Source organism: Lepisma saccharinum, chromosome 18, assembly GCF_977018435.1.
Source record: "Lepisma saccharinum chromosome 18, izLepSacc3.1, whole genome shotgun sequence".
Classification (NCBI taxonomy): Eukaryota; Metazoa; Arthropoda; class Insecta; order Zygentoma; family Lepismatidae; genus Lepisma; species Lepisma saccharinum.
This window is the reverse complement of record NC_139246.1, coordinates 5,189,792-5,261,880: the sequence shown is the minus strand read 5'-3', so window position 1 is coordinate 5,261,880 and position 72,089 is coordinate 5,189,792. Positions and strand designations below refer to the sequence as shown.

Sequence of the window (72,089 nt, the reverse complement as noted above, 5' to 3'; positions counted from 1 at the left end):
CCCGAGACGGATGACAACATAGATGGCAGTGCGATCAGCAGAGCTGCTAATTTTCTTATGAGAGTAATGCGGCTTAGTTAGTTCTTGAAATATATTGTGTAAATTTGTTTGTTTTGAAAGGTAGGTGAATTGATGGAAACAGTTATATTTGTGGAGCGATTTTCAGTCAGGAAATGGCATTAATTTGGAAAGAAAAGTAAAATAAAATTAATAAATAAATAGCATGCGTAACACAAGAAGAAACATCGCAATGTGATTCCGGACGTCAGGTGTTGGATTGTGTACTACAGTTTATTTTTCTATGTTGTTAAAATATAAATAGTATCCTGAGAGATATGACATACGGAGGCGACAAACCACACGTGTCGCTTGGAAGCCAGCCGTTGGTAATCAGTGCAGCCTTTCGAACAGTAGGGACACACCGTTTCCTCAATAAGATTTTAGATCAAAGCGACACGCGACAAACGATACGGGGATTTCACACCAAAGCGACACGGGTCCTTTTGTCCAAGGCAAGTTTCATACCGAAGCGACACGCGACACATGTCACTTGGAAACGAGCCAATCAAGAGCAACATTTCACATCGTAGCGGCATGACGGGCAGCACAGGCTAGCGTTCGGTTGATGAAATCCTCAAGCGATAAGTGTCGCGTGCCGCTTTGGTGCGCAACCTCCATAAAGCAAGACACTCATTGCATTGCGCATGCGCGAACAACAAACCACGGCAACACGTTGCAAGCTATTGATGAAAAGGGCCCAGCATGAGCGACACGTGTGGCTCATTGTGTCGTCTAGATCTGTTGTTGTAACATAAGGTTTATCGTGTTGCCTAGATCTGCTGTTCACATAATTAGCAGCAAACGCTTGCTAATAGACTGAAGGCACGAACCATGTCGCTTGTCCCTTAGTTGGGAACTCTACCTGTGGCTCGTCGCGTCGGTCTGAGCACCCTTCCTTTAAGGAGCTTTCAGACCGAAGTAACAAGTAGCACGCGAATACGAACGTGTCGTTTGCTGTTTGGACCCTCATGTGCAGTGAATGCTTTTTAAAGTCTGGAAGTGTGTGTGTAACTAGTGTGACAGTGTGAGCATCCCGTGTAGCTTGTCCCATTGGTCTGAAAGTTTCCTTACACTCATGTCGATGCCACTAAGGAAGTTTTGTGAGTTTCCCCTTGTCGTTTTTTGCAATCATCATTATCATCATCGCCGCGATTAGTTCAAAGCGGAAGAAAAGGGACCAAAAATACAAATGCTTCAGTATCTATATCTTTAAAACAAATAATGATGACGATAATAATAATGAACCTAATTCATAGACAAAAATTCATACACAAGAGCATTCAACGCGTATTTTTTCTCCCGTATTATTAATGAAAGTATAACGATAACAGGACGTGGTCGACTGTCTCTAATGTTCGTTAATATCTTCTCGACCACTGTACCAAATATCATAGCAATTATCATATTCATAGAAATGCTTCATGTAAAAGAACCTGACGTTGCAGCCAAAACTCCATTTACTTCCATTATAAGCAGACGAATACCATGCAGCTGTGCCGACACCAGCGCCTCTAGCGGTATCATATTCGAGTGGAACCAGCCAGAGAGCCGAGAACAGTGACATTTTCCACACTACGTTATTCAAGGCGCTGTAGTTTAAAGTGTAATCTAAACCATTATGTGCCTCCACTCGGTTTAGAACCGGGACTCTTTCATTGTAAGGTAACAGCGACAGCGCATCCTCATGGAGGCTCGTGTAAGATTGTAATCGTAGCTTTATCTCTCTTATTGTGGGATGAGAAATTGTAAATTCCCATCAATTACGTTCATTCAGCTTGAGGTAACAACGGCTTAACTGTAACAATGTATTGCTTTTACCTATCAGCTGTGACCACCCTGGCAACAGCACTTTTGATTGCAATTAGCTGGAAAGCTTTACACACCCTCTCTACAATCCCGACTTGGTTTCATAATTAGTTTGGAAAAATTAGAGAGCATTGGTGATTGGCTAGATTATCAGTCCATTTCAGTTATCATTTTCAATTCACATTGCGAAATTGATTTTATATATATTTTTATAGAAAGGAGTAAAGATGCACGTGCCAACACCGAACACTGCAATGTCCAACAGTGGAAACTGCGGTCTGTCACTGCGAGTGAGGGCACGTTGTTTATTTATAGAATTTCAAAGAGAGCGATCGTTTGCAGAATTCGAACAAAAAACACGACAATCAAAAATATAAGGCATACTCTAAAAATAAAATTGGTTAGCATAGATTCACCCAGAATTGAATAAGCTAAATTTTGATATAACTCGTTTTTATGTAGGTCTACTGGCGTCCAACTCGAGTATGTTAATCGGACAGTTGTAAATGTATAATGTTCAATTAACATTTCATGCTAACGTACACTTCTCTTTTCAGCATTCCAGTTCCGCAGGAAATGACGGCGGAGAAGGCAAAAGTGACTCTGGTGGCGGTAAGTAACAATAATCACGTAATTATTATGTGATAGGTTTCAAAATAATGTTTTGGAGATGTGAAATTGCACTTTATGGAGATGTACAGTCTAACTACTATGGACACTGTCTCACAGCGTAATGAATTTAATACTTTCTCTCTCGCACCCCTCAAACCATAAGTGGACCCTTCTCCACACCTTTCAGTTGGGGTGTTGGCTACACTCTGTCAAGGTCACGAGGTCTTGTCTTTGTTTGTTTCAACATTTTGATTTTTTTTTGGCGAGCAGTTTGTCAGACGTACCTTAGTTGTTACGTTGTTTCAAAGGGCTCATAACTCATTTTCAATTTCAGCAAATGATTACATATTTCTTTGAACTCCTGCTCTTCTAACAACATAAAAATGTGGAATTACAGAACAATGAAGAAGCCATTGTTGCAATATTCAACTAATTGTTTTCCTCATTGCATAAATTACGTTACGTTTCCTTAAAAAAATAACGAAAATTGCAAAGTTCTTCACAATATTTTTCTATAACCATGTCATGTCCATGAAACTGGTCAGAAATTGAAAATAGCAAATGAACTACTTCACAGTTCAGAATCACAGTAGCGGTCTGACAGACCCTTCCATAGTAGTTGAGTGATTGTCAACGTTCATAGTAGTTTTTAGGGTTAAAATGTAATATGAATCACCATGTGCCTCCACCTGGTTTTGAACCCGGTACTACTTGATGACAAAGCAACATCGTGGAGGCCCTTGTAAGGTTGTAGCTTTTTCCCTCCATTATTGTGAACAGAAAAAAGTTAGTTCCTAACAAATACGTTCATTCAGTATGACGTAACATTTGCGTTTACTATAACAAGCATCCAGTGACCATCCTAACAAATGATTGCGTGTAGCTGGACAGCTTTACATGCCTTGCTAAACACGTACAACCACAGTAACAACCTAATAATATATCAGCAGCGAATACACTGCCATGTTCATAGTTTCCAACCTTGACATGTGTATGCGGGGACTAAACACAGGAATGTTATAGTCGTTGGAGAGCTTGCTTTGCTACTTCTTATATCCTTGCATTTTCAACCATTTATGTTCCTTGCCGCACGTGTTACTTACCTTTGGAATTTGGAGTTTTCATTTTTTATTTTGTCAAAAGTTCCGTGTGTCAAAGACAACAAGTAGTAGAATTCAGTAGGTGTTTTAAGTCCAATTTGTGCACAATAAGGCTAATTGGGACTGGACCTACAGTTTAAAGAGGGATCCGATCTACAATGTGCCTCCATTGGGTATCGAACCCGGTATCCCTTTAATTACAAGCCGACAACACCATCGGGGAGGCTCAACCAGTAGCAGAAGGACAAGTGTATATATCAATCTTCCAATCAGATTTGCAACTATTTAACATGTAGAGTAAGAGATAAAATCCGATATTACTGCTTGCTTTTGAATACGTTGTTTTTCTACCATTTTTCGTATTGTTGGTTCATTTCTTGTTGGGTCTACTGGATGTGCTCCTCGCTTTGTTATAATTTGCACAAAATTTGTGTGTTCCTTGCAATACTGCATACTGCCGTGCGGTGTATCACGGCAGGAAATGACGTTACAGATGCGATGTTCGGTTGCAAGCATACAGGCGGCAAACGGACTTCTTTGAACGACTGGAGCGCCGAAACGACCCACCAACGGTAAAAATGTTACTGAGAAAAGTAGTTTTCTTTTATGTCCTCTATACCATTCTGTGCTCCGCGGGCTCCATTAGAATCACACCTTTATACGACGCTATGTGGGCGCCGGAGACGCTTGAACAGGTGAAAAAATTCCCAGTGCTCTCCCGCCGGGGATCCAACCCGGGTCTCTCGCATGGTAGTCAGACGCCCTAACGACTGAGCTAAAGCGGCTGTGTATTGCTCGCTAAATGGACCACGACTATTTTCATTAATTTTTCTCTTACATCCTTTGTGATTTTAAGAGTTGGATTTTTATGTATGCTGGTGCAGAAGTTGTCAAAAACTTGTTTAGAGTTTTCTTTTAATTCTTGAAGCTCTTATAGGGTCAAATAAAGTTCACGAACATAGTGATGGACAATTTGCACAGAAATACACATCTATCTCACTGTACCGGATATCTAAAGTAAGAATCACGAACCTTCCGACCTTCTGTAAACAACCGTCTCACTTCGAGTAACGTATCACTCACGTGGTCATCATATGCTGCTCACTCGTAACCTTTAATTTTACGTAACATGGAAAAACTTATTCTTATTTTAACTGATAATCTACACATTGAAGTATAATAAATTTTCTACAAGTGATTAAATACGTGTTCTTGTTCAAGAATGAACATATTTTTCTACGCCAAAAGTCCCATTTATCTGACACTGGGTTAACAGATCCCCCTCCTCTCTCAGTATGACAGCGCCAAAATTATACGTACAAGAGAGTGAGACATTCGTTTCAGTAAATTCAAGCCTTTTGGTTTTATTGCTTCCTCTTCCACCAAATTATTGCCCAACATTCTTGACATATAGAGTATTGTTTTCTCCTTTGTGCAACAAATATACCGCCAGTTTTAGCAGAAGCTAAACAAAGATAAGCCGGGAATAAAAAGAGATTGTTTATCTTTCTCTCGGTTTCTTGTGCACTAGAAAACAAGAAGACGATAATAAGCACATTATTTACGCACGTCTCATGCAAGTAATGTATTTTCTTGGCTTGATTTAGCAGTTCCTTTTTGAATAGGGTGACCAGACATACTCTTTTTAAGAGTATTATACTCTTTTAGAGTTTCATATACTCTATACTTTTTTCAATTTGCAAAAATCCCCAAATATACTCTTTTCCTTGCTATTTAATTTCATTCATTATTTTCGCGTAAAAATGACTTAAAATCCACAGAACGGAAAACGTCAAAATGTCAACAAACTGAAGTATTTACTCCTTGACTCAAGAATTTCCTATGAACAATTTCAAGTCATTTTCATTTTCCATCAAGAAGCAAAACATATTTCAAATTCATTGGAATTTAATGATAATGATTAGGGCTGAGCCGATACCACTTTGAACCTATACCGATACCGATTCCGATACTCTTACCGATTCCCACCGATATCGATACTTGAAAATTGCAATAATTAAAATTTGTTCAAAATATTGATCAATGTTGGTGTGTAAATATTCTCCTACAATTATATGCATCATCATACCAAGAAATTTGCTTTAGAATATTCAAGAATTGCATCAGAATACTAAAATAGATATTATGTAGTCACAAAATATAGTTTTTCGTGCAAAATTAGTGTAAAATAAAAATGAAGTTTTAATTTTGCATAATTTCCAGGATAATTAGAAGTCGCGCGGGATTTTTGCGGACCCCGTGAAAGACCAAAATGCCGGAAAGTATCGGGTGGTATCGGTAGCTGAATTCCAACCGATACTTTCCGATACCGATACCACTGGTATCGGCCGATACCAATACATCGGCATCGGCTCAGCCCTAATAATGATATTTTTGAAACTTACTGTGCAATTTCAAAAGCAGTTGAAAAACATCTTGAAGATTGGGGAGAAAGAAAAGAATCAATGATGGGTTAGTGGAGGTGGAGGTCAGTGTGCAAAGATTTAGAACAGGCTGGGTCAAATTTAAAAGTGATTGTGCCTCTTATAACATTCTTGTTTACTCTGCCTGGTACAAATGTTGGTTGTGAAAGACTCTTCAGTGTTATTAAAACTTATTGGCGAGAGGAAAAACACTCCTGGTGTCAACACTCGAACAAGTAATGAAAGTGAAATTCAATGTGGACATGACCTGTGAAGAGTTTCGACTGGCAAGAAAGTACCATTTAAAAATACTCAAGAAAGCAAAATCATCCCAGAAGTATGAATCATGGTGCCCATTGGTGAGGAAGTATTTGTAATTAGCTAATTACATTAGACCCATAAGTAATTTGAATCTGTAGAGTGTAAGCCTATTTTATACGGACTATAATAGAAGCAATAACAATAGCCACCCCTATTTTCGTTTTATTTTTATATTTTGTGCATGCACGCCTTCAACCTATAGACTATACTCTTTTTGGTCAACAAATATCTGGTCACCCTATTTTTGAACTTGAGGCATTTTCGGCGCTAGACATCATCCTGTCACAGTACGGTCTGTCAAATTTGCTTCCCAAATAGGAACTCAACGTGACACAAGAGGCGATTTAACGCCGACTGCTAAAATTGGGGAGATCGTCATCAATCATCACTATCAACATCTTCCCCACAGTGGACAGGACGGCTCTTTGATTGAAAGAATACGAAAGCACCTCGCGTTGTATTGCGCTTCTCAAAATCGGTGTACTTGTTTATACGAGCAACAACGTGTTTTTTTTCGCGGGACTCACAACTTGAACGGTCGTTTTCATTTCTTTCACCAGACCGAAAACACAAAGACGCAGACACACAATTACACTTGGACATCAACTTCACTGCTTGCTCTGGATAGCACCGACACAACGTCACATAAACGTTAAGAACAACTTGCTTCTTGCCACTTTTCAAACGGCTGTATTTCCGAAAGACTACTCTGAAAACACGGGAGACCTTCCTGCACGCATGGAAGTCGCCATGTTCGAAACTGGCGCTATTTTCTTACTGCTCACGTGATCGATTGTAATTTATACAATAACCACGTATTATTATTATAGACAGAAACCTTTAATGAAAATATATTTTAAAATGTATAATGCAATGTAATTTACACATTCTTCTTCCATTAGCTTACTTTCTTAGAACGGACTACATGATGCGGAAGAAATCCGTTATTAGGCTGTTGCCAACCTCAATACTTCTCACTAAGTCAAGTACAGAAACGGAAGTGGTATGTCGAATGTCGGCATATGATTGTGTGATTTCACATTGTCAGTGACGATCCTCCGGGGATGGGGGAGGGGGTGGGACACAGGAGTCGATCTATAATCCAGAGGTGTTTACCATCCGCATGGTGACATCCTCACACTCCGGAATACTTTTGCGGGTGAAGGAGGGCAGACCGTAGGGTGAAGGAGGTTGATTTAAAATGAACACCTCTCAACAAGAGAGAAGAAAAATGTGACAATATTTAAAAATTCACCCGCAAATATGCATTTTATATTATATGTAGCGTACAATAAAATGTGACTGCCTCAAAATATTTTTGTATTCTATAGTCTTCTTTCCCCACCTTTATGTTTCTCTAAGTTGCCGTTTTAGTTTCCCTTGGTGTCTTTGCTGCATAATCCAGCATTTTTGAACGGGATGATAAGGACATACGAGTGTGTTTTTGGATGAAGTAACTTTAGAGATGTTGAAGTACGCTCTGGAAGATACTGGAATGTGTGAGATTGAGGTGTAGATCGACACGCACATTTGTCATTAGTTACGAGACTATGAGGGATAGGTGATATTTGAATTCCAAATTAGTTAGCCGCCCTCGTGACGGAGTGGTTAGCACATCGCGCTACGACGCCAGGGGTCCCGGGTTCGAATCGTGGCCTGGGCATGGATGTTTGTGAATGTCCATTTATCGATTTTATCATATCATCATCATTCATCCCCATCGCAAATTAGGCATAAGTGGCAAAAGAGGGGAAGTAAAATAAAGCAAATCAATCAAAACAAATGAGTTATTTCCATTATTATTATCTAATTAATAATTATTAATTTAGTCAATCAAATCATATGCATTAGCTTACTTTCATTATCTATAATAATAAATCATTACACTTTCAAACATGAAATAAATTTAATGAAGAAACCCCGGTTTCAAAACGTAATTTATCTCATGTGTCACATTTTTCTAGCAAGGTTTTTTTTTAGTAAAATATGAGAGAAAATTAATCCTTTGGTACGGAACCGTCTTACTCCTAGCGGATAAGATGTAAATTTTGTATTTGATTTTTTTAATTTAGCGTTGCTTTTCTTCCACTTTTGGCTAATCCCGACGATGAGAATGAGTGATCGTCAGATGAAATTGATGAACGGACACTCACAAATAACACCCTAGCCGGAACTTTGGTGATGAGTCTGAAAGTCGGTCACCAGGCAAGATGTACATTTTTAACTTTTTTTCACATACATTCAATAACTTTCAACAGCTCATCAGTGATAGACTGCTTATTCCGCTTCTGTTGACAAATGGAATGTTTTTACACCTTGTAGGCTATGTGGATTATTTTTTTTCATAAGTTTGCAACACTGTTAGGGTACACGTGCTTTTGTTTACAAAAGGTCTAAAGTTCTATGATTCTCACTTTACGTGGTTTCATGCTTAGAGTAATCGAAACATCTTCGTCTTTTCCAGATGAAGGAAATAAGTGAACAGAAGTCAGTGGGGAGAAATGACCGGCTAAATGCTTCCCATCCTACTGGCCACTCGGAAAATTTCGCAGCATGCCACAGGAATTCTAAGGATTCGATTGGAGCAACTATGAACAATCCATGGGAAGATGAGTGTTGCACGTGACCCGCACAAGAAGTTAATACAACGAACACTAAAAGCACTTGAGCACTGAATATTTCAATAAACACAGCAAGAAATCGTACATGGTATCTCTTTCCGAGTATCCTCCTCTTATATACAGGGTGACCCAAAAAAGGTAACCGAACTAGAACAGTTGTATTGCGTGTTCGGTTACCTTCTTTGGGGCCACCCTGTACATTGTTATTATTTTCTTCCAAGAACGACAGGTTGGCTACTCTAGGACCATGATAAACAACTCAAGTACAATTCCCGGTTTTCAAGCCGAACTTGCCAAAAATTGAAGGGTGCAAGCAGATGTTTTCTCTATTTCAACCATACGTGTTACCGCCTCTCAAGACTCACACTTAGACACACACAAACAGTTCTGTGTGATTCAAATTTATCTAAAACTTCTAATTAAATTAAATTAAACAGCACATATTGAACTTGCCACCATCGGTGGATGGATGCTCAGTGAGGGGAATGACGAGTGATACTAAGCTGCTTATCCACCTCTCCACACAGATCAACGACAAAGCTGCATACCGGCGAATATGTAATCCTGTCCTCACATCCTCTGGGGACTTTCCGTGGAGGATAGAGGCTTTAACCTCTCGATGATGGCTCAGAGACACGGGATCGTAAGTAAAGTATAAAACGTCCCGAACAGTAAAAGCCGCTCTCAGTCTGGAATCAGAATTCATCGAGTGTAGTGGCAGTTCGAGGCGGCGTATAACTTAAGACGCGAGACGCCTCAGTAAGTTACACCTCGAAACCAGGACCTTACAGTGGGCGATCGGGTCACGGTAAGTGTGGGGAGATTTTGGCTCTGGTATTATTCCTCTTCTTGACAGAGTAAGCCAATTAAGTTATAAAATGAAAAACTCTCGCTTTTCGTAATTTGCTACAATCCCTTGTGACTCAAACGATCCACAAGCTGATAACCGAGTCACACTTCAATATATTTAGTTTAAGGTGCGGAGTATACATTTGCAATTTTACATAATCAGGCTTGAAATACATCTACAAATGTTACGGGATATACTAATGTATGAAAAATTGTTAATTGTATTAGAATTTCGAACTCTGATTTGCCTAATCAACTTCATGATATTTTGCAATAATCTTTCTGCCTGTCAGATAGATTGTTCTGCAAAGGACACTAACAAAGTAAAAGGATTGAGAGAATTCTGTTTTATTTTCCAGCCAGCTCTCTTTTCTTTTCCTTCCTCCATAAAAAAAAGCTGAACTGTGAAAAACTTGCCTCAGGGCATAAATAAATAAGTATAAATTGAATGGGATTCGGATTAATAAAACTTGCCATTTTTCACGTCTACAGAAATAAATTCACGTAGAATTCACGCATAATTCCTGGAGCCTATAATTCACGCATAATTCCAGAAATTCAAGGAATTCCCGGTGAGTAGCCACCCTGAACTATCAGTCTATTTTCAAAGATCCCTTCTAAGGTTGTAGGTAGTGCTATAGTCCCAAAATTTTCACTGTGTATACGTTTAGTTTAGTGAAACGTTAAGTGGAGACCACGTTTCCATTAACTTTGGATTGTGCTTCCATTGATTGTACAGGCAGGGTGTATCAGAAGTAACAACGCAAACTGAAACGGTGAAAAGTACAGGTTAGTAGAAGCAAAAAGGCTCAGTAAACATGGGGTCGCAAACGCGAAATAATTGCGAATATTTGGTTAAGATCTGCCACAGACTTCATTGTTTGTACTCGCTGCTGATGCTAGTTTCAAGGACCGAAACAAAATCGCCTCGAACAACTGAGATACGCAGCATTTTTTTCGGGAGGGTCTGAAATTGTAACGGTTAATAGTGCGTAGCTGCTTTCTGCGGGGGCAACATACACAATAAGAGATTCTGTATAATAAAAACTTTCCAGTCTCAAAATTTTCAATGGGGGTCATTTTGAGGTGAATTTGCATTTACCACTGTTTTTTTTCCAGAATTTGAAAATATTGATTTTCTCAAAATTTCGGCGGGGACTATAGCCCCTTTTGCCCCACCTCTCCTCTGCGTATTGCCTATTACAAAAATATCCCGTGGAAGCAGGGTAACCAGACGTCCTCTTTTACCTGGACATGTCCTCTTTTACGGTCCCTAAAAATGGTCCGGGTGGGTTTTTAGAAAAAATTAAGAAGTGTCCTCTTTTGGATGGTTTAGACCAGTGGTTTCCAACTTCAAACGGTCGGAGGGCCAAAATTATATCCAGCAGTTGATTGGCGGGCCGCATTTTTTTTGGCGGGGGGGGGATTAAAAATTACAAAAATTGTAAGTACTGAACTGAAAATGTAGTAGCTACCGCATGACCTAAATTTCTAAAATGAGGCAATAAAAATAATGGAATCACAAATCAAAATTGTATAATTAGAATTTATTACACAAAAACCCAATACTTATGGATGAATTGAAAGAAATGAAAAACACACTATACAAATAAGAATCCTTCATAGTAAGTGTTCAATGTGAAAATTGAGGCCGATCTGCTTCTTTTATTAAAGTTGGAATGTCCACTTCAATTTCTGTATTTGAAAGTCTCAGAAGGTGAAGCAGTGAAGAATCTGCCAGTCGGCTTCTGTAGCGGTTCTTGATGAACTTCATTGAAGAAGAAACACTTCCACACGTGTATGTGCTGCCGAATATCGATGTCATTCTTAGCCCAAAACTACGAAGGTTTGGAAAGCGTTTATTTGAAAGGTATTTGAAAAACTCTGGCCCCTTTTCTTGCCTAGTTTGAAGGAACACATACGAGGGACATTCCGAAAGTAAGTTTCGTCATTTTTGTTCTCAGGGAAGCTGTATTACAAAGTGAAAAACACATTGCCATAACACAATACAATCTTTCCTGAATTCACGACGGGAGGAGCGAGAGCAGAGGAGCGATTGCGCTTGCACAGAGTGCCGAACAATAGAGATAAGCAGCAGACCGACGTGACGTGCCCGAGCTCATTCGAGTGCAAACCAGTATGGCAGAAACGTGCTCAAAAATGGAAGTGCGTGCTGTCGTACGCTATGAATGGGCTTTTGTCAACCTTCCAGTCTTGTGCTCAGGGGTGAACACTTGACGCGGTACGAGCGCGAGAGCAATGACTTCCTCTTCAGGTTTTGTTCTTGGACGACAACGCAAGACCCAGTGGCGTGCCCAGGGGGGGGTTGGTGGGGGTTAAAACCCCCCCCATTGGTTTCGTCATTTAAAAAAATTCAAAGCAGAAATACATTTTATTTCATAAATCGCCAATATTGTAAAATGTTTACATTTGGCAATGAGAAATGTATTTGCTTCTTCAATTACTTTTGATAATATTGGAGTTGAGTTACAGCAATGCACAAGCATTCATTCATTCCTTAGTCACTGAAAAGGAAGTAGAATTTCCTTCTCAGTATGGTCAAGAAAAGAGCCGCAACCCTTGGAATGCGAACTGAAGGAATCCCTCCTCCCCTTTCTTTCACCCACGATGACCCTCTTAGGAGAATGACCCTCCCTTTCCTGTTACGACAGTGCTGCTAACTTCCCTTTTCTTTCTTTCCCCTTCTTATACCATTTATGCCAGCAGAGCAAAGTTCTGTGAGATTTGAATCACTACAATTAGTAGGCAAAGTAAGTCAAAATCTTATTTCGCACCTGGATGCATATTTATTTCAAAATATCAATAATTATAATAATAATAATAATTGTTGCAGGCAGTAGCGAGGCATGGTTTTATGAAGGAGGGAAGCGATGTTTTGTACAATAGCATGCCGGGAGGGAGGGAGGGATGCGTTATATAGCGCAACTGGCCCAGTCAGTTTCATAAAGAAAATAAAAGCAATTAATATGCCAAAATATTATACGTTTTACTCTTGTGCTCTTTACAAATTAGATATTTTTTTCTCAACCAATTTCCAGCCTTCAGTTTATTGAATTTTCTTGTAACATGTGTGAAAGATCTCACTTGAATTTGTGCGTAAATAATTTAGCAGTTGCCAACACTACTGACACTACTGGTTGCTGTCAACACTGGTGACGTAATTTGAGCTGGACCAAGTTGGATGCATGGTTCAGACATTCGACCGCCCGGTATCTTTGTCCCAAGTCCTGGTGTTCTCTGGGGTTGTAGCGAGTTGCAGTCTGCAAGGTAGCAAGTTGAAGTGGTTGTGTTGTGTGTTACGTTTCTGCGTGTGTAATAGATTTTTGACGTGGAACTAAAGATGGATAGAGAAAAGAGGAGAAATACGTATTAGATTATTTCCAAAAGAAACAAAAAATGGAAGTTGAAGCTTCACCTTCCACAAATAGAACGTCAGAAATGGTCGATTTAAGTTCAGAGGAATTCCATCCGAATTGCGAGAGTGAAACGTGCGAACTTTCAGACTCTTGATATTCAACAAGAAGGCATAACAGAAGATATTGCAAACCTTGTTGCAAAATTATGTCAAGGAACTGTCGAGGTAAGTGACGTTCATTATTTGATAGCAGATATATCCATAGGCGGATTTAGAATTGTTTTTCTGGGAGGCCACAGCATGTGCTGTAAGCATACAATCGTGTGTGTGCAGGGAGGGGGGGTGCCCGCGTGTGTATGTCTGGAAGACGTGTGTAGGATGTCACCAATAAACTTTCGCAGGGCGAGATAACATGAAGATGAACAAGTTCCCTCAATGATTTCAGGGGCCTCACCGATGGTGGTGTAATCAAAGAGGTCCTGGGTTTGATCCCCTGTGAAGGTGCATTGCACAGTGGTACGTATCCCGATTTAAACTTTAAGTCCAGTCCCGATTAACGTATCTGAATATAAAATGGACTTTACAATCATTTACTTTTTGTTTTGTTCACGAACCCTCGAAAAACGATATTACCTATCTTATAGATCCACCAAGGCATTTGAAACCCTGGCGTCGGAGCAGTGGCACGTATTTTCCGAGGTCCCAGAAAGCTTGGTGCTACTATACAGTGTATATGTATGCAACCACATTATAAAATCACGGTTGCCATGGAGAGTTTTATTATTTTGTAGGAAAGGGATAAAATTTGTATTACGACACGGGATAGACTAGATAGGCATCCTATTAACTGTAAATATTCCTTACAAATCTTCTGAATATTTCTCTTGTACAAACGCAACAAATACAATAAGTAATATGTGTGTGCAGTAATAAATTCATTTTCTGAAAGCATCTTTTCTGGCATCAGTGGTCGAAGTAGGGGATGCTGCCTCCAGTTAAGAAAGTTTCACAAATCATACCCCCAATTAGAATAATTTGCATATTGAGCATCCTCCACCTACTGTATTGTCTCCATGTTGATCCATACAAGGATGTACCCCCTCGTATCTCCAAAATCGATCAAATATCCCCTCCCTTTTCGGCTACGAATTTCTATTTCGAGCACTGTGTGACAAGATTTTGTCGGGCTCAGTGACAGATCCTGTGGTGCGGTACTGGGCTTCGGAGGGGAAGGGGGGAGTGGCCCCTTCAACGGTTGGTTTCGCAGTTCCATAACGTTAACATTATACAAAATTCCTCTCCATAGACCTAATATGAAAATGAATATGACACATTAATGACACTGTAGTAGAAAATGTTAATTACTGAAGGGGTTCGTATTTGTTTGTCGACTGTCAAACAAATGTTTTGACCAATAATATAATAATACAATGCCAAAAATGTACACAATATTTAGCAAAATCATCTCCACAACAAGTACAATGTTCATTAAATTGATGTTTTAAATCCACTTTATGCACAGTGAGGCTAATCGGGACTGAACCTAAAGTTTAAAGTGAGATCCGAACCACTATGTGCCTCCACCGGGTATCGAACCCGGGACACCTTGATTACAAGGCGACGACGCTCCCACTGAAATGAGACTGTGGTATCGTCATCTTGCAGCAATGCAAACACGTCCAGTAAATGCTCTTGAAGCAATTGATATGTACAGTGAAGCAATATTTCCCTGGGTAAACACGTTTGCGCATATTATGTACAATCCCGGTAACAACAACATCAAATGATAAATCATTCTCAACTTTGAGGCGGTTGAAGACCTATCTTCGACATACCATTTGCGAAGAAAGATTAAATGGGTTAGCTGCTCTGAACATTCACCGGGATATAAAAGTTACTTGTGACGACATACTGTCAGAACTCACACAGAAACCTCGATGCCTAAATTTCAGAATTTAAATTGTTGAACTGAGGTACCTTATTTATTACTGTCTTTAAGACATCAAGTAGTCTTAATCTCTTTAATGTTGTTACAATGTTGAGTGTACATATTTTTTGTTTAAAAATTATATTTGAGCAATTAAATATAAAATATTAATAATTTGGAAATATTCAAGCAGGTGCTTTTATATGATGCAATAAAAACATGAAGCATCCATAGCAAATACATTGATTGCGTTCATTGGGGTAAAATCCAAGTATATTAATTATCTAATTTATTACAAGAAATTTGAAATGTGAACTGGAAAATGTATTGGATTCATAACCCCCCCCTTACGAAAATCCTGGGCACGCGCCTGGCAAGACCCCACACAGCAAGGGTCACTGCAGAACACATTCGTGTCTGGGATGGGAGAGATTGAATAACCCGGCCTACAGCCCCGATCTTGCCCCATCAGACGTCCACCTTTTTCCTGCGTCACTTCGGAAGCAACGAAGAGGTGCAACAGGCTATGAAGAACTTCCTTAAATTCGCTAGGCACAGATTTTTTACCAGGAGGGTATCTTGAAATTGATTTCACGTAACAATAAATGTGTCAACGTCGGTGGCGACTATGTGGAAAAATAGCCAAAATATTGTATTTTGTTATGACATTGTATTCTTCTGTTTGTAATAATGCTTCCCTGTGATAAAAAAATGACGAAACTTACTTTCGGAACGTCCCTCGTACATCGCCTTGCAAATCACACAATTCAAGTTAGAGAGAAGCTTCTTGTTCTTCGATGTTAACGCCAAGAGCAAATAGCTGGATGCTGATTTTAAGTTCTCCAAAATCTTTAAATCTGGAGTCACACTCATCCATTATTCCTTTAATATTTTCACTGAATTCAGAAAAGCCCAGTGTTTCTTCATCTCCTGCTAGCCGCCGACAGCTTGGAAAATGGACCAAGTTATTCCTCTCCAAAGTAACGTTGAAAATCTTCAGTTTATTACGAAAAACATTTATGTTTCCCATTAAATCTGACACCAGCTGGTTTCATCCCTGCAGGTTCAAGTTCAGTTCGTTCAGATGACCTGTGATATCTGTTAGAAACGCCAGTTGTTTAAGGAAATTCATAAATGGAACGTATTTTAATAAAAATCCATAAAATTAATGTATTTTGCAAACTGGCTTCGCGGGCCGCAAAAAAAGACATCGCGGGCCGCCAGTTGGAAACCCCTGGTTTAGACAACTGCTTCAAGATTCGTAACAAAATTGTAAGTGTACAATATCATTATTAGGAATTTACTGGTGTATGATAATATCATTATTTGTTGCAAAATAAGAATACACTTTCAGAAATTGGGCCACAAAACAATAACTGAATACTTCTGAGGTTGATGATGTAGATGAAGACGATTGCCAAGCGATCATCTTGTATTTTTGATTGCGTGGAATGTTTATCAGTGGAGGTACGAGTCTCGCAACTCAAAGGCGAGGAGACAGGAGTTTCTCAAGTAAATGTCTGGTCACTGCCGGGATGAACGCAATGCAATTCCGAAGTACGACAGGACATTAAGAGCAGGCAGTGATGGGAATAAGGGTCAGATCGCTTTGAGAGAGACTGAAGGTGGAGGTTTTGAGAGAGAGGGGTTCGAGCCTCTGCGTGACCGAACAGGGTAAGTTCCATTTTTCCTTGTGTGTCTGTCATTCTCAATCACATCGTATGTGCGTTCATAAACATATTTCATTTCGTTTATTTAATCTGTTCAAATGTGTGCCTCATGTGCTAAGCGAGTGGCGAGCCGCTAGGGCTACGTTACGGGGTTGGTAGGACGTGTCTCCGTAATTGTATTAAACTTGAAAAATGTTACTTACTAATTTATATGTAAAAATCCAGAAAATATTTTAGTTTATGATATGATTGTAATATGAAGAACTCTACAGCAATAGTTTAAGTGTAAGTTAAAGAATTAAAATTGTGAGGACAAAGATACACAACACAAAAATTTAATCTAAATTGTGTTCTCTTTTCGAAAAATAATTATTGAAATAGCAAATGTTTTAAATAAAAAGTGTTGAAATACTACATACATAAATTGTAATTGCAAATTGTACAATAGATGTTGACCTGAAACACTGCATTAATATTTTCGTAATCGATAATGAAAATTGTCGAATAGTACAGGGTGTTCATAAAGTCCCCGTACCATTACAAGAAACATAGCTCGGAAACTACATGCAATACAACAATCCTGTTGATTGCAAAATGAGCTACAACTATTCACGTTTTTATGCCGTACACCTCAATGTGCACCCCTCTAGTTGCTCTCAGAACATTAAGGCTGTAATCCATTTCTGCCCATACACGCCCCAGCATATCACCAGTAACAGTTGCGATACTCTGAGCTATTCTTCTTCGAAGAATAGCAACATCTAGAACAGGAGTGCGGTAAACACAATCTTTGACATATCCCCAGAAGAAGAAATCCAAGGGTGTGATATCAGGAGAGCGCGGTCACCAGAGAATAGGTCCATCACGGCCTATCCACTTGCCAGGGAAATGCCTATCTAGAAGACCTCGAACATCCTTGGACCAATGTGGGGGTGCCTCATCTTGTTGAAAAATTATGGTTGGCTGTAATTCCTCCAACTGAGGAAGAAGGTACTGTTCAAGCATGTCGTAGTAAATGTTACTGGTAAAGGTCCGGGTCTTTATGAACACCCTGTATAACACTTCTCTAAAATATTTTGTGAAATCCAAAGACAGAGATACGGGATCGTAACAAAGGTATAAAACGGCCCGAACAGTAAAACACGCTCTCAGTTTTGAATCAGAATTCATCGAATGTAGTGGCAGTTCGAGGCGGCGTATAACTTAAGGCGCGAGACACCTCGAAACCAGGACCTTACATTGAGCGTCATCACGATCGGTTCACGCTAAGTGTGGAGAGCAGTGGCGAAGCGTGACATTTTTACGTAGTCATCGCAACACTTGCCAAACGTCAGGGTCAATCTTTCAACCAGGGAAGGGGGAGGGGGCATTCCTACATTGATAATGATGATAACAGTGTTCCTACATGACGTGTGAAGTAGAGATGGCTAAATCTATTCTTAAAAAAATAAAAAAATAAAATGGAAAAATTGTTAAACTTCTCTCTCCGAAATTCGGGTCGCTTCCGAAATCCTGGTAGTAGAAGTTTTGAATCGAGATTTTTAGATTTTCCGGAATCCTGATATTTTTGGCTATCCCTGATGTGAAAGTAAGATATGTTAGGGAACAGGTTCTGTTTGAGTAAGTATGTCTATCACCTCGAGAACAAAAATCTTGATCAATCTTGTCATTTGTAAGCATAGTAAACACAAAACAGCAGGAAGTACTTCGTGTTTTATAAGCCAAGAACATTTTCCCCCCAAAAAATCGATATTTGAACCGCAGGATTCAAAACAATTAATAGAAGAAATACTATGAGAAAAGTAGAATGGATCCAGAACTGCTTTTTTTCAGTTCATTCTTGCACTAACCGTGCGGAAATTTATGCTTTTGCTTACTTATAATTTTTTGTATGCACCATTACTTTCGCCATGTTTTCTGAGTAAGTTGCGTTGCGATGCTCTTCAATATGTTTTTTTTGTCTTAAAAATCACTGCCTTACAGTGATGGACATTCTGAGAAGTTTCATCTTGATGTCACAGAAACCATGCCGTGTTTGTAAACAAGGAGGCTGAAAGAAAGGTCTCTCATGATCAGACCTTCAAAAGCGGGGGAAAAGCTGTTGAATAACCTTGGATTCGCAGACCTACTGCGATGAGCTGGCCCGCCTGACACGATTGCACTCAACGGAAACGCAGCGGGACGGTTGGACACGGGGGGATGGGGTGTAGAACTGGGCTCTCCTTTCGAAGCGCTAAACTTAGCGAATCTCTTGCGTATTTCTAGCTGTTTGATGGCGTTACTTGACTAATTTCGCTCAAATATGCGAATATTATGATTTATTTTTTCTTCTTCCCTAAAATATTTAATAAGATATATTCTTATTATTTTGCTTTGTCATCGCCGCATCTCCCGATGACCGGACGCCTCACCTCTGGAAAAGAGAGCTTCGCTCTGGCATCCCTCTTCTTTCCTCTCTTTGACAGAGTAGGCCAATGAAGCTATAAAATGAAAACCACTCGCTTTTCGTAATTTGCTACAATCCCTTGAGACTCAAACGATCCTCAAGCTGATAACCGAGTCACACTTCATGGTGGAGTGACACTCAATACATATTTTAAACAATAAATGGTAGGTGTTCAGGTTTCAATCATGTATTTTAGTGGGATTTGCAGCACCCCAGTGAAGCAGCGTGTAGAGTTAGCAACACTGCCTCAAGACATTCTCATTCGGCTGCAGTGAAACACTCGTGTGTGTTGCGCGAACACAATTTAGTTGTATTTGTTATAGTGTGTATATAAACATGTGTATTCCTCAAATATAAGGATTAACAAGAAATAACGTCTACTGCATTCGTACAAAATCAGTATGGTGAAGCAGTTACGGCAATCGCAAACAGTAGGATATTCAAACATTTTAATACATTTCGTCCCTAAAGGGATATTGCTATTTTAATGTAAATGGTCGACAAAATAAATTTGGTATTTCTGACTCGTTCAATAACATGAACACATCTTTGTCTTTGTTTTCTTCAAATCACCCATCCAATATCCTCTCCGCAGGTGTTCTATCAGACCTCCGTGGTAGAGTGGTTAGCACGTCAGGAATCCCGGTTTTGAATCCCAGCGTGGGTATAGACGTTTCTTGTGAATTCTCCTCCTTCATCAATTTCATCATATCATCACTCATCCTCACCTTCGCGATTAGCCAAAAGTGGCACAGAAGGAAATAAACTAAACTAAATGAATCAAGCAGGTGATTATTAATGGTGAATCGACTTCCTCTAAAATTGGCATTGTCCATTTCAAACTACAACAAGAAGTTAAAAGGGCTGTAATCAATAACTGAAATAAAGCACTCCAACAGAATAACAAAAGTTAGAAATTCATTAGATCAAAAAATTAAATGTAAGAACCTAGTTAGAACTTAAGAGTTTCCTAATCTAAAGAATAAATGTTCCATGATATTTAAAATTCTCTCAAGTAGATTATTTGTGAGAGGTCACTGAATATGCATTTTAAGAGTAATAGTTCCTTTATATTAACTTTCAAAGGTTCTCCTTCTACGAGTTTATAACACCTTAATTAATATTTCAGAATTGCTATTTACCGTGTTTAATTGATTGATTGATTGATTTGGTGTTTTAAGTCCACTTTATGCACAGTAAGGCTAATCGGGACTGGACCTACAGTTTAAAGTGGGATCCTAACCACTTGTGCCTCCACCGGGTATCGAACCCGGGACCCCTTGATTACAAGGCGACGACGCTTCCACTGCGCCATCGGGGAGGCCTTACCGTGTTTAAGGCACCAAAGTAACAATTACAATACGTTTTAGGGAAAGCAGATTTTATACTCTTTTAAAACTGCTGAAACAAACATGAAATAACTTTTACAATATTTATTAATCAATATTATGAAACCGCTTGACAGTTACAAGTCTCCTGGTACGCTTCTCTCAACTGGTATTACTCAGGAAAATCTTGATACAGTTATATACATTAGTACCTTTACTTTCCTTGCTGAGGACATATAATATAACATTGTTTACAAAAATACACCTTCACTAAAATTGGAAATAGAACAATGTTTAGAATTCCTTTACACAATCAGCTATCTTTATTTTTAAGTCCAGCATTGCTTTTATATTTCATTCTTAACCAAATGATCAAATAACTATTTCGCGATATTACTAGTGTCCAGACGATATATCGGGATATTGAAAAAAATATCCTCCAGGCGATATCAACTTGATCAGGGGTTCCCAAACCTTTTCGTTTCACGGAGCCCTTAGTGTTTAAAGATTTTTCCGCGGCGTCCAAGTCAGAATGTAGGCCTATCTACGCATCACTTGCAACGCTCAGTTAGAGTTGTTATGTTGCTTGCTTTAAGTTAAAAAATAAACACGTATTTCAAATTCATTTATGTAAAAAAATGTACTAAATATGCACCTATTTGGAAGAAGAATCATATCATTGATTGAATATATTGGAACAAAGCCTCAGGGCTCACACTTTGGGAGTCACTGAACTAGACGGGATATCAGTGGCGTACGCAAGGGAGGGTTAGCGGGTTTAAACCCCCCCTTGAGCTTTTGAAATATTATGGAAAATGCTGTAGAAAAAAATTAAAAATGGCTAATTTATCACTAGGGAAAGGAACTTTAGGTAATTAAATGTTTTTTTCTGCGATAAGATACAGACCCTCATTTTTGCCAAAATTCTGATTATAGCAGTAGTATAAAATACAATACTATAAACCCGAGAAAGTATGAACTCTCCTCAAGCAGGTTTGGCTATACTTAAAACTAGCTCAACATGCCCATATGAGTTTTTTGTTCAAGTGTGGAACCCCCGTATAATCCAAGATTTTTGTAAAAAAGCCCTCATGGATTCCATGAGAAAGTATGACCCCCCTCAGATTGATTTGTCTACACTTACAGAAGGCACTTCTGTGAGATTGTTGTCCATAAACCTGTCAAAAATATGCCCCTCCTCATATTTTTTTTGACCACACCTGAAACTATGCCAAACGTATTAACACCCACCTACACCCACCCACGCACACCCACGCATATTTACTTCCGGTCCACTTCCGGTCCACTTCCGGTTTACTTCCGGTCCACTTCCGGTCCACTTCCGGTTTACTTCCGGTCCACTTCCGGTCCACTTCCGGTCCACTTCCGGTTTACTTCCGGTTTGTCTACTTCCGGTTTGAGTTCAATTGGCCACCAGGCTCATCTTACATATCTAGTACTAAGACAATGCAATATGCAGAGACCCTCTAGAATTGCTCCGTGACTCTCTCATTTCTTACATCATAAACATATGATTTTTCCCCTATGAGAATGACACTACAAATGGTGTCATCGGGTAATGCCTCGTGGAATTCACAGATAATTTTAATGTTCGTCCTGTCATTCACCACAACTTGTTTTCTTTTTGAAGTGTTGATTACAAACATGGGTCTCCGTGCCTTGAATTCATCTGGTGTGTAATACATGTCAGTATTGCCAGTAGTGACACGTTTGAAAGCCGAAAAAGCCTCATATAATTTGAGGAAATCACCCTTGGACATGTCTAAATTGTAATTTTCTCTAGGAAAAACCTCATTTCTGCCATTTTTAAGATATATGTTCTTGATGTTGCAGTTATCAAATTTACTTGAATTTTTTTCCTGATTATTGTGTCTCCCAGTCTGAAACAATACTACCACAAAATCAGGCATGTCATATTGTATGCTGGAGAATGAATTTGTAGCATCAAACTCATAATATGTGCCAGATGCGGGCTTCTGTACACATTGATATGTATAAAATTGCAGAGGAACCTGTGGATTTTTTACTATATCAGCTTTGTATTTAAGAGCGTAACTGGCCTCATATTCAACAACCGGGATTCTTAGCTCCAAAGTTTGAATAATGCACTTGCCTTCATCAGGTAGGGTATTGGGCAGAGCTTCTCCTGTAGGGTTTAATGTGCTGTACCTCATCAAAGCATTATTATCATTTGCAGCTCTTCTAAATGTAATTCTTAAACCACCCTTCCACATAATATCTTTGTAATCCGAGAAGAATCCTGGCAACAGGCGCATCGGGAACAGCACTGTGTGGTTTTTAGATAATATTTTCTCACCAGCTTCAAATCCACCTATTTTGTAGTAAGATGCTTCGGTTTTGGATAATTTTAGAGTGGCCAAAGCCGTGGAGGTAATGCCGGGATAATCTATTCTGTTTATAACAACGCCATGCTTTCTGATCTCAATTTCAGAGAAGAGATGCGGCACAAAATTGTCCACCAGTCTTATATTTGTATTTGCCGGATAATCTGTTCCATCGAGCTTTACGACATCAAATTTGATGTATAGATCTGCTCTGTGAGGGTGTATAAAGCCATCCCCTACATCAAGATCCACCTCTATCTCTGTGTTGGGTTGATTTAAATTTGCAAATGTCCTCCTGTTTGGGGGGAATGATTGTAGCTCATAACTCTCAATATTTTCCATTGTATGTATTTTTATTTAAATGTTAATCTCTATGATTGCAGTTGTTGTGGCTCCAGCAAAATCAACTAATTCTTCTTTTTCATTAGTGACCATCAATTCAATGTAATCTATTCTGTTATGGCACACAGGAAAATATAATGTTGGGGATGGATTGTAGATGATTGGCTCCATGAATTCGGAATTAGGTTTGAATGTTGCAATGATGCCAGTTTGTTTGTGAGTGCCTATGCCATTTGATTTGGTGATCATACCCTCAGCCACATTACAGTGAATATTCAGAGTCTCTATGGCTAAGAATTTGGGTATATTCATAGCAGTGTGTTTGATGGCCGGTTCAAGTTTTGTGTTGTTCTCAAAGCCTAACAGCTCTCCTATAGTACCCAGATGCACTGTTTCTGTAGCAGATACAATCTCTACTCTGTGAGTGACAGAATTTTGACTTAACACTACACCTCTGGGTAATTGAGCATTTAGAGTGGACAGATTATACTGCCCTGGAGTGATGACAATTTTTTGATCCCCTACTGCAATTGTGTTGTTGTGGTGCGTAATATTAGGTATCAAGTACATGCCGTAAAATGCTCTGAGAGCTATTGTTTTGGGATACACTATGTCATCATGTAATTTGAGTTTCAATATTGAATTTTGGCTGGTGAGATGGAATACCCCCATGATGTTTCAGATACCACAAGGCCTTTTGAAAATTTTCAATTGATGGTTTATTTATTTGAGACATATATCTGAGAACAGATAAACACAAATGTCCGCAATTAACATCTTTGAAGTTTTGAACACGGGCATTATTGTAATAAAGATTGGGTGATTTTAGATATTTTATTAAATTTTCAGGTGGAACACCTCCAAATGAATCAAACACAAATGCCTCATCTTTTAAATATTTAAGATAACAAATCCAGTGAGTGCCCTGATTTTTGTACTTATCCAAATTAACAATGCCACACTCTTTGTTGAGTGGTTGTTCTGGTAAAGAATCAGACATGTACACACCTCTAAAATTTTTGATGCCCAGTGGCTTGATTAAAGCTTCAATATCTTGGTTTGTAAGCGGCTCTTGTTTTTTTTTAAACTTATTCATGACTCTCTTAACACCTTTGCCTTTTTTCTCCATGGCCAGGTTATGGCGCTTCTGCTCATCTAATTCTGCCTTATTCTTCTTGGCATCTATTACTGTTTTTGCTATGGCAGCTGAACCCCCAGCCAAGCTCCCAACAGCCCCGAGAGCAGCTAAGATGGCAGGGATGGTAAATATGAATCCCCCTGTATGCAATTTTTTTCTTGATTGCTGTAATTTTTTTAATTGGGGGGTACTAAGCAACAATTTCATACCATGTCCCTTTGCAATACAAGAGCTTTTTTTCTTCCGCTGCTTTTTGGTCAAGAGACTGTCAATAGTTTTAAGAGATTTGAGACCTGCATAAGGTATTTGATACATAACACCCTTGGCCTTCATTGTAGGTTTATTATATACATGTTCACAACCCCCACCCCAGTTTTTGTTTGGTGCTCATAGCTATGGTGGTTCCCAATGCTGCTATTTTTTCACTCAAAGAAGCATCTTTGCTTACAAATCTACCAAATGCAGCCTCTTCTAATTTCTTGTCTGCAACATGTCTCTTGTCAAGATCAGTATGTGTGTTGTATGCTATGTCATGGTCTCTACAAGCAGCATCTAGGGGATTTACACCAGGATCACCTCTGTTTAATCTATGATCCAATTTTGTGCCTGGACCACAATACTGATAGCCTGGAATGTGTAGTTCAAATGGCAGCTTGTTTATAATGTCATTAACAAGGCCCCGACCCTCAGAAATATTCCAAAATTTGGGGGGTAGAGTATTAATAATTTTTATGAGATATCCAATCCCTTTAGGGTCATTCACTATAAAATTAGACAATTTGGTGCTTATCATGTCCATAATTCCAACCTTTTCATTGTAAAAATTGTGGTTCCCAGCATTTTCCTCCCCAGCTATTACCAATAACCTATCTACAAGTTTCCTGACATCATCAACCCACACAAATTCTTTAGGCAGGGTGTTGTATTGTTTGATTCCACTGCCAGTCTTGATTTGTGACCATATGGGCTTGATTAAATTGTTGTATTTTGCTCCACTGCTAGACTTGACTCTTTTTTGTGTGGGATCATTGTTCTGGTATAGAGCATCTGATTTTATTAATATTTCTTTGTAATGTTCATAATCTTGATCTGTATAGCTGCCAGGCCTCTTCCTAGTCATCAGTTCCCACAATCCAGGTGTTCCGGGGTACTTAACAAAAGCACCTTTTTCTCCGAGTCGAGATTCTGAATAAACAATTATATCATCTCCCATAAAAGTTACTCTGAAATTACCAATTCTGTGTATGATGCTCCCATCAAGCTCTGTGTCGGCATATAAGCCAAAGACCTCATCTTTATTGTCTTTAGGTGTGGTTAAATATTTTTGAGCAAGAAGACCCAATTCAATAGGATCCTGAGTAGCTTCAATTCTTCTAGGAGCAACAGGACTAGGTGTATGAATACTGGAAAGTGGGGTGAATGGATAATCTAATATGTTCCTTGCAGCTACAGGTACAAGCTCTGTGATCAAATTTTGATTTTGCTCTGTAACAGTTTTGATATTCTTACCTAAATTATTAATAGCATCAATTACAGGCTGTTCTGTTTGTTTGTGTTTTTCATAAATTCCACGGTTCTCTGATTTCCATCCCTTAAATCTTTTTACAAGATAATCTCTTAACTTAAGATCATCAATGATTGGTCGTTTCATGGTTGTTTATTTATGTCTCAACGTCTAGAAAATCGTTGATTTTATTTCTGTATTTGCCAGTATTAGGTGTTCTTGTCATATCAATTGTGACAAACCCATAACTGTCCTGGTTCCAGCACTTGCTGCAAAACTTGGAAAAATCATTGTAGCTCAAGTCCCCACCTACATATTCATCATGTATGTGTTTGAGGTTGGTATGGTCTTGATGAAACACACATATAAAATTGCTGTTGTCTCGGATCAGTTGCTTCGGTATTTTTGAAAAAGTCTGTGCCAGGTAGAAGCAATCAATGTTTTTGTGTCGGCCCTGTGTAAAGAAATTTCTAACCTTGTTTTGATTATCCAGTATAATGTCATCAAACACAACAACAGAATTATCGAGACATTCATGAAGTGGCTTAACATCTGGTTCAAAAGTGGCTATATCCAATCCATCATATAGCTTCATCAGCTGCTGATATTTTAATTGTTCCAAGCTCTTAGAGAAAACATACAAGTGCCTGTTTTTCCAGTCTAACCAGTTGGGTGCCAATAAAAAATTATCAACCATTAGTGTAGTTTTACCACAAGCAGATGGCCCAACAATAAGACACCTAATATTTTCAGGCAGCAACTTGCCATTTCTCTTATTCTGCTGTTCAGGTTCTGGCAGCCTTTTTATAACATCCCAGGTGCTCATATTATTACTTTGTCTGCATCGATCCAGCTGTTTTCCGGATGACCCAGCCATTTGACAAGTAACTTGCTGCCTTTTCTGCGGATGATTTTTTCTATGAGATATGTGTCAGGCTGTTTAGTTTTGCTGAGCTCTTGTTCATAGAACCTGCCTTTGAGAATTTCTCCTCGGTGATCTTTTATTATATATGTGTTAAGAGTCCCTGGTTTAACTTGAACTACTGTAAATAATTCAGTGCTCCAGTTTCTTGTAAAGCCTCTCTTGAATAAGTGCTTATATTTGCTGATTCTTACTTGATCGCCTACCCTGTATTTGGCTTTTCTTGTTGTTGGCTGGTATCTAGGATAATAAACAGTCCTGATCAATTTTTGCTCATCAGATGAAGTTACTTCAGAGGGTTTCATGTTGATTGTGGAATGGACCGAGTTGTTATATTTATGTAGAAGTTCTGGAAGAATATTAATCCATTTATAATTACCTTGGAGGGTAAATTGTTTATACATAAGATTTTTTAGGGTTCTGTTGAATCTCTCTACAATTGAGGCTTTGAGATCACTGTAACTCGAATAATGTTTTATTGACTGGCTTTTAATTAATTGTTGGAACACAGAATTATAAAATTCTTTGCCATTATCTGTTTGCAAATAGCGCGGTGATCTTCCTGAATGATTGATGATTGTCCTGATAGCTTCTGTAACACATTTTCCAGTCTTGGATTTGAGTGGCACAGCCCAGGCAAATTTTGAAAATGTATCTATGACAGTGAGTAGATACTTGTAGCCCTTGTTGATTTTGTCTAAGTTTTTCAACTGCCCACTTGCCATTTCAATCAAGTCGCTCTGCCATAAATCATCTATGCCCTTTGTGACTACTGGGAGTCTCTTATAATTATGTCGGGCTTGTCTGTGTAATTCATCAACAACTAGACATAATATGTAAACAAGAATATTGCAACTATGGGGTGTTCAGCAGCTGAGACTGCAGGATTTTCTAAATACAATTTGTCCCCTATTTGTATTTTAAATTCCAAAGTGCCATCATCTTCAACATATGCTGTTTCTAATGTATTAGGATCGGTAAAATCCTCCAATTCTACACTGGTGATTTTCACTTTGTTATCAGCATTTGTTATCGATAAGGTGGGGTAGTGGTGTGCCTGTGGCTGATGCCAATATTTGATCTTGATTGGTCTCAATGTGCCTCCAACAAAAAACTGGTAATAAAATTGTGCAGGGGACAGCATATATATTTTGCCACCTGGTGTAAATGGTGAATCATATTCTTTGTTGGGGATGCTGTACAATTCAAGAATTACTGTATGTTTTGGATTCTCGATTATGCCTGTTATTTCTTTTTCTGCTGTAAGCAATCTGCTTGTTACAGATTCAAGGTGCTCATTGATGGTCCTAACAACATCATCATGGCCTGGCTTTATTTTTATGTCCACAACAAGTTTTTTGTATTGTTGCACAATTTCTTGTAGCTGGGTGGCAAAAACAGACAGAGCATTTGCTTGATTGGATTCCATGGTTCCTAGCTGTTGCTTGATATTAGCTACAATTTGTTGCAAATTTTCAACAACTGCCAATTTTGAATTTTGAGCAGTAAGATCATGGACCTGTCTTCTGATATCCTCAAACAGAGCATGCAGTTCATTAATATGTTGATTGGTTGGAAGAGTGGCAACTGTCTGAGTGAGATGTTTGATCTCTGCCTGGATATTCTTGATATCTTCTGATTTCAATATCCTATTCACTGCTCTCTTAATATTTTTAAGTTCCTGTGATGTGGGAAGATTTGATACTGTATTTTGTAAAAATTCAAGTGCCAATTTCACATTGTTTAATTCAGAAGCATCAGCCACATTTTGCATAGCATCTTGGAGCAGGGCTATATCTGCCTGAGAGGGTGTGGATTGTTGTAAAATTTCAAGTTTTGTTTGGATATCATCGATCAAGTGATGAAAATGCGATAGCTCAGATTCAGTGTTGAGGTTTTCAAGCTTTGTGATTTGGTGCTGGACACTGACAAGGGTATCTACAATTCCAGGCAATCGGGATTCTAGTACATTTGCCAAATCATTTTGCACTGCTGCTATTGTACCTTCAAGATGGGTTATGGTACTTTGAATTTTTCCAAAATCTTCATATGTTTCAAGTTGCAGCTTAATATTTGCTACACTCCGAGTTATTGCATTCAAAGCATCAGAAGATGGTAAATTGTTCATAAAATTTTCAAGTGTCTCAATTTTTTCTTTAACCTCGGCTATGGCATTGTTCAGGGGGTCCAGATTAGGTATCTCCAGTGACTGAATCTGTTCTTTTAGAGTAGAAATCACTAGATCAAAATCTTCTTGTGATTTTATGCTTTTGACAATTGTTTGGAGTTGTGTCTGGATATTATTTATCTGTTCCTCCAATTGTTGTTTCAATTGCTCCGAATTGGTGGCCTGGGTCTTAAATTTGGCTTGAAGAGCTGCTACAGCCTCTTCCAAACTTTGAAAATTATCCAATGTGGCCAGGTCAGTATATTTCTGAAGCAGCACTTTGAGTTCAGAATCAATTTTAAGAAGAGGGTCCATGCATTGTGATTGTAAATTTGTAATTTCTAATTGAAGACTGGCATTGAGTGTGGTCTGTAAAGCTTGTAAATCACTTCTTAATTTCTTGACTCTGACATCAAGCATCAGAATCTCATCACTGTGATCTTCATGTCTTGTATGGCCAAATATATCATTAGGCATTTTCTTTTAATGGTTATTTATTATAGAGTATCTGATTCTTAATTCTATAAAAAAGGGTATAAGCTTGTCATATGACCCAGGGACCTCAATATATAAGCAGTCACCAGCAGAAACAGTATATACAGTGCCAGAAACCATGTTTGTGTGCTTAATTCTATAAATATTTCTCCCTACTGAAATCTTGACATCACCCTCAGGGGTTGTAATAAATTGCAATTGCCCACCTACAGGTAATTGGTAATGATTTAAATTATTGTTAAATATGTACAATGTTTTGCCTGTTTCTTCATCAACATCTGTAAGTATGCTGTTCAGATGAATAATTAACAAGCCACTCAGTTTAGACAGCATATCAGGAGAGGGTTGTGGTATTGGTAGCTCCATAATAGCCTGTTTTTTGAACCCAAATAAGTTCATAGGCATGTTTATTTATTTCAAATCATGCTCTGTAATTGGGCATTGATTCCCATTTTTCAAATCACAATGCCCCCAAGGTAAAGTATGTATGTCACATGATAAAATGTATCTCTTATCATCATGTGGGTCCAGGGCCACTTTTCTTACAATATTGCTAGTCAGCAAGTGATCCACACTCTGAATTCTATTTTCTGATGTTCTGATTGAACTCTGGGATTTGATGCAATTTTCATAATCTTCAAATTGGAGCTCTTTGTCTACAGTCACTCTGCCAATGCCCTTGGCTTTTTTGGCAACAGCACCACTACATGTTTCAAAAGTATACATCTTGGCACTTAACCCAGCAAATTTCACAATAACATCACCAAGTGTCTCATCTTTTAACTTGCCAGGCACCTTTTTGTTGTGGGGTTGAATTTTTGTATGTTCACTGGTATCAAAGTATTGAAACAATTCAGGCTGTGACATATCTTGATAAACATCTTCTGTTTGAATATCAAGAATAAAACTATCCGTGTCCATGTACAATAATTTTACACGATCACCATAAAAAGGTTTCAGCACATCATAATACAATGTTAACATATGTAATTTGGACAATTCCAATATCACAGCCCCTACATAAATAGGTTTATCAAATTTGATCTTTGTTTTCATCATGTTGAAAAGTGCCATGTGCTCATCATAAATTCTTCTATAATTGAAGTTGGGCTTTGCAACCAATTTTTTGCTCAGGCTGGGGTCAGTAATTATTTTAACATCGGTATGTTTTCTGACATTTTCAATTGTTTTGCCATACACTGAATTCACCATCAATTTAAACAAGCCCTTATCAAATTGGCTCTTTGCAGATGTTCGAAGCTCTGTATTTGTATCAATATATGGTTTCAACCATTCTGAGTGCCTGAACGTCAAAACGTTTATAACTTTAGTCACTTGAACACCATGTTTCATCAGGAACTGGAGGTTTTTGTAATATGTGACATATCCTTGTTTCGGCTCCAGAGTCATCATGAGCTTCCTCTGTTTAGAGCCAGGTGAGCACTGAACCTCGGGAATTGGGGGCAGATCAGAAAATTTATTGTGCAAATGATCTGGAATTATCAGATCAACCTCTAAGAAGAGGCCACAGTTACTGTCATCAAAATCCTTAAGATCCTCAATATTGAAATCTTCAACCCATTCAAGCCCTGCATATGGCAGTTTTTGCATCATAGCGTGACCATAGAGGTTGTTTGCATCTACATACAGTATATAATTTGATGGCCGTGCTGGATCATAATCAGGCATATGCTTGTTATTTGCTCTGGCATATCTCTGGGAACATTGCACCATCCCACCTCTTATACATTTCTCCATAAACAGATACATATCTTGATCGTGGATCAGATCCAATTGCATTTTGGTGTTCAAAAACGTTGCGGACCATGCTAGGCCCGGAGCACTGAAAAAATACACTGGGTCCAGTTTATAATTTTGCATGGAAGATTTTCTGAATGCTTGCAATATATCAGCTAAGAGGGTGACATCAAGTTTCAAATATGCCATGTGATAATCACCAAATGTCTTGCATTTTAAATTGTTCCACATCAACTGAGCATGGTGATAATCTTCATCAGTGATTCCAGATCCTCTGATTTTGCTGTAAAACTCTTCTTGTGGTGGCAGGGAACACTCATCAAATTTAGAAAAATCTGTGACATAGTCATATGGATATACACCCTTCCGCCTAATTAATTTCAGGTCCTGATTTGGAAACAATGCACGTGTGATTTTGAATTGATCATCAGATAATTGAGTGGCCAGTGTATCCAGGCTAGCTGATAAAAATCTGTAAGAATCAAGAAATCTTATGTGAATAGGAACACCATCAACTTTAATTATCTTGCTAATAGATATATATTTCTCATCATTTTCAGCTAAAATATTTAAATTCTGCTTCTCAAACCCCTCGTACCTGATCAGATGATGGAAATCATAATTGGATGCTCCATGGCAAAATATGGGGACAAATCTTGGTCTCTTGATCTTAATATTACAGCTATTACACAGGGCCTGTTTATATCGACCATCTGTATGAGAATGGTGATGTACCTTGATATTTGTATCTGAAAATTCAGAATCACATACCGGGCATTTTTCTGCATTGTTGAAATCTTCAATCTGTTTCTCTGTTAAAGGCAACATAGGTTTTGATTTTAATAAGATGTTATATGCTATGTCACGGCACTCATTTTCTATTCTATGTGCAAATATTTTGATGGCATTTGGTCCCTTGTATGAATATTCTTTAATAACAACACCATCCTGTACAACCACATAACAAAAGCTGGAAGGTTCATGTTGCTGGTATGATGTACTTGAAGATTCTTCGGGATCTGGGCTACAGAATGCAAGAGATTTGAGGTTCGATTCAGAATCCCAGACAATATATACTGGGTGTTCCAACAAGGCTTCATTCTTTTTGAATTTGCAATTTTCACTTGGATTGGGCATCACCATATGAACAGGTTTATGATTCCCACAGTATTTCAGATGCTCAATTAACTTGTTTTTGGCAATTTCTGCATTCACTTCCCGAACCCCATTTATTATTTTTTGACCATCAAATACAGTTAAGCATCTTCTGCACAACTTGAATATTGTATGAGTTTTGTCTAGTTGTGTTCTCACTAAAGCTTCAAGATTATGTATCAGAGTGTAATGATATGTGCCATCCCCTTCAATTAAGAGCAGATCAATCGGAATAGCAGATTCATCATCAAGTGTACTGATTCTGAGAGGTGCTATCAAGCAATTGCCAGTGGAACAAGTAAATACATTAATAGATAATTGTTTGCCATTGATGTGCCTGGCCCTTTTTTCAAATTTATCAATATTCTGAACAGACATTGGATATTCCAAACCCTCCATTGCATCGTCAAAAAGATGTTCATGCTGTTTGTAATAACTTATTCTCTCAGGATGCCTTGAAACTGGAAACAAAGCAGCTAATATACACCACAGAAAACATTTCTGGTCGGTATTTTCTATATTAACCACGGCTCTTCTGTTTTTAATATTAGCAGGTAATGGCAGATATGTAGAACCTTTTAATGGGCTGAATTCAGAAATATTAACATATAACTTGTGTGATGAACCGCATAGGCTCCATCCTGACTCTTTTGCTGCAAATTCAGAGTGTTTAATATTCAATTGATCCATCAATCTGCTTATTATTGTGTCTAAATTTGCATTTGAATATACCGGTACAGTTTCTGTTATGTGGGTGTGTGTAAATTTTGTAGCGTTTGGTTTCTTATATTGTACAAACAATTTGAGGAAGAGCTTATAAGAGCCAAGATGTGCATTTAGAATTGCCTGGAGATTAGAATTTATACTCTTCAAGAAATTCTCAATGCCACATCTTGGCTCTGATACAAACCGGTAATCCCTAAGTTGGGCATTAAAACTGCTATGGATGGGTGCATGGCGTGGCTGCTTTGCTGCTTTAGCATTAACAGGTGCTTCTTGCTTCCTTTTCAGACCAGATGTAGATGGTTGTGGGGGCAATGTTGATGACTGTGCAGAGCAAGTACCTTTATGTTTATAAGTGAAGTATTCCAGATTATATTTTCTATGGCATTTAGGGCATATTTTTGTGGGAGTTCTGCATTTGTCTGGGTTACAAATCTTTTGGTGCTTGGCCCAATTGGGGCTGGATATATTCTTATTGCATTGATTACAATATTTTTGATTCGGCATTTTTGTTGTTGTTTATTATATACAATTTCTTGGGATTCAGATCAAAACTTTATGCTGGATAAAAATATCAGTTGGGTTCAACACTGTCCTTTGTGTGTGTGTGTGTAAGTGTAAGTGTGTATACACTTAATATTTTTGGCTTTGGTATTTATATACAATTTCTTGGGATTCAGATCAAAACTTTATGCTGGATAAAAATATCAGTTGGGTTCAACACTGTCCTTTGTGTGTGTGTGTGTAAGTGTAAGTGTGTATACACTTAATATTTTTGGCTTTGGTATTTATATACAATTTCTTGGGATTCAGATCAAAACTTTATGCTGGATAAAAATATCAGTTGGGTTCAACACTGTCCTTTGTGTGTGTGTGTGTAAGTGTAAGTGTGTATACACTTAATATTTTTGGCTTTGGTATTTATATACAATTTCTTGGGATTCAGATCAAAACTTTATGCTGGATAAAAATATCAGTTGGGTTCAACACTGTCCTTTGTGTGTGTGTGTGTAAGTGTAAGTGTGTATACACTTAATATTTTTGGCTTTAGTATTTATATACAATTTCTTGGGATTCAGATCAAAACTTTATGCTGGATAAAAATATCAGAAATAGGCCACAACTTGGCCACAAGTGGACCGGAAGTAGACAAACCGGAAGTAGACAAACCGGAAGTAAACCGGAAGTAGACAAACTGGAAGTAAACCGGAAGTGGACCGGAAGTGGACCGGAAGTAAACCGGAAGTGGACCGGAAGTAAACCGGAAGTGGACCGGAAGTGGACCGGAAGTGGACCGGAAGTAAATATGCGTGGGTGTGCGTGGGTGGGTGTAGGTGGGTGTTAATACGTTTGGCATAGTTTCAGGTGTGGTCAAAAAAAATATGAGGAGGGGCATATTTTTGACAGGTTTATGGACAACAATCTCACAGAAGTGCCTTCTGTAAGTGTAGACAAATCAATCTGAGGGGGGTCATACTTTCTCATGGAATCCATGAGGGCTTTTTTACAAAAATCTTGGATTATACGGGGTTCCACACTTGAGCAAAAAACTCATATGGCCATGTTGAGCTAGTTTTAAGTATAGCCAAACCTGCTTGAGGAGAGTTCATACTTTCTCGGGTTTATAGTATTGTATTTTATACTACTTATAGCCTTATATGTCAACACAGCAAATTTTATTTTACATAAAAACACATATTTTCCAGTTTTCCGTATGTAAATACATATTTTGCGAATTTTCATTTTAAATACATAAAATCGCTCATTGACTTCATCCACCTCGAAATCCTCGAAGGAAAAATGTTTATAGGCTACTCTGCACCTCTTTGATATCGAGAGTGCTAGGTTTGTTTTGTCTTTGAACACCCTCGCTGGCAGACTTCTGGCACCTCGCCTACGATCCTATTGGGAGAAAATAGCTGTAAGTAGTAGCTGGGGCTGGCTACACGTAATGATAGCAAGGCTTTTTAATGAAGCAATGCAGCTATTGTGGCCGGAAGGCATAACATTTGACAATGTTCTTCTCCTCATGACAGATGCTGCAGCTTACATGAAAAAAGCTGCAGTAGGCCTTGCCGTTAGCTACCCCAAAATGGTGCACGTTAAATGTGTGGCCCATGCGTTGCATAGAATATGTGAAAAGATAAGAGCTCTTTATCCCAATGTCGATAAACTGGTTTCAAATGGCAAGAAAGTTTTTATCAAGTTGGCTAGAAGAATAGACAATTTTAAACAAAAATGTCCTGAGGTTCCCCTTCCCCCTACACCTGTAGTTACGCGATGGGGCACTTGGTTGGATGCAGATGTTATGCCCAGAAGTTTGAAAAAATTGTATCTGTTGTAAATGATCTCGACAAAGAAGAATTCTGCAAGAACTGTTGATGGAGCCCTCCGTAAAAGTTGAATTGGCATACATCTCAACAAACCTGTCCATTCTCTCCAATTCCATATGAAAGCTTGAATCGTCCGCGAACACTTTGGCAGCTCCCATTGTTAAAGTCCGTATAGTAGAATCGAAACTGCAAGAACTCACTGGATCTAAGTGTCTAAATGTACAGAATTTTTTGGGAAAAAACAAGGTTTTCAAACTTTGTGCCAAATTGCATGTGTTTTGGAAAGTGAAGTAGTGGAAGAGGAAGCTTTGGAAAACTTAAGCGTTAGTGACATTTCGTGATTCAAATATGCAAGAATTGTTTCTTGTGACGTGGAGCGATCTTTCTCACAATATAAGATGCTTTTTAGAGATAATCGTCACAGATTTACAATGGAGAATTTGGAAAAAACTATGGTGATCCACTGCAACTCTTCCAAAAAATTGCTCGCTAAGAGGTAATCATTTAGAAACTAATTTCAGGTGTTTAAAATGCATGTTATAGTTTGTTTTTGTTACCAAATGTTTTTATTTTTGTCACATATTTTCCTGTTTTTATCACATATTTTCAACATTTATGACACATAAAAAATAAATATTTCTGTGTTTTTTAGCACATAAAGTTCCGTTCCCTATTTATCACAGTCAAAGATCTGCGACAGTAATAATAATAATAATAATAATTTGAATTATTATTCCCATGCATGCAGCATGAAGAAAAACACAACATTCCAAACACAATCTAAGCGGCCGCAAAGTTCAATTTTGCAAAATTTTTTTTGCAAAAAGTCGCGCACTGACTCTCGCGAGAATTGTGAAAATTCCTTGCTTCGTCGCAGTGTGCCGACCTTATTGCGAACGTTCTTCCCGGTACTGATTTCACATTCCGTTGTGAACTCTCAAGTGATGCTGAGTCTACATCAACATCATTAAATGATGTTGACGAAGTGCTTTGTGAATCACGCTGAAGTGATAAATGTGTTGGAATGTCTATAAACTTACGTTTCAACGAACACATAGACTCAGTGGAATTTAGCAACATGTATTCTCGCGCTACATCATCATCCTGGGCGAGTTCCATAGGTAAGGGTAATGTAAATTCCCCCGTGCATATAGCACCGTGCCATGAAGGCACACGTAGTGGTGTGGTGTGGTTGGCCCCAAAGATTCTCGATCTCGAACTATTTTGCAGGTGATGTGATCAGCACCATGCTCCGGCAGCCTTCATCCCCCAGGGTTGCTCTCAGGTACCATTGCTATGAGGCTGGGTGCGGAGACAAGGCTGGATAAATTCCAACCAATTCCGGGAATTGAACCCGGATATCCCACTGAGTTGTCAGACTAGACCAGCGCGGCTCCTTGAATGAGTTTCATATTTCAATTAATTTAATATATTTACTTGTTTTTATGGATTTTCTTCACACTTAAAATGTCTCACTTATCATTGTCTCAAGTCATAATTGATATTTTTAACAATAGATGTCAGGGGAATTCAGTTTTGTTTTATGTTTAATCTCGAACAAAGAGAGAGAGTGACGCTCAGTCAGTTCGCGAGACAATATGGCCGAGTGTGCGTGGTAGTTTCATTCCGTGCATCGCGTTGCATTGCAGCAAGTTTGTATATACATGTAATCTTTTGTTTTAGTCAATATATCTTCGTTATTATCAGTGAGTGTCATTTGCAATCATCCGAGTCGAATCACCTTATGGAATATAATATGGTCCTCCACTCCAGAGGTATGGGTTTGTGACAGCGACACGCAGTAAGTACTATCATTTTCTTTGGCGTGCATCGTACAAATTAGACAGACCCATCTCGGCCCAACAGCCAAGCACATTTTGGTTCATCAGTGGCCACACACAAAACATTCATTTTGGTCCAGTGACCGCACTCAATCATTTTGGTCCTTACCGGCACGGATGTTTCAGTTACGTGACATTCTATTCAAGTTCAAGGTCAAGTGCTAGTGCAGTGCGGAAACAACAGTTTCTTACAGCAGCCATATTGCCAACAATGCAGCTCCATTGTCGTTCGCAGCAAAGGATTGTAAACAGCTGGACGATACGTTTCATGCATCATTTTCTTCACGACAACGGCGCAGGAGGTCGGTAAGTATATTTTACTTTGTCTGGCTCCTTGCATTTATTTCCTTTAACCTTTCGTGTTCTTCATAAAAATGAGTGAGAGCGAAGTGCAGCAGCGTCTCGTTAGACAACGAGGGACATTAAAAGGAAAAATCACTCGAATGGAAACTTTCGTCAATCAATTCATTGAAAGTGAAGGAAACATTCAAGAAGTGCGTACTCGTTTCAATGCATTGTCTCGCATTTGGGTGGACATTGAGCAAGTGCAAGATCAGTTAGAAGCTGAAACTGGTTCATCGCAGGATGACGTCAGAGACGAATTGGAAACGACGTACTACAAGTTGAGTGCCCGGATGCAAGCTTTTTTATCGCAGCATGATAAGGTTCAAGCGGAGCATGATGCTGTCAACACATCGCATGTCACAGCAACCCGGCTCAAACTTCCCACAATAGAATTGCCAACGTTTGAGGGTGATTATCGGCACTGGTTGTCCTATGAAGACACTTTCACGTCTTTAATACATAATAACAAAGACATCGCTTCCATTCAGAAGTTTCAGTATCTACGTTCGTCGCTCAAGGGCGAGGCGTACAAGCTCATTCAAAACTTACCCATCACGGAGGCAAACTACGCAGCGGCCTGGAAGTTGTTAGTGAGTAGATATTCAAACAAGAAGCTAATCGCATCATCGTACATTCATGAAATATTGCACATCAAGGCAGTCAGCAAGGAAAGTGCTCAGGAATTGCGTTCCTTTGTGGGATGTGCGACAAGCAACTTGAATGCAGTAAATGCACTTTACACAGATGTACCTTTGGCGGACATGTTACTCACTCAGCATTTTGTGTCTAAGCTAGATTCAGGAACTAGGAAAGCGTGGGAACTGCAAAATAGTGAAACAGATTTTGTCAGCATAGATGATTTCTTTTCGTTTTTGGAAAGACGATGTCAAGCGCTGGAAAGCATTCAGCCCGCACCAAGTGAAGTAAATAAGCAATCAATCAAACCTCAACATTACAATGTAAGATCAAACAAGGGTTTTTCGAAATCTTTCATTAGTACCACTAGTGCGAATTCTTGTTTCTTTTGTAAAGAGCCGCATGCTCTCTTTAGGTGTGCATCATTTATTGCCGCGACTAACAAACAGAAGTATGATTGTGTTAGAAGGAATAAACTCTGCACGAACTGCTTATCTCCAAATCACATACTGCGTCTTTGCAAGGCAGGTTCGTGTAAAAAATGTTCACGGAAGCATAACACATTGTTGCATAATGATAGTATATCAAGAACGTCATTTTCCAGCACAGAATGTACGGAAGAAGGCAAGAATGAAAATTCTCAAGCAACGCAAAACGAGAATCAAGATCAAACTCCACAAGCTTCTTATTGTGCACTCAAAGGGCAACATACATCACGCGTGTTACTTTCCACGGCAGTGGTAAAGGTCAAGAATCATGCAGGTCAATGGATATACTGTAGAGCCTTGCTAGACAGTAGATCCCAGAGCCACTTTGCGTCTGAAGAGTTGGTTCAGCGTCTCAAACTGAAGAAACATCCTCAGCATTTACCGATTCAAGGCATAAACAATGCTGAGTCGCAAGCAAACTTCAAGGTGGATATTCAGTTGCAATCTAGAATAAACACATGGCGTTCCAACATTGAATGCTCAATATTGCCGCGGCTCACAAGCAACTTACCTTCACATCGAGTCGACCGAGCATCAATCAAAATACCAAGACATGTAACATTGGCAGATCCGACATTTGATGTGCCAGCGAAGATAGATCTTTTAATAGGCACCCAGATCTTCTTCGAAATTCTCAAGCCTGATCGCATAACACGTTCAGCTGATTTGCCGATTCTACAAAACACTGAATTCGGATGGATAGTCGCAGGACGCATTCCACAACAATGTAATGGCAACAATTCATAGATATCATGCTTCCTTCGAACGGAAGAAAGTCTCCACCTACAGCTTCAGCGATTTTGGGACCTTGAGGAGATATATACCAGGCATAGAACAAAGGAAGAAATGAGCTGTGAGCATCACTATTGTGAAAACACGGTGAGGGACGAAACAGGCAAATTCATCGTTAGACTTCCACTCAAGGAAAGTGGAGAAGCATTGGGCGATTCACTTCAACATGCCACCAAGAGATTTCTCCAAATAGAGAAAAGACTTGAGCATCAACCGGAACTAAGGATTCCTTACACAGAATTCATGAATGAATATGAACAGCTAGGTCACATGGTACCTGTAGGACAATTACCGATGTCTCATGACCACAGGGTAGCCTACTATTTGCCACATCACGCAGTAATCAAACCACAGAGTTCCACCACCAAGGTCCGTGTTGTTTTCGACGGATCGGCCAGAACCACAAGTGGCAAAAGCCTCAATGACATATTGATGGTCTGGCCCACCATACAACAAGATTTATTCTCCATCATGACAAGATTTCGCACACATCCTATAGCATTCACAGGAGATGTAGAGAAAATGTATAGAATGATTAAGGTGCAAAAAGATGACAATCCATTACAGCGAATATTGTGGAGAAGCTCCAACAAGCATCCAATTGAAGTTTTTGAGCTACGAACGCTTACATATGGCACAGCTTCGGCATCATTCCTAGCTACTAGATGCTTACAGCAACTGGCAGACAGCGAAATCAGCAGGCATCCTCGCATCAGTAGTATCATCAAGGAAGACATGTTAGTTGATGACGTAGTGAGCGGAGCACAAGACGTAGCTGAAGCATTGCAGATTCAGGCAGAATTAATTAACATTATGCAGCGTGGAGGATTTACTTTGCGTAAATGGTGTTCGAACAGCACGACAGTGCTAGAAGCAGTTCCACCAGCCATGCGTGAAATGAAGCTTCCAGTCGAATTTCACGATTCAGAAGTGAAGACTTTAGGCTTATCTTGGGATCCTATTGCAGATAAATTACTGATCAACAGCAAAGGTTCTGAAGTAGCGAATAACGTCGAAATATCAAGCACTAAACGACAGGTAGCATCAGTCGTTGCGTCAATATTTGACCCTTTAGGTCTCATCACTCCAATTGTTATTACATACAAATCATTTCTTCAACAATTGTGGACATGCAATGTTCAGTGGGATGAAGAACTTCCACAAGACTTGAATCAGAAATGGCAACAGTTGCGCAGACAACTCCCTGCAATTAAACACATTGAAGTCAATCGTTTTGTTCTAATTAATGGAACAGTTAGAAATATCCAGATACATGGATTTGCAGATGCATCTCAATATGCTTACGGTGCATGTTTGTATGTGCATTCAACTAACCATAAAGGCGAAACAGCAGTAAATCTACTTTGTGCTAAATCACGAGTAGCGCCAGTCAAGAAGGTGACATTACCTCGTCTTGAATTATGTGCATCATTACTCCTAGCAAGATTAGTCCACAAGGTATTTCCAGTTTTACGTCTGAAGGTAGACGAGATACATCTCTGGTCCGACTCACAAATTGTATTGGCATGGTTAGCAGCACCATCCAACAGATGAAAAACCTTTGTAGCCAACCGGGTAGCAGAGATTCAAGATATTACGCAAATTAGCGATTGGAAACATGTTCCTTCAGCAGATAACCCGGCAGACATAATCTCAAGAGGTATTGAACCCACTTCAATACAACATAGCCATTTATGGTGGCATGGGCCACATTGGTTAACAGATACAGAAGATCATTGGCCACTTACGCAGCAGCCAAGGAAAGTAGAAATACCGAAGGGAATAAGCATAACGGCAGTATCAATTTGCCAGAGTTCGCTTGAGCAAACAATCGAACGATTCTCCAAATTATCGAAATTAACTCGAGTGATAGCTTTCTGTCAGCGATTCATACATAACTGCAGAAAGTCCAACAACAAAGTAAAAGGAAGTCTTTCAACAAAGGAAATGCAATCAGCATTGCATACATGCATCAAGACTGTTCAGCTATCAAGCTACAAGTCTGAAATTCAAGATCTTCAACGGCACCAACAAGTTTCAGCCAACAGCACATTGAAGAGCCTGCACCCATTTTTGGACAGCAACAACCTTCTTCGCGTTGGAGGAAGACTCAAGAATAGCAATTTGACGTATGAAACAAAACATCAAATTATTCTACCTTCGAAAGGTCACCTGACACAGCTCATAATAGAAGCGGAACATTTGAGACAGCTTCATGCAGGATCACAGTTATTGTTGTCATCCCTCAGGCAACAATACTGGATTGTACGAGCAAGGCGTACAATCAAGCAAGTAATTCACAATTGCCTCGCTTGTTACAAGTTGAAGGCAACCACGGCCAAGCAACTCATGGGTCAACTTCCTTCACCTAGAGTCACACCGTCAAGGCCATTTCTCAACTCTGGTGTAGACTATTGCGGACCTTTTCTATTTAAATCGCATTCGCCACGCAGCAAAGTTCATCGTAAATCATACGTGGCTTTATTCATTTGTCTAGCCACCAAGGCTATACATTTAGAGCTCGTCTCCGATCTCACCACAGACGCATTTATCGCAGCCTTGCGAAGATTTACATCTCGTAGAGGTAAATGTGCCAATCTGTACAGTGACAATGGCAAGAATTTCGTCGGGGCAAGAAACGAACTTGAAGAGCTACATAGCTTATTTTCGTCGCAGGAATTCACACAAAATATTCATGAGTACGCGAGTTCTGAATCCTTCCAGTGGCATTTCATTCCACCTAACTCACCACATTTCGGAGGAATATGGGAGAGTGGAATACGCTGCATGAAGTATCATTTAGTCAGAGTAGTAGGAAAGTCAACATTGAATTTTGAGGAATTTGCAACTTTGCTCACACAAATAGAAGCATGCCTAAATTCAAGGCCTCTGACTGTTTTATCCGAAGATCCTGATGATTTAAGTGCTCTCACTCCTGGACATTTTCTCATTGGTTCAGCCCTTACTTCCTTTCCCGAGCCAGACCTCACTGACCTCCCAGGAAATAGACTGTCCAGATGGCAGAGACTCCAAAGCTTTCATCAAAACATTTGGCAGCGATGGTCCAAGGAGTATTTAAACAGTCTTCAGCAACGTTCCAAGTGGACTAGCGTACAAGAAAACTTCAAACCAGGTTTGATAGTTCTTATCAAAGACGACCACTTGCCTCCCCTATCATGGAAATTGGGAAGAGTTACCAGCGTCCAGCCAGGAAGAGACGGCTTAGTGCGAGTGGCCACAGTGCATACAGCTTCAGGGATCTTCAAGAGATCGATTCACAGACTAGCAATAAGGACGGAGATGAGTGAATTTAGTTGGTCAAACGTTGTTTGACGAAGAGGGGGGAATATGTCTCAAGTCATAATTGATATTTTTAACAATAGATGTCAGGGGAATTCAGTTTTGTTTTATGTTTTATCTCGAACAAAGAGAGAGAGAGAGTGACGCTCAGTCAGTTCGCGAGACAATATGGCCGAGTGTGCGTGGTAGTTTCATTCCGTGCATCGCGTTGCATTGCAGCAAGTTTGTATATACATGTAATCTTTTGTTTTAGTTAATATATCTTCGTTATTATCAGTGAGTGTCATTTGCAATCATCCGAGTCGAATCACCTTATGGAATATAATATGGTCCTCCACTCCAGAGGTATGGGTTTGTGACAGCGACACGCAGTAAGTACTATCATTTTCTTTGGCGTGCATCGTACAAATTAGACAGACCCATCTCGGCCCAACAGCCAAGCACATTTTGGTTCATCAGTGGCCACACACAAAACATTCATTTTGGTCCAGTGACCGGACTCAATCAATCATATACAAATAACCGTTGACTAGACAATTATTTTGTAACAAAGAAACAAGAGAAATGTAATTTTGTTCTATTTCTTTCATAAATAGCAGCTACATTAGTAGTAATTAAACTAATTAATTAATTATAAGAATCATTAATTAATTTATTATTATTATTATTAATAATAATAATAATAATAATAATTAAAGTATAATAAAACAATGGTAATGTGAATTTGTAGAAAGTTTTCGAAATAACACCCCCCTTGATGAAATCCTGCGTACGATATTGCGGGATATCGTTGCCTTGTAATCAAGGGGTCCGGTTCGATACCTGGTGGAGGCACATAGTGGTTGGGATCCCGCTTTAAACTGTAGGTCCAGTTCCGATTAGCCGCACTTTGAATAAAGTGGACTTAAAACACCAAATCAAACAAACAAATATCGTCCCGATATATGGCGATTCATATTTATTTATTTATTTACTGCCCTCAGCAGAGGTAAACCTCCAATTACAGACGGCAGGAAAAAAATACAAAGAAAACAATACAATTAGCAAATATATAAACATACATCCACCGATAATACAAATAATCAATAACATAATCAATAATTAAATTAAACAATCTGACGCTTTCTCTTGTCTTTCACCATACAAGAACAAAGACTTGTTCAATAATTACATACATAAAATACCTATAGATATATAATTGTAGAAGACAATGGAAAATAATGGGAGAATAGTGATACCGGAATGATTACAGTGTATTTTGTCATAATTCTGTTTCAATCATTTTTTTATATAGTGTGAATGGCAATGATAAATCTAAGGCCTGGTTATTCATTGAAAGCGTATTATACAAATCACACATTCTACTTAATGGGCTGCTTTTATATTTCTCAGTTTTGGGAATTTTCGGAATCAGTAAGTTTCGCCCACGTAAATTACTTTTTCTGGTATTGAATTGTAGTTGACTGAGGAAATAACTATTGTCTAACATACCGTTTACAGTTTTATGTAAGTATAAGTGATACAGATTATTCCGCCTATTACAAAGGCTTTTAAAATTAAATTCATGCAGCAAATTTTGATATGGCACATTATATGGTACTGGCTTTTTATATTTTATATAATATAAATACCTCAAAAATTTCTTCTGTGTTCTCTCCACGGTATTTTCATGTGATTTGTAGATTGGTGACCAGATAATAGAAGCATATTCCAGTCTACTTCTTACAATACTGTTGTATATGATTGTTATACAGTTTATACCTCTGAAATTCTTAGTATTTCTAATAACAAAGCCTAGTATTTTGTATGCGTTATTAACAGCATGTGAGATATGCTGTTTGAACGTCAAGGAAGAATCAATAAGAACACCAAGGTCTTTTACTACGAACACCTGAGGAAGCAATTGACTATTTACAGAGTATGTATAATGAACAGTATTTCTCTTATTTGTTAACTGCATAAAGCAACACTTCTTTATGTTAAAACTAAGATCATTTATACAACTCCACTCATATAATGCATTTAGATCTTCTTGAAGTTTTAATGTATCTTCTACACTAGTAATCTCTTTATATAATTTTACATCATCAGCGTAAATAAGGCATTTTGAATACTTAACATAAGTTGGCAAATCATTTATAAACAACATAAATAATAGAGGCCCGAGATTTGATCCTTGGGGCACACCAGAGTTTACATAATACTCACGAGATATTGATTGTTTATATGTTACATATTGCTTTCTTCCCTGAAGATATGATTTGAATAAGTTTATTAAATTGATTGTGAACCCAAAAGTTGATAACTTACGTAAAAGAAGATTATGTTTAATTCTATCAAATGCTTTAGCAAAATCAATATAAATTGAATGCACACTTGATCTATTATAAAAGGCATTGTGGACATCTTGGACAAAATTTACTAGGTTAGTTGTAGTGGATCGGCATGGATAAAAGCCATGTTGATTGCTACTTATATAGCTTCTAACATGTTTAAAAATTCTTGAATACAAAATTTGTTCCCACACTTTTGCTGGAGCACACAGAATGGCAATCGGTCTGTAGTTTTCAATTTTTGCATTTTCACCTGATTTAAAGATAGGACATATTCTTGTTAACTTCCAGATTGCAGGAAAAGTTTGCGTCCTCATAATTAGATTAAATATTAAACATAGAGGCGTTTTAAGCACTTCAGCGCACCCTTTAAGTAAATATGGAGGGATTCCATCAGGTCCACTAGATTTTTTGGGTTTTAATTTTTTTATTGCCTCCCAGTATTCCGGTTCAGTAATTTTGTTGCTTGAGAGTGAATTAGATACGCATAATTCCGTTTGCTCTGTTACATCATACGTGCTTGGAAACTCAGAATAGACAGATTTAAAGTAACAAGCAAAGTTATCGACTATACCTTGATTTGTTTCTATTACATTATCCATATATGTCATACTTTGCTTTGAATAAGTATTTCTACCTTTTCTGGTTTTTACGTAACTCCAGAATAATTTACTATTATTCTCAATACTTTCTTCTGTTTCTCTTAGGTACATATTATATGCCTTATCTATGAGTGTTTTTACTTTTTTACGAGTATCCTTATACTTAATTCTACTGTCGCTATCGTATTTCATGCGCCTTCTATGTCGTTCTTTAAGTTTAAGTGTTTCAATGATCTCTCGCGTAAAGGAACAAGGATATTTATTATTTGCATAGATTTTCTTTGTTGGTACTTTAAGATTAAATATTGAGTTAATATTGTCATTAAAGAACTTTACCGCATCATCTACATTATCCTGCTACTAATAGGTGCCCAGTTTACATCACGTAACATTTCGTAAATTCCAAGAAAGTTTGCCTTTCTAAAATTCAACAATCTGACTGGGTTATTTTCTATAATATTTGTTGATTTTGCGAAATGTAGAATTATTACTAATGCTGGGTGGTGTGCATCTTCCTTAACAAGAGGGAGTTCTTCTCTGTTAATAGTAACATCATCATACACGTTAGCTAAGATTAAATCCAGTGTCCTATCATTATGATTTTGTATGTTGTTTAATGAGCGTAAGCCATGTAGACTCAAAAAGTTATCTAGGGCTCTGTAACACGGTCCACCTAGTTGCAGATTGTAACTCGTATCAGAGATTTTTGGCAGATTAAAATCACCAACAATAATAATGTTGGCATTATGAAATTCATTATAATTCTCAAACAAATTATAAAAATGCATATAATTATCAATCGTTGAGGAAGGAGTAAAATACACAGCTACTATGTAGTATACCTTATTTCTTAAATTCATTCTCACACATAAGACATAGAAATTATCATCTAAAATAACATTCCTAGATGTTATGTTTTGCCTCACTGCTATTATTACTCCACCTCCTCTATTTCGGTTTTTCTTATCGTGACGATATATTTTATAATTATCACTAAACAACTCACTACTAAAGACACCTTCATGTAACCAGGTTTCTGTAATAATAACTACGTCATAGCCATTTTCAATATTGTTTACGTAGAATTCTTGAGTCTTTGTATTAAGCCCCCTTACATTTTGATAATAAACTGTTATGTTATCAATAGTCGTCATCTAGAAGTAATTAGTGGTAATGACATCAATTTAAGTTAGATACATCTTCAAGTGTTCTCAATATATATACATTTCTCTCTCCCTCATTCTTTCGCAGTTTAATAGTGCCTGAATTATCCACCCATAGGTAGGCGTAATTTCTTTCGCGTTTAAGTTTCCTAGCTTCACTATAAATATTCCTTCTATATGGGGTAAGATTCTGATTAACATATACCATCTCATTGCTTTCTAAATGAATACAATTTAAATTTCTCTTCACCTTTCGCCTTTCCAGAAACCTATCCCTGTCTGCACGCCTTACAAATTTAACAATTATACCTCCTGCTTTTTGATTCGGTAGTTTTCTTAACCTATGACACACAACTATCATATCATTTGTCATCTCAATATCCAATGCCCTTCCCACACATTTTACAATTTCCTACGAGTCTTCATTTTTCTTCTCCGGAATACCATAGATTTCAAGCGTGTTTCTTCTTCCATATTGATCGAGATCATCGAGTTGTTGCTGAGTTTCCTTCAGTTGTTTTTTCAAGAGAAGATTCTCCTCCTTCAGTTCCTGAATTTGTGCTAGACAAGCACCGATACTCTCAGATTGTTTCTTCATAAAGTTCGCATTCTCGTCCAGTTTCTCATGTGCCAGGTTTAGGGATTTTCCCAGCTCACGCTCAGTCTCCTCATTACCCTTCCTCAAATTCTCTATTTCTGTCTTTAAATCCCGTAACATGTTGTAAACATCTGATATTGATGGTGTTGATGAATGCGAAGGTAGTGGCATGTTATTATCTTGCAAGCTACTCCTCCTCGTATTTGAGCATTTTTTGCACCGCCATGTTTGATTTACGGACTTCATATATTCTACGTCAGTTTCCTTTAGACCAACACATTTTATGTGAAACCAATTGTAACAGTCACAACACTGTATTTTTGATGTAATGTCTTGTCTTGGTACGGCTTTAGAACATTCCACGCACACACTCATACTCATGTCGATACTTATATATATATATATATATATATATATATATATATATATATATATTTATATCTCGAACGACTAGTGACTTCGCTCCACACATTTTTTTTTTTTTTGTGACTGGCAATACTGTTGTTTACATTCTGCGTATCTTACCGCAAGGCAAATATTAACTGAATTGCTGGCTTAACTCATCATTATAATGAATAATTTATATTCAGTTGTCATTAGTAATACTTACTGTTCTCCGAGTCTTACTTTTGTTGCCATCACTCACTTCAAACTAGATAAATTCACACAAAATGTCGGAGCACCAAAGCCACTTCACTTCACTCGTCCATCGCCACAGACTATCGTGTTGGCGATATATCGTCATGGTATTTTAGCGATATATATCGTGTTGGCGATATAACGTCACGATATTGTAGCGATATATATCGTGTTGGCGATATATCGTAACGTTATTTGGCGATATATATTATGTTGGCGATATATCGTGACGATATTTCGCGATATATATCGTGTTGGCGATATATCGTCACGATCCTTTAGCAATATCTATCGTGTTGGCGATATATCATCAAGATATTTGGCGATACATATATATCGTGTTGGCGATATATCGTCACTATATTTGGCGATATATATCGTGTTTGCGATATATCGTCACGATATTTTAGCGGTATATATCATGTGAGTATATCACGACATCGGAACGGGTGATATCCACACAACTTTTCAATTTTTACACTTGAAATCAGGGAGTCGTAACGTAACGAAATGAAGCGGTATTTTCAATTACGGTTTCCGTTACGTTACAACCAGAAACAGAATAACTTTTTTTCGTGAAGAGAAACGTTACCTCAGGTATATAAACATTACGTTACAGGTGTGCATAACGGTACCGGAACATAACTGATTTGTAAAGCAGTAGGTCGTTAGGTGACGCTTTAACGTTACATCCATTGCCGGTAAGCAGTAACGTTACAGGGTAAGAAAGAGGTTCGTCACGTATTGGCTAGTAACTTTAGTGTATATGGAAAGTGATAGTAACGTTACAATTAACCAGTAACTTAATTGAGGTCACTACTGTAAAAACGTTACACTCCTTTTTTCAAAGCAACAACGTTATTTGTAGCTGGTATCCAGGCACGTATCCAGAGGGGGGACTCAGGGGGCTCGAGCCCCCTCCGAAATTTTTCGATTTACACTAGATAAAATTAGGTTTTTGGCTTGTGTGTGTGAAATAAAATATTGTGATTATAATTTAAGGAGAAATATACCTATCGAGGAAAGGCGGAGAATGTTCTTGAACCCTGAAGGATAACCCTGTTATTGATATTATTGTATGTAAACTTTTCTGGCTCTTTCGGTGTTGTCGCAACGAACTTGAGCATTATTTAAAGATTTGTCTGCATTTGGAAGTTGCACAACAAAGCACTGTTGAAGGTAGCGCCATGAGTCGGTCGATTCGTTGCATTACTACATAAAAAAAGTGCGGAACATTCCAGAATATAATATGGATATAAATACGGGGATTCAATTTCACAGTTGGTCTGTACAACAAATTAATTCAATAAGACTTCACGAGTAAGTGTGACAGTCGATTAGTGATCAGTCAGTGTCCATTGACAGTTTTATAAGATTCGGGGGGAGGAGGGGGGGAAGAGGACTAGTGACACATTTTCCTGGAAAGTGCTGAAGTCTACCACTATTAGTACAAGTTCGGGTCCAAAGCTGAAGACATTGCCGACAGTGTAGTGCTAGTTTCGGATCATGAGCCGAAGAGATCGAAGGTCTCTAAATTAAATATTTCAGCAGTAAGGGGCATTGGAGCTTTTTTTTTTAATTATAAAAAAAAAGGAAATAAGCAGCACAGATCGACTGAAAATATAAGTTTTGAGTGACGATTTATTAGTGACGGGACCAAGTTTCGTGTATGCAGTCAGAGAGTTTCGTGGGTTAAAAAAGGACTTTTAAGTCAACTGTTTTGGAAAAACTCTCAAATACTAACTACCACAAAGGGGCAGCCATGAAGGGCGAAAATTTTAGGAATGTCGAGAAGAGAAAGCAAGAAGATGTTGCATATGTGGAAATTTTTGGCGGAAAAGGCAAGCTCGACCATGACTCCAAAACCAGGGTCTCTGGCATATACCGTGCCATTCTTTGTTCTACCAAGTGAGCTACCGAGTCACCCTTGGCTTCGCTTGACCTTTTGCTGTCGCTGTAGAGCAATGGCACGGTATACCTGGTGGAGCCTGCATTTTCAGCTAAAATTTCAGCATAGCACATCTCTTGTGTATGCCCAACCGTAAGATGTTGCCTGTTTAATTAACAAGCACAGAAAAAGGAGATAGAATAAAACTAAGGGTCATTCCCACCGGTTGACAAGATATTTTTCTTCTGTGGTCAACACGAGCTGCCGTTTCAAGGTGACAATGAGATTGACCCACCAGGTTTCACACCGAAGCTACAAGCTATACGTGTCGCTTGAGGATTTCACAAATCGAACACAGGCTTGTGCAGCCTGTCGTGTCGCTACGGTGTGAAAAGTTTCTGTTGATTGGGTCACTCAATGCAAATGACGTGTGTGTGCCTTCGGTTTGAATTCTTCCCAAATCTTGAAGATCCAAGTCACAAGGATGGAAAATTAGGATTTTTGTTAAGGTTACTTTTCGAAGTAACACCATAAAGGATCATATCAAAACCTGGGAGAACACATTCGAATGGATTGTAAATTGCATAACAGCTTCGTGAAACGGACACACATACACATACACATACTGAGATCGTTTCGGCACAAACATAACGTTCGTACATTGCAACAGAGGAGTCGAGTGATAAAAAATGTCCCGATATCACGTTCTGAAAGAAGAAAAAAAAAAGAAAAGAAACGAAGAAAAGAACAGCAGCTTATACAGTGGCAGATTTAGGAGACAGTTGCTCTTCATTTTTGGCCCCGCACTATGGCTTTTTAATGCTAACCTTTGTCTACCAAGAGGAAGTAAAGTTTTCTTGCCCCCTCCTCCCCCCCCCCGACGTTTTGGAACTGAATCGCCACCATCGACCTTAAACCTTGCGAGGTTCTATCTATACCCCTGTAAAAAAATATGTTTAGCCCCCCCCCCCCCCCCCGAAAAGAATTTCTGGATACGTGCCTGCTGGTATCATACAGACGTTCCGACGTGCAATACCGTTTCCGATGCCGTGTTCCGGAGAGAATAACATAGGTCTCTCGTATAATTGTGCTCGTTACTTTTGTAACGTTACAGTTCTTTTCCTCCACAAAAGTCTGTTTCGAAAAAGTGATACATATATCCGTTACGAATAGCAAATACCGTTATCGAAGGCGTTTTCGAAGAAGCCTCATAATTATGATCGGCAGCATACTAACATTACAGTATTTTGACCCTTTGAAAGTCACTAAGTTATAATACGTATTTTCGTTTTGGATGTCAGTGAAAAAATTAAATTGTAAAACAAAACGTTTGAAAACATCCGTAAACAAGATTCGGCGTGACAAAAGTTTTGGTTTTTGGAATTTACTTATTAACTATGCATTTATTACAAATATATTTCTATTCTGCATACTTAATCGCTTTATGTGAATTTGTTCTAATTTGATTATTTATGCAAGATGAATTTTAACATGTACGTTCACTTTATACGATAGCAAAGCAAACGTTTGTTGAGGGAAAAAGTTTATATCTATATCTCTCTCTCTCTCTCTCTCTCTCTCTCTCTGTTTACAAGTGTTACATAATTTTTTTTTTTAAAAAATATAGTTGTTTGGCGATGAGAATGATTCGTGCTTAGATTAAGTTGCTGAAGGACGAAACACAAAGGACCAACCATGGTCGAGCCAAAAAATCATCCGTGCCACGCGTTTGTCAACCTAAGCGAGAGGCAAGCTTTCTCCTATCGGAAGACGAAAAATAATTGCTTGTTGCGCGACCTTGAGAAGGCGAACCGAACTGATAGCAGCAGAACCACGCAAAATCGGAAAATCTGAATCCTGAAACTTTGTACACGTGACCTTCGATCACGAAGCATCCGAGTAGACAACGCCTTCGGGCGATATGAAAGGCACTTTTGGCAAGTAGAAAATACGTAAAAACGAAATGTTAGATGGAATTGTTGTACGAAACAAACGAAACTGTGTAACTGGTCTGTAGCTAGACAGGGCCATTGGACTCTCAAGAAGGCAAGAATTGTATGAAAAGTGATTCTCAAAACTAAGCGAATAAAAAGACAGTATATTTTATCATTTACAAGGGCCCTCATCCGCTTACAATTTTGAAAATTATTTTCAGTAATTCTTGTCTTCTTGGACAGGGGTTGCATTAAACTTTTTGGTGTAGAAACAGACAGAACGCCCGCCTACCTACCACGTTTGAAAGAAGGGCATAGACAGACAAGAAAGTAATTTTCAAGAACGCAAGAACGGCAGTCGACATGGACATTGAGCAACGTGTGACTGAGAAATACAATCGGAACAAAGGGCAAGATTATTCAAGAAACAGTAATTTTATAAAACTTCCTATCATTAACTCAAACCCAGTTCATCCCTTTATCCTCTTTTGTTTGTTATACTTTTGTATTATTCATGTTTTATATCGCTTTTCTGCCACTTGTAGATAATCGCGACGATGAAGATGAATGATGATCATATTAAATCTATGAAGGGATGCAAAAAAAACAAAAAAAACAGCCATGCCCAGATGACTACTCGAACTTGAAATGTTTGGTACCGAGTGTATGAGTGGATCACTAAACGACTTCGGCTTTCGAGGCTACGGTTTCAGTTGCAACATGCCGTATAATTACGTTTGTACTACTCTGAATTGACCAAAGAATGTGGTATGTATCCTACATTTTACTTAAAAAGCCCCCTTGATACATGAGATACTACAAATAATTTCAGGCATAACCTCGAATTCTGATTGCCTGGCACTTTTCTTTTTTTAACTAAGTAATGAAGTGACGTTTATATTCATATTAGGCCTACGACTAGCTCGAACTAAAAACTCTTGTGAAATACTGTGTATATGTTATCCTTGTGAAGTGAGGAACTTCATATTTTGCTAAGAAAATATGTATGAAAAATTATATTTGTAGCTACTACTTGAAGAATTCAAATTATTATTATGATGGAATTTCAACTTACGTATACTCTGCATATAATGTGTTATCGGAGAGGAGTTTTTGTTTCGCAGTCAATTTATTTTTAGTTGAGGAACTCGAGAGTAAGTTGGAAATATATAATGACCCACGTTGTGGTGTGCTGTTCGATTAATCAGAATTGGAGTGAGAGAAATCTGTAGTTAAGTTCATTCAACACGTCAATTTGTAACTGTGAATGCAAGTTTTCTTTGATTTCGCAAGAAATTAGTCTGCTATTGTTGTAAGTAATAAATGGAAATATATATATTTTCTGCTCGAGTAGGAATCCGCAGCCGTTATCTAATCAATCAGTTTCTGTGTGTGAAACTTCTGTCTAGGAAAGCTACATACAATTTGCTTTTAATAACAGCAGCTTCAAAATAACCTATCCATTCTTGTCATGCCAAGTAATGTTTGATTTTGATTTGTTATATTTAACTTTGGTTTTATGCCACTTTTGGCTAATCGCGAAGACGAGGATGGGTGATGAAATGACAAAATTGATGAAAGGACATCACAAAGAAAATAATGCACAGGCTGGGATCCGAACTCGGAACCTGTGGCGTCTTATTGCACTGTGCTAACCACTCCGCCACGGAGCTCTGCAAAGTAATGTTTGACCATACATCGTTCATGAAATAAAAACATAACATATACAGTGGCTCACATTAGTAATCAAATACGTAGCATTTTGTTGCATTTCTTCACAATATTTGAAAATTAACAACATGTACATAAATATAAACGATGGTGAAATATTTATACGCATTTCTTAAAGTTGTACGTAACTTTTTTTTAAAATTTTGGGTGTGTCAGCACTTGGACTATTTTGCACCCGCCACGTTATACGGGGTGCAGCCCCTTACCATAACAAATAAAATAACTGTAATGTCGCATAACTGAAATATTAAAATATTCTGACTTAGGTTAAAAGCTGAGGCTGTAAAGAGGCACTCAGCACATATGACAGAAAGCAGGAGAACACACAGAATTATACTGGCCATAGGGCCAGTCGCCAGAGTCTCGTTAGTCTGCAAAGAGCAGTCCAGGGTGTACTACGTGGAATGAAGTTGAGGATTGGATGTAATACGTGAAAAGTCACCCCTTACACCCCTGTTACGTTTTCAAATCTGAAAATAGTTATTTATGTTTGGGTGTGAAAAAAGAGATCACTTTAATATTCAGACAAATCGTGAAAGCCTTCTGTTTCTGTTAATCTACGTTTCCATTTTGACAAGTTCCAGACCCATGACGCGCAACATGTGCCGGCGCATGTTCCGCGTCATTTAGTGCACTATTTCTGCAAAATACGCCCGCAACAACACCGGAGTGCAGGACTTGATTGTAGCGTTGTTCCATTGTGCTTTAGAGTAGTCAGTGTTTCTTCTCTTGTATTGTAATAATTTGGTGGTGATTTATCTTGTGTAAAGATGAACAATACAACTATGGCGGGTTTTGTGGTTATGGCAGGCGCGTACCATGAACTTATAAAAATAAGAGGCGAAAACAACCTAGATGGTGGATTAGAAGTTTTCTAGCGAAAAGAAATTCGGAAGGAGCGTATAACTCGTTGATGAGAGACTTCCGTCTTCAAAGTGGATACGAAAACTTTGTAAGAAAGACTGCAAGTGATTTTGCATTGTTATTAAATCTTGTTGGACCACAGATTGTAGTCGCGTCGCCTGTTTCTACTCTAGTGCTCATGCCCCAGGAACTTGCTGCAGGCTGTTTCCATTGTCCGCGGCGCATGTTGTGCGTCTTAATCGTTTGGGGCAACTTTGTCCCCGGCACTTGCGCCGCGGCATGTTGCAGACAGTTTCCATTTCAACAAATGCTTGGCACATGCAGCGTCGCATGCCGCGCGTCATGTTGCGCGGCAAATTTGTGGTAATGGAAACGGGGCTTTACATAGTTTTTTACCGGTCAACTACAGTGCGGGGAAGGAACAATTGATGCTACTTCCTGACTACATTTGTTACCAGTAGCTGCATTGCTCCCTGACTGAAGTACGAGAAAAATGGGTAACAAAAACAAAAATACAACATTTGACGAACGGCAGCTATTTATTTTTACCTTACCTAACCAAAGGGTGCAGGTACAGGGAAATTGAAAATGTTAAGTACATGTAAGCGTACCGTGGGTGACGCAATAAAACATAATGAAAAGGAAAATGAGGTAGATCCCGTATCTCAGAAAATTCAACCAAGAGGAATAGGAGAACGAAGTGAACGAGCTTCAGTATAAAAAATCAAGACCCTTTCCTCATCCCCACCCCCTTCCCAAACCAAGGGCTCCGAAAGCAGCTGTGCAACTTGGAATAGGCATTGGGACTGCTGTACGGTTCAGTAGCGTTTCGTCCGAGTTGCAGTTCGTCCGAAAGCGAAATTCGTAGAAACATGCTACAGTTCGTTCGCGACGGTTTAATGAGTTGCGTTTCGTCCGAGCCTGGCTGATGATAAGTCACACCTTGACTAACCGGTGGCAGCGGTGGAATTGGTGACTAGGATACCTCAGGTTACAACTTTTAAAACTACATTGCATAGACAGCGGAGTGCAGCGCAGGGAGTGCAGACTCAGACAAATTGTCGAGAGAGAGGTCCCGGGTTCGATACCCGGTGGAGGCACAAGTGGTTCGGATCCCACTTTAAACTGTAGGTCCAATCCCGATTAGCCTTAATGTGCATAAAGTGGACTTAAAACAACAAATCAAATCAAAACAAATCGTCGAGAGGAAGTGAACTTGGATCTAGAAATTTTAGTCATGGCAGATGGCAACACTTTCTTACTATCTGACAACTATGAAGGTGAGATTTGCAATTTCCAGAGGGAAAGAAATATTAAAAAATATATATTTTTTTTCTTGGATGGAGCATTTAAGAGTGTTAGCAAGAGTTTGTTTCATTAAACACTATTAGGATGGTAGCCCTCGGACGAAACGCTACTTGATCAGGTAACCGTAAGCTGCCTGTTCCTGGAATTCGGACGCGAAACGCTACGCCATGTGCTGTACAACCGAAATGGTAATCTGGCGGTACAGAAAGCGAAGATGAGTATGAGCGACGAATGCTCAAACTGATGAAGGGATACTCACAGAGAACGCTCTTCGCAGGTCGGGATTCGAAACCGGGACCCCTGGCGTCGTAGCGCGCTGTGCTAACCACTCTGCCACGTAATATTTTCTATTTACTCATTTTCAGCTACTTCCTTTTAAACTAACTAACTAACTAACTCTCTAGCCTTCTTAAACCCGAAGGTTCATGGCTGCAGCAACACAGGCCTTCCATCTGTCCATATCTTGAGCAAGATCTATATACCCTTTTCCATCCCTACCGATTTCCTTTAGGTCCTTCTCAACGTTGTCCCTCCATCTTTGTCTTGGCCTTCCTATAGGTCTCTTACCATCAGGTTTCCCAACAAGAATCCTATAAACTCCTCTTTCCTCTCCCATTCGTGCCATTAGACCTGCCCACCTAAGTCTTCTTGATTTAATTATTCTAATAACATCTGGACATGAATACAAATTATGTAGTTCTAAATTCTGTAACCTTCTCCACTTACCTGTCTCCTCATCCCCTTTTAGCCCGACCCTGTGGCCGAGTGGTTAGCACATCGCGCTGCGACGCCAAGGGTCCCGGGTTCGAATCCCGGTCGGGCTTGGTTGTTTGTGAATGTCCTTTCATCAATTTCATCATTTCATCACTCATCCCCATCTTCGCAAATTAGCCAAGAGGCACAAAACGCGAAGTAAAATAAACTAAATCAAATCAAATCCTCATCCCTTTTAGGTCCAAATATTTTCCTAAGGATCTTATTTTCAAATACTCTCAATTTATGTTCCTCTTTCAATGTAAGGGACCAAGTTTCACACCCATATAATACGAGCACTACATGCAAAATTACTGTTTTGTATATTTTAACTTTTACTTTCTTAGTTATTAAACTAGAAGACAAAAGTTTATGAAGAGAGAAGTAACATGCATTTCCTGAATTTAGCCTACTTTTTATTTCCTCTTTAATATAATTTTCATTTGTTAATATTACTCCTAAGTATTTGAATTTGGAAACTGGTTCAAACGAGTTGTTATCAATAATTAGATTTTGATTATTACCTAACCCTTGGTTTCAGCCTGTAAGCATATATTTAGTTTTCTCTTTGTTAACTTCCAAACCTATCTCCTTAGCAGTTTTGAAAAATATTTTAGCATTATTCTTAATTGTATTTATATCCCCTAATAATTCTACATCATCTGCATATGCTAACAACTGAGTCACACCATTTAATTTTAGTCCTTCGTTAGTTTCTTTTACTTTCCTAACAGCATATTCTAAGGCATAATTAAAGAGCAATGGAGGTAATGCATCTCCTTGTTTCAACCCATCATGAATTGTAAATTTGTCAGACACATTAATATCCACACGAATTTTACTTTCTGTTTCACTGGTGCATACTTTTATCATATTAACAAGCTTCTTAGGTATTCCAAACTCGACTAATATATTATATAATTTATCTCTTTTGACCGAATCATATGCTTTTTTGAAATCAATGAATAGCTGATGGACATTTTGATTATATTCCTACTTTTTTTCAAGTGACTTCCTTTTACCTACGCTAAAAAAATAAATTAAAAAATGAATATTAGTATTTTTTTCAACATGTCCATTGAGAATGTGAATGATCTGTCCATTTTTCATTTTGTCAGGAAACCTTTAAAGTTTGACATTATAGTTATTGGACCTTTGTTTACATTGAAAGTTAACATTATTACAAAGGCTGATATATCTATCTACCAGATAGAACACTGGAATTGAATGAGATTAGGTAGTTGTTCTGTAATGGAGATAACACAATTCCATTATAACTTTGTCATTCGGTAAAATAATCGATTACTTTGATTTCACTATTATTCAAAATGTATCTATCTGTTAGATACAAAAGTAAGAACCGAAGTCCACAATGCCAGCAACACTACTACTTGTAAGCAGCTCCCACAAGTGACTGAGGTTAGAATGAAAGTTTGTCTTGTTTTAAGTTCACTTGTATGCACAGATAGGCTAATTGGGAGTGGACCTACAGTTTAAAGTGGGAAATGAACCACTGTGCCTCCACCAGGAATCGAACCCGGCTAGAATGCAAGTTGTTTCTCATACTCAGATGGCAATTGTAGTTGGTTTAGAGCAATTGTAGGCTGCGATTGTTTCATCTCTTATCGTCTGATGTCTACATACAAGCAATTATGGTATATTGATTGTGTTTTTCGTTCAGGTACGCAATATGGCAGCAACCACGAGAATGCAAACTCAAGACAGGCACACAAATTAGGAAGTAGTAAATACTGTATAGAATGAACAGGGCAAAATTTAAATTAACACACAAGTATTGCTTTCGAATATCTTAGCATGCTATGGAGCAAATTGCGATTTTGCATTAAAGGGAAGACACGCGAATACCACTACTCACTCGTGCATGCAGTGATCGAAGTGGTAGTTTGTAGCTAGGGTGGAACGAGCCTTGGAAATCGGTCGGGAATTTGTTTGTTATTGTTTCACATAATTTAGTTTTCTCTTTGTTAACTTCCAAACCTATGTCTTTAGCAGTTTTGAAAAATATTTTAGCATTATTCTTAATTGTATTTATATCATACTGTATAGATGAATGAACAGGGCAAAATTTAAATTAACACACAAGTATTGCTTTCGAATATCTTAGCATCACACAAACAAGAACCTTGCTTGCAGGCCACGGACAATAATCTTCATGGGTAAAAAAGTGTAGCTTTCCTGGCGAAGTGTTCTCGGCTTGCGAGCCAGCTTAAATCGGCGTTAGCGTTTAATGTTTCGAGCGCATACATTGCTCCCATCATAACGCAGAGAGCATCCTGCTTAGAGCAATGTATTGCGCTCCAAACGTTGGACGCTAACGCCGATATAACCTGGCTCGCAAGCCGAGAACACTGTTCGAATCTCCACAGGCATATAATAAGAATGTATCATACCCAAATGACACATCTGGTGTAATACCTAACGTGCCAAATTTTGGAAAATAGGAGCTGATTGCGTGTGTGAGAACCAGAGGGACTTACCTCCAATTTATCAAATTTATAGGAGAGGAAATAATGTATTCTTAGGAATATAACTCTTAAACGTGACTCCGACTTACAAATAAGAATTAGAAGTGGAAAATTATCGATTTACTCCAAATACTCTTCAGAGGATTTTTTTCTAACAAAATTGAAAACAGCATTATTGTAGTTACGTTCCTCTGATTCCCGTAGGACGATAGGTGAAATACATTTCATGAATGATGTTTGAAAGAAGTTGTGTTAAGATGTCAAACACGTAGCCCACAGCCATGCTGTATGAATAAAGCATAGAGGATAAGCTCCAATCACACTTAATCTAGGCTCACAACAAAAATTGCGGCTAAGTGACCTAGAGTAATGAAAGGCAAAGAAAACAGTTAATCATTGGAAGAAACAATGATTGATTGATTGATTGATTGATTTAGTTTATTTTACTTCGCGTTTTGTGCCTCTTGGCTAATTTGCGAAGATGAGGATGAGTGATGAAAGGATGAAATTGATGAATGGACATTCACAAACAAGGAAGAAACAATGAGTTTCATGTTTAAGATCATTCTATCATATGTATAATTAATGCAGTTGCTTATAAAAATAAATATGGTACAAAATGCTTCAAAGTAATTTAAAATATGAGGCGTTGCGGATACGAAGGGCAAACTCAACAAAGTGCATTGTGAGGGAAATGCGTTTCAAGTTGCCAGACACAGTGCGAACTCCATAAAACACTTTGAAAATCACGCATGAAACATTCCGATCTACCGTTACCAAGTTTTTGTGGAGCTCGAACTGTGCCTGACAACTTGAAACGCATTTCCCTCACAATGTACGTTTGTTGAGTTCGTCCTTCGTATCCGCAATGCCTCATATCGTCTCTAGGAAAAACCATTCAAACTAAAATCCTCGATTTTCATACTAAATAGAAGGCATTTTCACCACATACTTGAAATTAGTTTGAGAAAATCTAAAATAAGAGGAATTCCTAACCCTGTTCTCGTGTTGATATTTCCTGGCAAATAAGAGGCTGTCGCGGTCTATTGCCGCGCTATATATTGAAGAAACAATGCTTTATACTCCGAAGTCGATACCAAAGGTTCATGGACGTCTGCAGGATTTTTTCAGGGAGGGGCAAGCAAGCTAGTTTTTTTCCAGGGGGGTCAAACAAGGTGCATGTTCCGCCATAACAGTGTTGTCTCCTCAACAACCATTGCTTAAATTTGAAATTATCATGTTCATGCAATAATTAACATATATTATTGTAGCTGAAATGCGCGATATATATAATTTTTGGTTGACTTTCATTTTCCAGGTGGGTCGTGCCCTTGCCTCTCTTTCGGACATTCATGCAAAGGTTCTATTTTTATTTCGCGTCTACCACTTTCGGTTAATCGCGATGATAAAGGATGTGAAAGGTGATGGAAAAATAAAGATAAAGACAAATGACCCATCCATATTTTCAAATCCGACATTAGACTTCGCAGTGTATTACGCTAACCAATTTGCCACGGGATCGGCTTCTTCTTGTTTGTCTGCTCATCAAATGATTGATTAGTTATTCAAACTATATACCTAGGTAGCAAAGCTATATAAAATAACGAAACAGAAAAAAAATCGACTTCACGTCTTGTAGTACTATCATCAACCTACAATTTCATGCTCTCAAATCCACACAGAAAACTTCTTGTGGCATTAGTTTTACGGAATGGCCTTGGGGAATAAAGATCGCCCATTTCCTGGTTCAGCTCGAAACAATTCAGGTGCCTTATCGAAGCTGCTCTTGAGCACGCAGGGTTTCTAACCTACTTCGCCGTAATTCAGTTGTTGTATCTGGTTTAATATGCTGTATTGTACAGCCAACCGCAGATTAAATAGGAGGAAAAAGATTTTTCCGACGGAAAATAAGTTGGCAATGCTGCAAACACCAAGGCATTCTTGATAAGACGCTTGAGGAGGGTCGAGAAAACTTTCCTGGAAAAGCGCAACCCCAGTATCAAAGGTCATGCTACACGTGGATTGGCAACTTTCGGGAGCATGCTGTCTGTCTACACAATTCTACCCAAATACCTGTTTGAAAATGAATCTTCTGCTCGCATTTTATTTTTCAAATGTAGTTCTGACATTGTAGTCATTTTGCAATTATTTTTATTTGTTCTTATTTTGCTTTGCTTTTATGTCACTTTTATAATTAATGAGAAGACCGTCAATAACTCCCGGCCACGAACTGGGTTATAATTTTTGTAATTTCTCAGGATTATTTTTTGTTCTGTTCATGCATAATGCCTGCGTTCGGAAACTTAATTTATAAGTGACACACTTCGTCCGGTGGGGACAAGCCACGTATTCTTTGAGAGGAGAGACACATCTCGTTCATATGCTAGATACAATCATGGACTATACTTGAAATGGCCTCCCAAATGGCGCAGTGGTTGCGTCGTCATCTAGTAATCAAGGGGTCCCGGTTCGATGCCCGGTGGAGGCACAAGTGGTTCGGATTTCACTTCAAACTGTAGGCCCAGTCCCGATTAGCCTTACTGTGCATAAAGTGGACTCAAAACACCAAATGAATCAATCATATACTTGAAATGTGACGTGCTAAACACTAATTTCGGAGATCAGTTGGACATGACAATTTAATATACAAGTTGCATTTTCTCTACTTAGATTCATTATGTCCAAATTTTATGAAAACTAAATCCATCTTGAGTATCCTTTTGTCTTGCTACTCTTAGATTCTGCAACCTTTCTTTCTATAGTTCAATGTTTGCCTTCCTTACCCCCTACAATTGATTTCTGTACAAGTTTGAGGGCTAATCTCCCCTGCCCCCTGTGGTTGTGCCACTGCACCTTCTTCCGCCGTTGTTGCTTTGTGAACTTTCATCGGCTTCAAAATACTTCATTTTCTTCAAGAGTATAATATCGTTTAATAACCGGCGATATGATTCCTCTACCCTAAATTTCTGGATCAAAGTATAATAATATAGGGGCATGGAAATCTGGAAGGCGAGGATGGCCACCTCTCCCCTTTAGAAAACGAATGTCAGCTAAACGTATATATTTCACACGTTTAATTTGATTTGTCATAGTAATTTACATTAATTATCATAATGGGGATGCAGGAATGCGATAATGTCGAATTCAAGTGGTGTTTCTTGAGGGAGCAACACTATTATGGGGTTAATATGCCCCATGGCATATTTCCCTGCGTCTAAAATATCAACAGATGTCCATGATTAGGGGGGGCATTTGCCCCCCACCTGCACCCCGTGCGCACGCCTATTGCTACTCATTTCTACACTAGTTGGAAGCTTTATTCAATTTCGAGCCAAAAATGTAATTTAATATCAAATCAGGGTTGTGAAACGTCCACGAACCCATAAATTCTAATGGGTCCTGTTGGGTTTCGCAACAACACCGGAATCTTGTTTATCGCACAGTTTAAATTCGGTCCAAGTTGGGTATTGTTTCACTTCAATTTGGAACTTAGACCGTCTTTAAATTGATCCGGAAAGAAGGTCCCTGTGCCGTATTTCAATTGATCCGGAGAAAAGGTTCCTGGAACGAATTGAAATACTTTAAACATAAAAAGGCCCTTTACAGTCCAGATCCATTTATGCTTGCTAATATTCCCTGCTGAACCGGAATTCAATTGATTTAAAATCCTGACCTTATAACAACCCTGGTTGAAATTCATTTTTTTACAAACAACCATATTTTTAACGGCTATTTCACATTAATCCCATACGATATACTGAGTTATTTTTCGCAAATGTTCCAATGAAAGGTAAGAGATTTGGGCTATTCCTTTTTCTTCCTTGATGTTAAATAGATTATATTCGTCACGCGCCTATAACGTTCCTAGCTAACATTTGTGAATTGTTCTTTCCTTGTAACGTTAACATCTACCATACTGAATTTATTTACGTTCCTTATGCAGATGGTATGTACCCAACTGCATTTTGTTCCGTTCCGCTACAGCGGTTTACATTTTGTTACATTCCTACGTAACGTTAATTAACCATATTGCCTTTCACTTCATTCCGTTACGGAGGATTGCATTCATTTCGTTCCTATGTACCGTTATTTACTACCAAGTAGCATTTCGTTACGTTTTTGAAACGCTAGTATATACCATATTGCATTTCGTTACTACGTTCCTTGTAACGGTAGTATATACTATATTGCATATTACGTTATGTTCCAATGTGCTCATTTCGTTCCGTTCCTTTATAACGTTAATATCTACCATAATACATTTTGTTACGTTCCTTGTAACGTCAATCTATAATCTATTTCGTTACGTTACATGGGTACCAGCAGTTGAACCATACTCTTCCTCCTACAAAATGGAACGTACCGTGTAACGCAAATTGGGTACGTTACGACTCCCTGCTTGAAATCGGACGAGGTGCTACATTGTTTTATTTTGCCCTGTCGGACTGGTTGCGCTGTAGATAGCGTGCAGTTGATACTGAATCAGGTCCGGGGTGACAGTGTTTCAATGAGGGCAAATTGCAGGTGCCCGCCGCCTTGTAGGAGCCTGTGTTTACGTAGTCATAGGCGTGCGCAAAGCCTTGAAAGTTCAGTCATGAAAAAAAAAACTCATTTCATCTCACTGTTTTAGTTTTATTGCATTGATGGGTGTGTATATATATATACGAGGGTCAGTTGGAAAGTTTCTGGCCTGACCTAGAAGGAAGCATTTTTGTATGTTAGAGAGTAGTCCTTATATGGATACCCTACGAGGTTACATGTTCCAATGTTGAGCCGTTCCTTTTCAGCAGGTGGAATTGTGAGCCAGAATGGAGCCATCTGTGACTGAGCAGCGCATCGCCGATCGTCCAGTGATTCGGTATCTCTTCCTAAAGGGTCGGACGGCCAAACAGATTCATGAGGACATGCAAAACACCTTACTGGACAATGCTCCATCCTATGCAACAGTGAAGTGGTGGGTGAATGAATTGAAACGTGGACGACAGTCCCTCAGTGATGAACCTGGAACCTGGCGCCCGCGGAGTGCTTCCACCGACGACAACATCACGAAAGTGCATGACATGATCATGACGGATCGCCGACTGACACAACAGACTATTGCAACACGTCTGCATCAGCGTTGCCAACCCCTCAGCTACGAAAAGTGCTGTTCGAACTGTGAAATTATGCTAGAACGACACCCAATTGTGCTAGGGCAGTATTATTATTATTATTTTATTATTAACAATATATTTTATTACTATTCTCAGATGTTATATTGTATCCCACCGTAAGATCTATTTATTTTAAGTCGCTTTTTTGCCTTAGGGTCTCTGGGAGAGACAATGAGGGTGGATGAAGAACTGATGAAATGGTCTATGGACTATGGGATGGAATAAAAACATAATTACATGTCCATACCTTACCAAGGGTCGAACTAGGGCATGTGGCTCAGTAAATTTGTAAAACTTCTTCACGTATCTTTTCTAGCAGATGGGGACACAGTATAAGCGTCGTTACCTTTCAATTACTGCCCAGGGGTGTGGGGGGGGGGGGCTGTATAATCTATGATATAATTCACAAATATCTTTCATATACTACTGCATTTTTTTGCGTTATATGGAAGAACGTATTAACCCATTTCCATCTTCAACAACGCCCCGCTAGACACACACACTTTTATGCTAGCTTTTTACAACTTTCATATGCTCATACAATGCATTTCTATGTAAAGTAACAACATCCCCCCCCAAAAGGAAAGGATAAAAGGTACTCACCAAACGAACAAATAAAAAAAGCCTCTTTCCCAATGCTTTCTATATTTCTGAGCATACGACTGCAATTTCTGGTTTAAATCTCCACGGATATTTCTTTTCTTTTCGGGAGTTTCAAAGTTACTTCTTTCGTTATTAGTACTCATTTTTTCACATTGTTCCGAATACATTTTACAAAAATAAATAAATTAAAAAGCAGGAAAAAACACTAACAGATACACTCAAACACACGATCAAAAATACACTGAAAGACGCACGCACGAAGAATTAAAATCATAGACACGAACAAGGCATTTTTCGCCGCGGGAGACGGCTTCCGAAAATGTTAAGATGCCGACCGAACCGAACCGAACACAAGCTGAAGACAAGGATGGTCAAAATTTGCCGACAAAGGAGAAAGGCACATGAGCTTTACTTGTCAATCCAACTTTCTACTAAACATTCCTTGCGAAAATACAGGCACCGCAAACCGTGTGTCGGCTCGGTACTGAGAAAGGACAGGAATATGCGGAATAGATGAAAGGCGTTGGTGGAGGACGGGATCACTGGGCCAGTTTACTCTCTTTTGTTGGAAACATGTGCAGTTACTTTTATTTTTACTTCTTCAGAGCACTTTCGCTTGAGGTCAATATCTACCGACGTTGCAGATTATGCCACAAACTAAGATTATGCTAGATTTGGCTGTTATGCCAAACACAGGGTGCTAGGTGTCAAAGACGGTTAAATCATGCTAGGTTTAGCACCATAGCACCATTATGCTAGGGTTGGCATCGCTGGCATGCATGTCATTATTCCTGATCATTTGGAAATGCGCCAGGTGGCTGCGCATTGGGTTCCACGAGACTTGACATTTGACCAAAAACGCACACGAGTGAAGCTCGCAGCTGCACATTTGCAACGCATGCGTGAAGACCGTCAAGACTTTCTGAACAGGATTGTGACTCAGGATGAAACATGGTGTCATCATTTCGACCCAGAGACAAAACAACAGTCCCCTCAGTGGAAACATTCCTCATCTCTGCCAAAGAAGTTTCATTGCCAAACTCAATGACTGGTTACGCACCCAGGAAGAAACTTTTTTTTCCAGTGGGTTAGAGAAATTGGACCAACGCAGGGAAAAAAGCATTCAAGTAGAAGGGGACTATGTAGAACGCACATAACATTTCAGTTCGCTACCACATCTCTTACCACCTCAGACCAGAAACTTTCCAGCCGACAGTAATATATATTATATTAATATTATACATATATATACACAAACAGATATATATATATATATATATATATATATATATATCATATTATTTAAATACATTACACAATCAATTCATCCTCCCCATAAGAAACCAACAGCAAAAACGATATAAATTGTCTCTGAAATGTGCGCGCTCTTCTTCCTCCAAACGAAATTGTTTGAAGTACTTAGACGCTCTTACTTCTGTCTGGTAATTTACAATGCAGTTCAGAAAAATTGCGAGCGAATTGAGCAAGATCATTTCTCGATCAAAATTTTTGCGAATTGAAAACAACATTTATTTAATAGGGCGCAAAAAATTCATTTGACGCCATGGCATATTCATTGTTGTGTAATTGGCGGGCGGGGAACGAAAGAATGAGAAAATTTGAAATTCAAGTGCTGCTTTTTGAGGGATCAGCACTATTATCGGGGTAATATGCCCCATGGAAAAATACTTTGCTTGTCCATTCGTGGAAAATAATATGCAAACGTCCGTGAACGCAATTGCCCTCCCTTGTCCCCCCGCCCACCCGTGCGCACCGCGCCTATGAGACCACAGTAGTCATGTTATTTGGCGTATCGAGAGGGACTCTATCCAAGATAATGATGACATAATAGTGTGTCCGGAAATACATCATCAGATAAACACCTGCGTGGACGAAAATGTGACAGAGACAAAAAGACCCAGGAGGACTGTGACCATGTTTTGCATGAAGAATGGTGCAAGATACCATTATCCACGATCCAGGATTTGTATTTGTCCATTCCTCGAAGACTGCAGGACGTTTTGGAAGCTAAAGGCAGTCCTGCACCTTATTAGCTACAGCATTCCGGCTTTTCTTCGCAGGTGTTTGAATATTTTTGTCCCTCCCCTGTATATCGTGGAGACGATATATCACCGATATCACGATATGGAAAAAATATCGTATCGTCTCGTCTGTGACGATATTTTCTTGACGATACATCGCGATATCAAATTTCCGATATCATCCATCCCTAGAAATTACTCTTTTGGTACATCGAGTATAACCGCCTACCCAAGATTATAATAATACAAATAATCAACTGACAAAAAATATTATTAGTTTATTGGTACTTTTTCCTTGAATCTTTTTTGAAAGGAATTGAGGTTCACAATTCGAAATAGGACCGGATTTCGAAACAAATCATCAAAATGTTGTGCAATGTTGTCCTAAAACTTTTGAGAGACACTGTACAGCAAATTGCACGCACTGTCAAGGTAACACTGCATTTTTGGATCACGACTCAATGGCAGATAGGAATACTCCGATTTCCCTTTTGGAGATAATTTGCACGAAAACACGCCTCGTGTTGTTTGCTCAACACTCAAACATATAATTTTGGATCGTAAATACTATCTCTTACGCCTTACGCTAATTAGGAGTAAACAGAGATAAGTGGAAAACAGATTGTCCTTGGGTGTCTGTATAAATACATCGCCTGAAGAGTTGCTGAAGGTATAAACTGAAAAGGTAAGTAAGTATGCACTATTATCTAGTCAAAATTTATACGTTTTGTAGTGAATCTTTTTGGAAACATCATGGCAGTCTTCAAATGTGAAATGTGAACACAACCTTTTCTTTCTTTTCCGCATAGTGTAATTTTTGGGGCTGAGTATTAACTCATTATTCATAATCTGCATTAGCTAGAGGCAGTTTTCGACCATACTTAAAGGGATATTCAAGCGTTACGTCTGTGACATCTTACACACAAAATTTAACGTTCTAGACACAAGATTAGATTAAAATATTCACAATGAACTGATTTCATAGAATTATGAAGTACTTTGTTGAAAATGAAAGAAACTTGAGTATGATGGGATACGCTGAATGCAAGGAAAGCATTAACAGAAGTGCATTACGCGTATTACCGGTGTCACAAGAAGCTTTTCTCATACTGTGTAACTTTTTTAACATACTGTAACTTGGACAAAGATCGGAGATACATGTCTTGAGTTCTGCATGAGTCTAGAGCTATGTAATTAACAATTAGTAAAGTCTAAAATTCAATTTCATTGTTACTATTTTGGAGGAGGGAGGGGTCGATGTTGAAAATATTCTGTTTTTTTTTGGCAGCCAGGCCGGGTCAAGGTAAGATAACAAATTATTTTTTGTAGCTTCGATTTTTTTTTATCTATATTGAAAAATATTATTTTTCTCCGAAAGTATTACAAATAACTGCGTAAATTTTTCTACATCAATGGCAAACATACGAAGCATTATGCGGGTACCTTTTGGAAATTCACGTTCTTGCGTAGTCTGCGTGGGAGTCCTATGAACTTTAAATTTCGTGTAAAAAAATAGTTACTTTCCCCTTTTCTCTTCTTCTTCCAAGTGATAACGGAAAAAAAATCCCAAAGTATACTGAAGAAAACGAAGTATACCTGCGACGAGCTACATGACATTCGTTCAAACTTATATGTTTGAACAACAATGTGTTCAAACTATTTTGGTTTAAACTATGCAGCAACTACTCAACAACTGAGTCCCAACAATCTGGAGACGTGCTAAATGTCTTTTGTTCGAATTTATTTGTTTTAAGAAAATTTGCCTGATAGCGCCGGTGACGCGCGCAGCGCACTGGGAATGAAATTTCTATACCTTAAGATTCCAAATAGAAAATACTTAATTTACAAATAACAACATCCACTTTCCATAATAACGACACTAACCCAATTTACAGACACATGCGAAATTCCCCCCTCTGAAAAGGAAGAATTAAACATTTAAGCATTGTCACAAATAACCAAATACAGATGAAAGAATATGTTAAAGAATGCAAATATGAACACAAAGAAACAATGAACTCATTTATTGAGTTGAATAATTACACATGTATCATGCTTATGAGAGCATTATCAGTCAGCTGATTTGAAAGTATTTGAACAGAATTTTTCAACCTTACTGAAACATATATTGTTTTTAGTATGAAGGAGTGTATCTCCTTATTGAACTATGATATGTGAATCAACTGTCAATACGTTGATCGTGAAATTACCATATATGGTCATGTGACCTTCAAGAACTTATCAATACCAAATGCACACTATGCAATAGATATCTGCAAAAAATATATACATATGGTATATGTGATCAACGAGAAGTTAACAATATCAAATATACATCAAACCAAACAATTCTGTGACATATAACGTCCAATATTTATCATGGCCAAATTACCACTTTATATATTATCAAATGTCAAACGCGTTTCGCTCAAGATGTTAAGAATTCAAATTTCAGACAACAATGGCGTCCATTTCCATCGCGCTCCTCCACGCGGTGCAAATAATGATTTGTTCGTTATCCAAAGAACCACACTGACCACACGCTAGCATGCTTGGAAATACTTTAATAGACGGGTAGATCTACCAACAAGCGTCGAAACATGAGCTCATGCAATACTAAAAGTACATATGCCGCTTACCTCTCTTGTGATATCACGAGGCAAAATCCGCTCCTCATTCCACCTTGTTTCGTTTCAGCATTCCAAGTCCAGCTCGCCTTCCCAATGATCCGTGCATATTCCAAACATTGGCTCAACCTTTCCAGTCCTAAGGCCAAGTAAAGTTATCGTGCAACTCAGGCGTCCACGCCGAAATTTGCAGATTTTTGGTCACCCTTTATTCATTCCGATGCCATTTGTTCAGCGTCCATTCCGCCAGAATCCTCTCTTCACTTCACTTTTTTCTTCTTCTTTTAGTTCTCGTTCCCCCATCCTTTTGTGCAGAGCACGATTGTCTTTACCAAATCAAAAATTTATTTGATTAAAACACCACACGTTAACAAATATGCGTATGCGTTAAGAATCCTATTGTAATACCTTTTGAGATAAACCTTTTGCTGTCAACTATACGATGGCACCTAGACCAAAACGCTGTAAATTTTATAATTTTGCGCCATTACTGCGAATTGCCCATGCGTGCAGTGGCCGGCACATCAAAATGGCCCTGTGCATAAGCGAACCGGATAACAAACAAAGGAATTTACAATTTAAATACGTACACCGGCCAGAGCCATCTAGCGACTCTTCGCGTAACTACGAAAGCAACAAAGTTTTTATACTGCATTGACATTCCACCTATCGTGAATTCTCTGCACTAGAAGAGTTCCTCGTCTTAGGACGTGAGTTGGGCTACTTTAACCCAACAAACACACACGAAACTCAAGTTACCAGAATGCCTTATGACAGCTCGTCATATACCTCTAACGTTCTTAGTCTCGGAAATATAACATTTATTTTAGAAGCATGCAGAATTTCAAATTTCCCATTGAAAACACGTTGATTGTTAGTGCAAATACCTGGAAAATCAGCCTCGGCGTCTAAGGGTTATAAATGTAGTAAAGTTTGGACTTCATTTGTCTGTGATGCATATAGGCTGCAGATGCTAGTGACTTTTGTTGGTAAATAATTCGTGTCCTACAACTGGAGATCGATGCATAAAACTCACTTCCCGAACATTCCACGTTGAAGAAAAGGCGGCAAATTTCAGCTGAATATCAATTATCCCCACCTATCTACTCATGACACCTACAACTCTCTTTACAGCATTGAAATTCCGCACAATATGGCAAGAATGGTTCATTTCTTCTTTGTCCTCTTGGTTTTCGTTCTGATGGCGGTAAGTACAAAAAAATACGTTACAGATTTCAAAACAGTGTTGTGAAATTTCATTTCATGCCAATAGAACTTAATGGAGACTAAACGTACAGTTTAAAGTACAGCGCCTTGAATAACGTAGTGTGGAAAACGACCCAAGAAACTGGTTCCCGAGACAGATGACAACATAGATGGCAGTGCGATCAGCACAGCTGCTAATTTTCTTATGAATTGCGGCTTAGTTTGTTTTGGAATATATTGTGTAGATTTGTTTGTCTTGATATGCGGTACGTAAATTGATGGAAACAGTTATATTTGTGGAGTGATTTGCAGTCACGAAACGGCATTAATTTGGAAAGAAAAGTAAAATAAAATTAATAAATAAATAGCATGCGTAACACAAGAAGAAACATCGCAATGTGGTTCCAGACGTCAGGTGTTGGATTGTGTACTAGAGTTTATTTTTCTATGTTATTAGAATATAAATAGTATCCTGAGAGATATTACATACGGAGGCGACAAACCACACGTGTCGCTTGGAAGCGAACCGTTGGTAATCAAAGCAGCCTTTCGGACCGTAGGGACACAAGCTCTGACTGCACCGTTTCCTCGACACGCGACAAACAATATGGGGATTTCAAACCCAAGCGACACGGATCCTTTTGTCCAAGGCAACTTTCATACCGAAGCGACACGCGACACATGTCACTTGGAAACGAGCCAATCAAGAGCATCATTTCACATCGTAGCGGCATGACGGGCAGCACAGGCTAGCGTTTGGTTGGTGACATCCTCAAGCGATAAGTGTCGCGTGCCGCCTTCTTGCGCAACCTTTCTAAAGCAAGACACTCATTGCATTGCGCATGAGCGAACAACAAACCACGGCAACACGTTGCAAGCTATTGAGGAACAGGGAACAGTATGAGCGTCACGTGTAGCTCATTGTGTCGTCTAGATCTGTTGTTGTAACATAAGGTTTATCGTGTTGCCTAGATCTGCTGTTCACATGCAGCAAACGCTTGCTAATAGACTGAAGGCACGATCCATGTCGCTTGTCACTTAGTTGAGAACTCTACCTGTGGCGCGTCGCTTCGGTCTGAGCACCCTTCCTTTAAGGAGCTTTCAGACCGAAGTAACAAGTAGCACGCGAATACGCCGTATGAACGTGTCGTTTGCTGTTTGGACCCTCATGTGCAGTGAATGCTTTTTACAGTCTGGAAGTGTGTGTCACTAGTGTGACAGTGTGAACATCCCGTGTCGCTTGTCCCATTGGTCTGAAAGTTTCCTTACACTCATGTCGATGGCACTAAGGACGTTTTGTGAGTTTCCCCTTGTC

The 72,089-nt window shown here is 38.7% G+C and overlaps 3 protein-coding genes and 2 long non-coding RNA genes across 5 annotated transcripts in view; all 5 read left to right on the top strand.

The window, feature by feature from the left end:
- The window catches only part of LOC146002702 (uncharacterized), a 9,645-nt gene extending 632 nt beyond the window's left edge, over nt 1–9,013 (top strand). Inside the window, exons 2-3 of the long non-coding RNA XR_014443745.1 lie at nt 2,424–2,478; nt 8,787–9,013. This is a non-coding gene — a long non-coding RNA (uncharacterized LOC146002702). The remainder of the gene's footprint in view (nt 1–2,423; nt 2,479–8,786) is intronic.
- A 28,644-nt stretch (nt 9,014–37,657) lies between these two features.
- LOC146002643 (uncharacterized) lies at nt 37,658–39,499 on the top strand. Its single transcript, XM_083140604.1, has one exon. It carries the CDS (start codon nt 37,658–37,660, stop codon nt 39,497–39,499), a length of 1,842 nt encoding a protein of 613 aa, XP_082996730.1.
- A 99-nt stretch (nt 39,500–39,598) lies between these two features.
- On the top strand, nt 39,599–41,098 carry LOC146002642 (uncharacterized). Its single transcript, XM_083140603.1, has one exon. The coding sequence runs from the start codon at nt 39,599–39,601 to the stop codon at nt 41,096–41,098; it is 1,500 nt and encodes a 499-aa protein (XP_082996729.1).
- A 393-nt stretch (nt 41,099–41,491) lies between these two features.
- Nucleotides 41,492–42,877, top strand: LOC146002641 (uncharacterized). Its single transcript, XM_083140602.1, has one exon. The coding sequence runs from the start codon at nt 41,492–41,494 to the stop codon at nt 42,875–42,877; it is 1,386 nt and encodes a 461-aa protein (XP_082996728.1).
- Nucleotides 42,878–70,700: 27,823 nt separating this feature from the next.
- The window catches only part of LOC146002701 (uncharacterized), an 8,484-nt gene continuing 7,095 nt past the window's right edge, over nt 70,701–72,089 (top strand). Inside the window, exon 1 of the long non-coding RNA XR_014443744.1 lies at nt 70,701–70,775. This is a non-coding gene — a long non-coding RNA (uncharacterized LOC146002701). The remainder of the gene's footprint in view (nt 70,776–72,089) is intronic.

Excerpts from the sequence above, each read along its gene's own strand:
- LOC146002642 (XM_083140603.1), top strand. The coding sequence starts at position 39,599 with ATGAGCTGTGAGCATCACTATTGTGAAAACACGGTGAGGGACGAAACA.
- LOC146002641 (XM_083140602.1), top strand. The coding sequence starts at position 41,492 with ATGCAATCAGCATTGCATACATGCATCAAGACTGTTCAGCTATCAAGC.
- LOC146002643 (XM_083140604.1), top strand. The coding sequence starts at position 37,658 with ATGAGTGAGAGCGAAGTGCAGCAGCGTCTCGTTAGACAACGAGGGACA.